The 67,326-nt window shown below is 42.1% G+C and overlaps 1 protein-coding gene, 1 long non-coding RNA gene and 1 pseudogene across 2 annotated transcripts in view; all 3 read left to right on the top strand.

The window, feature by feature from the left end:
- The first annotated feature begins 6,824 nt into the window (after positions 1-6,824).
- LOC116467824 (serine/threonine-protein phosphatase 6 regulatory subunit 2-like) lies at positions 6,825-38,552 on the top strand (annotated as a pseudogene).
- A 12,627-nt stretch (positions 38,553-51,179) lies between these two features.
- Positions 51,180-67,326, top strand: part of ZNF519 (zinc finger protein 519) — a 28,547-nt gene continuing 12,400 nt past the window's right edge. Inside the window, exons 1-2 of the mRNA XM_032152893.2 lie at positions 51,180-51,343; positions 59,199-59,325. Coding sequence (XP_032008784.1) covers positions 51,341-51,343; positions 59,199-59,325 — 130 coding nt within the window. The 5' untranslated portion in view covers positions 51,180-51,340. The remainder of the gene's footprint in view (positions 51,344-59,198; positions 59,326-67,326) is intronic.
- The window catches only part of LOC131383477 (uncharacterized), an 8,198-nt gene continuing 7,278 nt past the window's right edge, over positions 66,407-67,326 (top strand). Inside the window, exon 1 of the long non-coding RNA XR_009213522.1 lies at positions 66,407-67,326. This exon is cut by the window's right edge and continues 2,620 nt beyond it. This is a non-coding gene — a long non-coding RNA (uncharacterized LOC131383477).

Genomic DNA, 67,326 nt, shown 5'->3' with positions numbered 1-67,326 from the left:
ACTAAGGTAAAGTGGTCTCTTGTAAAATTAATTTTCTCACTCTGAATCTAGTTTTGCATAGTGTTTACTTTTCAAATTTAGCAGTGGCTTACCTATCATTGTTTTATGGTGGTCATGGAAAGTTGGTCAGAGAAAAACATACATATGGCTAGTTGATTCAAAAAAATTGTTTAACTTTGGTAACTAACAAAGATTGCTAAATACTGTGACAGGGTGGGAGCTAAAAAAAAATGAACTGGAAAATAAGCAGTGACAGGAGAATCACATTAGGAAATGCTTTCTCCAATAGAGGAAATATGAAATTTGGTCAAGGTTTATTTGGATAAATACTATTACTTTGACTTTTAAATCATATGAGTGTGACTTTCATGATATTTATGCCTGTATAAATCTTAAGTGGATCAAGTTATTTGCAGTAATCATACAATCTCTCTGGTACCTTTTAGTTGTGAAAGTGTTCAGCACACAGCATATAGCTTTTTTTCTCGGAAACTTATTATTTTGGTGTCATTTAGCTTTTAGGAGAGATCGTTTCTCTACTTATATTATTGGTTCTGTAGTGAGACTAAAATAATATTTAAAATTGTAGAAAAATAACTGAGTGTGGTGGTGTACACCTGTAGTCCCTGCTACTTGGGAGTTTGAGGCAAGAAGATTGCTTGAGCCCAGGAGTTTGAAAATAGCCTGGGCAACATAACAAGACGCTATCTTATTTAAAAATATAAATTGTGGAAATGTAGAAATTTAAATTTATGTTCTCAAAATTTGTATTGCAAAGGGATTTTTGTGTGTTTTATGAGTTGTCCATGAAGAGTTTATATAAAACACTTCACCTAATTGAATAACATGTATTTTGCTGCAAATAACCAGTTCTAGAAGCAGAGACTCTTAATACCAATATGGTAAGACTTTAACATCATAAGTTTGTCATTGTACTTTATTTAAAATATTCACTTGGCTGGGCGCGGTGGCTCACACCTGTAATCCCAGCACTTTTGGAGGCTGAGGTGGGTGGATCAGCTGAAGGTCAGGAGTTCGAGGCCAGCCTGACCAGCATGGTGAAACCCCGTCTCTAAAAAGATCCCACAAAAATTAGCCAGACATGATGGCACAAGCCTGCATTCTCAGCTACTCAGGAGGCTGAGGAGGGAGAATCTCTTGACCCTGGGAGGCAGAGGTTGCAGTGAGCCAAGATCACACAGCTGCACTCCAGCCTGGGTGACAGAGTAAGACTCCATCTCAAAAAATAAAGTGAAATAAAATAAAATATCCACTCAAAGTCCTTATATCACATTCTGAAATTTCAAATTTCGGAAGTTTTTATATTTAGTAGTTTAAATAATCATTGGAAGATCCTGCATCCCATGAGCTACTAGAGGTCGGTAAACATATTTGCATGTATCCTGCAGTACCTAGAGTACAGTCTTCCATGTAAGAAGCATTTTCATTGTTGCCTTTTTGAGATGGGGTTTCACTCTGTCACCCAGGCTGGAGTGCAGTGGGGGGAACTTGCCTCACTCCAATCTCCATTCCCTGGAGTCAGGTGATCCTCACACCTCAGCCATCCAAGTAGTTGGGACTATAGACCTGTGTCACCATGCTTGGCTGATTTTTGTAGTTTTTGTAGAGACAGGGTTTTGCCTCGTTGCCCAGGCTGCTCTTTAACTGTAGGGCTCAAGTGTTCTGCCTGCCTCAGCCTCTCAAAGTGCCGGGGTTACAGGCATGAGACATTCAGCCTTAATAGTTGTTTAATAGGAATGCATAGACAAATGAATTTTTATATAATGGAATGTTATAAGTAATATAATATACCTAATGTATCTAACGATTAAATATTGTATTTAAAATATTGCTTACATTTGTATTTTTTTTAATATTTAAGGATGTATAAGTTTTGATGTGTTGCGTTGAGAAATTATGCCATAAATAAAAAGGAAATAAATTAGAAATAGGTCATCAGTAGCAAAGAGGGTTACAATATATTTTCTAGTATCATTCAACTGCAATCTTAACATTGTGATTTTAGGTTAACATTTCTTAAACTTTTTATTAGCCCCAACTCATGTTCTGTGAAATATACCTTTTCAAGCCATACATTAGTCTTCAGAATCCTGGTGACCAATTCTTTCTCTAGGTGGAAAGTTGATGGAAAGTTCCAGTTTTCTCTCTCTGTTACAATAATGTTCTTTCAGGTAGTGGTACATGATCATGTTTAGCTAATTAAATGTCTTCTGGTAATAAACTCTGCATCACGGAAGTACTTATAAAAAACTAATTGTAGCATAAATATTAATTAGTATTATTAGGGAGATGAAAGACCAAAAGGCTCTGTGATACATCTATTTCTCCATGTACTTTATTGTACTTCATGTTGTCTCTTTCTTTCGTGGCTTAAGCTCATATTTCATTGACCAATTAGGCTTGTTTTTTGTTTGTATCTCTCTTCGTCCTCACATTTTAAAAATGATTTATTCCCACCTTTTTTTTTCTCACAGATCTCATTGCTTTAGTTACTGGTCTTTCAGTCCATCTCTGTCTTCATCATCAGCATATTTGCTTACAGCTTTCTCTTTAGTTAGATATGTATGGCTTTCCCTCAACAATTATTGCCCCACAAGGTTTATTCTTGTTTTTTTTCCTCTTCCTCGGAAGGAGCTGTATTTATACATTTATCTTTAGCTTTTTGACAAACAGAATAGAAGCAATTAATGCTATTTGCGATGCCACCCCACTAAAATAAGGTACTACTATAAACTAAACTCTCAAGTTTCCCCCACAAGAAGTGATTTATGCAAATGATTATCTCCCGCATTTGCCCATAATGAATTATTTTCTTATGTTTTTTAGCCAGTAATTAATAAAGTAATAATGTGCCAAGTAAATTACTGCTGCATAGTATAATTCTGGTAATTTGCATGATTCATTTAGGAAGCAAGTGTAGTACAGTGCGTGGAAAATAAAGCTTAGAAATTGCAAAACATCAGTTTGTGTTCTGAAAGTAAGTTTATCTAAAAACTAAAGAATTATTTCAGGTTAAGCTGTGACCAAATGTATCATTCTGCGGTATATCTGGATGTGCAAATGTCCTAAGGAGGTTAGAGAGAAACAGTATGAATTGTAGGTTTTTATTTTGCATTTGGAACTTGAAAAGATAATACTGGGACTTTAATATATTTATGTATTTTGATTGTCCAATACAGATATACAATGAACATTTTAGAATAAGAAAAAACATGGGGAGTAGTAACTATGTGGGACTGTAATAACAATTTGGTTTAGTGTTGTAATAAGTGGAAGTCATTTTCACAAATAGAACACACTAGGTACTTTTGTGGCAGCCATACTCGTAGCAGCAGAAGTATAAAAGAATGATGACATATTCTAATGTGATTAACTCTGGAGAGAAATGGGAGGGACCTGACTTTTCTCTAGAAGCAGCTGCTGCATAGTAATACCAGCACCAAGTAGAAGTCAAAAGACATGTTAGTGTCCCGATTCTGCCACTTACTAGCTATGGGACCTTGGGAAAACCTCTTTAACCTATTTGAATGTCAGTGACCTCATTCATAAAAATGGTGCTGATGGTACCTCTCAGGTATGTGTAATGAGTAAAAGTAGCGGGAAATGTGAAAACATTTGTAAACTGGAAAATATGTATACAAATGTGAGACAAAAAGATCACAGCAGTATTCAGTATTCGGTGGCTTGATAAATCTTGAGGAAACTTTTTGTAAACTGAAGGACAATAGAATGGCAGTAGCATCAAGAAAAGAATGGGAAAGTAGGAACTGGCATGTGGATTTTAAGTTTGGGGTAGGAGTGTATTCACTTCCGGCAGGCTACTACAACTGGAGATGTCCTATAGGAACACAACACTTTGGCACATGAGACCTCCTAATGAAATTTTAAGTGTTTTGAGATAGAATTTATTTTGGTTATAACTCCAAACTGTGCTAGTCAGTGAGACACAGAAAATACAAGATGAGGGCTTATGCAATAGTAGTAGGAACAGAAAAACAAGTAAAGAGCAAATACTCCTAACTCACTCTCAGTGCTTTCTCTAAAGAAAACAGAAAATGTTGGAAGATACCAAGGAAGTTTGTAGTTAGGATGGGGATGGGAGTGGGAATGGAATTCTGTGGTCAGAGAAGACTTCTCTAAGTATGATATTTAAGCTGCCAACTAAAGGATGAGAAGGAGCCAGCCATGTGAAAGTCTAGGAAAAGGAAATTCTGAATGGAGAGAAAAATGGATCACATCTTTTATCATTTTGCTCTTAACACCCTGGAATGACCAGGAAGTTATCATCATAATCAATTTTTATAATTACAGTGTGTAGAAGAAATGTGCAAAAAAGATCCTGGCACATTTTAGATGGTTCCCAAATAGATGTTCCTGTATTTTTCCTTTTAAACAAAGCTTGCTACACTTTTTTAGTTACTTCTTTTTCTGAGTTTCTCAATTTGCTGCCTGTGCTAAAGTGCAGTAATGCAATTTCAGCTCACCGCAGCCTTGACCTTCCAGGCTAAGGTGATTCTCTCACCTCAGTCTTCTGAGTAGCTGGGATTACGGGCATGCACCACCATGCCTGTCTAATTTTTGTATCTCTTATAGAGATGGGGTTTCATTATTTTGCCCAGGCTTGTTTCAAACTCCTGGGCTCAAGCAATCCACCCACCTTGGCCTCCCAAAGTCCTAGGATTACTAGGGTGAGCCACTGCCCTTGGCCTCAAGTTATTTCTTATTTGGAAAATAGTTGTGGCTGGGCACGGCATCTCATGCCTGTAATCCCAGCACTTTGGGAGGCCGTGGCGGGTGGACCACCTGAGATCAGGAGTTTGAGACCAGCCCGACCAACATGGTGAAACCCTGTCTCCATTGAAAACACAAAAATTAGCCAGGTGTGATGGCAAATACCTGTAATCCCAGCTACTCGGGAGGCTGAAGCAAAAGAATTGCTTGAACCTGGGAGGTGGAGGTTGCAGAGTTGAGATAGCGCATTTGCACTCCAGTCTGGGTGAAAGAGTGAGACTGTCTCAAAAAAAACAAAAAATTGCACAGTTTATCACATATTTTGCTTGCTTTTATTTAAATATAACCTAAAATTGTATTACCACATTATCGTTCTATTCAACCATGTTTTCTATCAGTAAAAATATTATTAAAAAGTAGGTTTTTCTAAGCCCTTGTTTACCTAAATAAAGCAGCTTCTGCAGTGTTCTATTAATATTCAACATGACATATTTTTCAGTTTTCTAACATGAGTATCTTATTTTAACACTGAAATATTTATATGAGAAATATTTTAAAATTTTAATATTGTAGGTATTATAGCAAGTATATGAATATATTTTTAAATGCTTTCTCATTTTTGGTGGAGACTGCAAAGTAGTGTTAGGTACTTTGCAGCTAGTCCCTGGTTGAAATATGCACATATTGTGTCTGTGAATATGTTTCCTTTGGGCTGCCCTGCTTGGATAATAGAATCAACGGTCATATGAAGATAACAGATGAGCCTGATCTGGAAAGTGTAGATGAGGTTCTCTTCTGAAATGCTTTGGTTTTTAATACATGCTTCTCTTATTTTAAAGTCAAATTAGTTCTAAAATAGTAAATTGAAATTTTGGGGGAGACGGGGTCTTGCTCTGTTGCCCAGGCTGGAGTGTAGTGGCATAATCTTGGCTCACTACAGTCTCTACCTTTCAGGCTTAAGTGAGCCTCCCACATCAGCCTCCAGAGCAGCTGGGACTACAGGCAAACACCATCATGCCTGACTCCTTTTTGTATTTTTGTGTAGAGATGTGTTCTCCTTATGTTTCCGAGGCTGGTCTCAAACTCCTGAACTCAAGCAATCCACCCACCTTGGCCTTGCAAGGGGCTGAGATTACAGGTGTGAGCCACCATGCCTGGGGAAAATTGAGGTTTATTGAAATAAATTGATTAGGGCTGCGTGTGTGGTGGTGCACACTGGTTATGTCAACACTTTGGGAGGCAGAAGTGGAAGGTTTACATGAGCCTAGGAGTTTGAGACCAGCCTGGGCAGTACAATGAGGCCTTGTCTCTACAAAAATAACAATAAATACATTAGCCTGCCATGATGGTACACACCTGTAGTTCCAGCTATTCAGGAAGTTGAGGTGGGAAGATTGCTTGAGGTCAGGAGGTTGAGACCACAGTGAGCCATAATCATGCCCCTGCATTCTAGCCCTGGGTTGACAGAGTGAGACCAGTTTCATAAAAAGAGATTGATAAGAAACTCTTGATGCAACTCATTATAATTTTTAAAATGCAAACTCATTCTTGCTATTACCTTAGCAGTGTGTCCCCGAGAAAGTGTCAGAGCCTTTACCTGGACCTTCCCATGAAAAAGGGAACAGAATAGTCAATGGAAAAGGAGAAGGTGAGAACTGTATTTTATTTAAAAAGTCATTTGATGTTTTTTAAAAAAATATGAGCACCAATATAGTCTAATAGCTAAAGAAAATGTCCTGTTAACTGTATAATAAGTAAATTGGAAGTAAAATGCTGATAAGTTGTGTCTCTAACCAAGGGCCAGCTGTTGATTCTATTGAGAGTACCACTAAAGGAGCTGAGTTATGACTTCCATTTTAAGGTACTCTAAGACCTGAGGCAAGTCAGGAAAGAGGAAAGAGGAAATGAATGAAAGAGAAAGAAAGAATGAGGAGGGCAGAATGTACATGGAATAAGTAGAAAAAATGCGGGTGTATGTAATGCAGGGTAGTAAAGTGAAATTGATCTGTAGAAGAAGGAAGAACAGGGTGTTAGAAATAGGAAAGGAGATAAAATGAAATTCCAGCACCAATATGTGTGAGAGAATTAGAGTAACATTTTCCTACTCTTGTGTCATCGTCACTACTGGGGAGGCATTAAGGATTGAGGTACTTTACCACACAGACCTGTGTTTTATCTACCATAGATGAACATCACCATAAATGGTCAGCCATGTATGGCTATAATTTAGTTTTATAGAAAATGGTGTAACCTCATAGGATAGTATCATATAGGCCAAATTAACATAATTGAAAAGAATAGTGTTGGGTGATTTATGGAGAAGAAATTAATTAGAGAAGGTATTGCCTAATTAAAAGTTCATTAGAAACACTATGGCTCATAATGTAGTATTAAATTCAGGGACATAACAGGGAAGAAATTGAGGCTAGGCCAAAAAGGGCAATTAGGGTAAACCAATATGGAAGCACATCAGTGTAGAACAGGGCGTTAAAATTGTCATGAATTAGTTGAGGAGCTTCTGGAAAATGCACATTCTGATTCAGCAGGTATGGGAGTCTGCATTTCTCATGAGTACTCGGGTGATGTTGGTGCTGGTCCTTGGACACAGCTCTGAATAGCAAGGGAATAGCCTTCCTTTAGAGAAATCTAGAAAAAAGAACCATTGGACAGCAATTTAAAAAAATAACAGAATCCAGGGAAAGCATTAATATCCTTTCATTTCTGAGCACGATTCTAGCCACACGGGAAGGAGAATGAGATGAAAAAAGAGAGACTACAGGTGTATATTACTGCTGAATACAGATGAAAAAAGTGGTCACAGTTATCCATAAAAAGCAGTTAGGAAGGGAAACATCAGGACGACAGATCCACAGATTACTTTTTCAAAGGAAGAGGGATTGTGAAAGGACAAGGAGGGAGGAAAGGAAGCAGTTGGCTGGGGGACTTGGGAGTTAAAGCCAAGTAAACTTGGGACAACTCACTTGCAGTTGCTTCAGCATATACCCAGTCTCACAAAAGAGGTTATTGCTGTGGAGCGTACTGGAGGCAGGAGGGAGTGCTAGAATTGGGGTAAACCACAGCAGCTCATTTCACTTCATAATTGTCAGGCCTCAGAGAGAGAAGTTTCATTGACATGAGTGAATAAGATGTGATTAAGTGATATATAGATGTTTTGGCTGATTTTTTTTGAGACAGCCAGTTCTTTGATATGATAGCTGTTTTCTAAAAGTCCTTTACAGTGTAAGATGATATACCAAACTTAGCTAATTTTAGAAGCAATCATATTATAAAATTCATTCTGTAAATACCAAAATTGTCATTTTCAATAAATACTGCACTGATTTTGAAATACAAAAGTGTATTCATAACCAGCAAGTCTGTGGTGATTCAGTGTTTTCTTTTTTGATAAACATTTTGATATCGGAAGCTTATTTGACAGGGTTTATTTGATGTGTTTTATGGACCACCTTGCATGAGTGGATCAAGGAGCTCTAATTCAAGGCCGAACAAGGGGATAGGAGAAATGTAGATGTTGCGGTAGCCCATGTAGCCATGGGAAAAATGAGTATTTTGATTAGCTGTCATTTCATAAGTGTGCATCCTAGCTGATCAATGTAGAACACTTTCTTTGATGAGAGGTGAATCACACATGCACCTGAACTGTCATCCCAACTGTGTATTTCCTCAGCGACAGGACAAGGGGAATTTATCTGTGGTGTGCTGGCAGCAATGCCTCTGATGTGTTGAGTTAAAATACTCTGTACATTCACCATCAGCTTTGACATTGATTCCCTCAGGTTTCATTTGCTCCTCTGTTTAATGGTCCCTTTTCTCCTCATCAGCCCACGTGTTCACAATGATATCCATGCTTTTCTATGTTAGGTGTAGACATTTGAGACACAATCTCACTATTGAAATGTAAACTGTGTGTTTCAGGAATCCTGTGTTCCTATTTTCCTCATTATATTTCTGTCATGTTGCTGTCCTAAGCGATGAAAGGAAGAAGTCAAGAAGAACCCTCAAAACCTTAAGTGATTATTTTCATAGCCAGGCATGAGAACTCAGCTCGATAGTAACACTGCATGAATGTTTGGTTGGCCTTGTCATACTTACATGTAATTGATGACACATCCCCTTTGCTTTGTAGGGCCTTCTGCAAGACATCCTTCCTTGGAGGTAATTAATTATGTATATTTTTTGAATCACTAACTCCATATTGTATAAAATATATATGATTTATGAATCATTTTCTTTTAAAACCCATTCAGCCTAGCACTGAAATGGAAGATCCTGCTGTGAAAGGAGCAGTACAAAGAAAGAATGTACAGACATTGAGAGCAGGTACGTTTTCAATACAAATGGAATGCTGGAAATAAGTACATTCGATGATTGGAAGTACTCACATTATTCCTACCCCTAATTCTATTTGTTCAAAATTGAATGGAAGGCATTGACATAAATGTTAATTTTGGTACCCATATTTGAATAAAAATAAATCGAGAAGCATAAAAAAGATTTTTAAATGTAAGCTTTAACTGAGATGTTTCTCTTTTAATGTTTTGAATAGCATAAAGTTTTCAATATAAAATTTTTATATTTGTCAGGGATTCAAAGCAGTGAATTTTGAGACTCTAAGACATTTCCAGTGAGTTACGTGCTTCTTGGAGTTCTGACCTTTACCTAGAGGAAAGCTTTACCTATTAACGTGTCAGTTTCTGTTTTAACTTCAGATACTTGCTGCTAGTGTTATTACACTGATGATCTGAAGCCAATCAGATGTTCTAATGAGCAGACTGTGTGTGTACGTGTATATATAGGTGTGTGTATGTGGCATCTTTGATTATTAAAAATGAGGAAAGTAATTATTCATTTATAACTGGTAGACACAGTATTTTAAAATGGCGATTTTGAGACTTTGGTGTTAAGGTTTTTAAAACATGATTGCATAGAGGCTACCGACATCATAACTTGGTTGTTTTTCATTTCAATGCCCTTTTGAAATCTTTGACTATACTTTGATGCTCAGAAATAAAATGCAGAATTTTTTATTTGTGTCCTAAAATGGTATGTGAGTGGTTATACACTTTACATACCTTTCTGCCACTTTCTTTGGTGTATTTTGTATTATATTTTCCAGATGCATCCACATTGATATGATTATCTCTGGTTTAATTCATTTTACACTTTTCATTGTATTTCCTTAGACCACTTTACCACATTTAGTTAGACTCTCCTGTTCCTGATAAATGAAGAAAGAGAGAAAGAAAGAAAAATAAAAATAATGTCAGATTAAAAGGGCTTTTGTTTAATCAGTTTGTATCTATTAATATTTACTATATAAGAGTTTAAAGCTGAAAACTTCAGAATGCAAGCATGCACCACCATATTTTATAAATGCCCTTAGAACTATGACTCATGAGCCTTTAGCTTATGAAGTTAGGACAATTCATTTCTCTGAAGAAGAATGCTGTGCTGTTCTCAGAAAAGAAAACTGAAAATAGCAAGTGATATTGTCTTATTTGACCTCTTGGACATCTTGAATGAAACTGAAACTCCAGGGATACTCGGATCAAAATTCAGAACTAATGTTTTGAACTATATATATAGTTCGTGAATGTCCAGTGATCATGAGCCCTTGATGGTGAAATGAACTTTCAAGTTTCACTTTTGCATTTTTTGCTCTTTTCCTTGACTTGTCTTAGAAGCTTAAATTCAACAATTTTATTTATAGAGAAACCAATAACATAACTTTTTAAATATATTTCTGTCCTATCTCATGGCGTTGTGTACTTTTCAGATCTCATGTGAACATAGACTTATTTTTATATGGGAACAATTAGGTTTTTTGTTTGTGTTTTTGAGACAGAGTCTTGCTCTATCACCCAGGCTTGAGTGCAGTGGCTCAGTCTTGGCTCTTTACAACCTCTGCCTCTCAGGTTCAAGCAATTCTCCTGCCTCAGCCCCTCAAATAGCTGACACTACATGCACGTGCTAGCACACCCTGCTAATTTTTCTATTTTTAATAGAGATGGGGTTTCACCATGTTGGCCAGGCTGCTCTCGAACTCCTGACCTCAGGTGATCTAACCACCTCAGCTTTCCAATGTGCTGGGGTTACAGGCAGGAGCCACTGTGCTGGCTACAAATAAGATTTTTAAAGCTATTATATTTTATACAAATCTTTGGTCTATATTTAAGGCTTCACATGTGAATTCTGAAGGTATTCATGCATTGAGGGAAGATCATGTCGGTTTAATGAAGGCACTTTTTAATTTAATGTATATCCATTAATTTTTTTTTGAAGTTTTTGTCTCTAGTACACAGAAACACACAATAATATCATGGGTATTAGACCTTAATGTGTTTATGCACAAACTTAGTTATTCAAATATTTTCTTATCCCTGAAGAATCTTAATTATTAATAAACAAATTTCTCATGGAAAACAACATACATAATAGAGATCGTCGAGTGATTAAAAGTTAATTATAGTAAATAACAGAAGTTTAGAACAAGTTAAGTAAACTTGTCTGAGTTAATAGCAATTACAGGACTTTTAAAATACATTAGGCCATGAAAGAGTAGTGTGTTTGTGGGGTAGAGGACAACATGGTACTGCTTCAGTGAAGAAAGAGTTTTTACACCTTACTAAAATTTGTATTACTTACATTGTAATAAATAAAAACTTTATTTTCAGATATTTTAGATTATGTTTCTACTAGTTGAACCATCAATAGCAAGACTTTTCAAAGATTTGGGAAGTTGTGGGTTGATGATAAATATCTGTGTCACCATCAGTGATCAAAAATCAGACAGCAGTTACAGACTTTGGACACACGAACTTCATAGTTAAAGAAAGGATTAATCTTGGAGCTGTATTTCTATCAGGGAATTGCACTCTCCCTGTGTGAATCACAGCTATTGGAGTAGAAAGAGAGCAAAGAAGGGAAAGAAGCATAGAAAATTTTATTCTAGATTACCTCGGTTGGCTTCATGCTATCATAGTTCTGACTTTTAAAAAGTCATTTTGTGGTCAAAAGTACTGTGTGTTTACTCCCCTTATGAAGCCTACAACCAAAGAGAATGCTTCTTAGCAAGGCATTTGTATTCTTCCTTTAAGGAAAGCAACATATAAATAACAGAATGAGGAGAAAGAGTAATTTCATTGAGGTTAGTATTTAACATAAATTTAAGTGTAGGTACCATGATTATATTTAGAATTTGGGGCTGGATGGGAAAACCAGGTAGACGTCTAAAGATTTCCTACTTAAACACAGTGTGGCTTTGATTAATTTTTACATCTCTAATTTTGCAATTATTAGGTACAACTGTATGAAGTGTCACTAAAAATACCTTCCAAAACCAAATATTAAATAATGTCTATGGCTTTCTGTATTATAGTGTTGATTTTCCCAATATTAATGGGAACCATTGAGCATTTGCCTTGTGGTGTCTCCTCAGCTCTATTCACAATTTCCATCACCTCGTCTTAATGGATAATCATGGACTACAAGTACGTGTTTTCAGAAGAGCTGTATCATTTAAAGACAACACAGGAGCATCAAATTTAATTCTGCTATAACACCCAGTCTTGGGTGTTAACTAACTGCAGCTAATATGGGGTCTACTTTACATACAAGTTAAGTCAGTGCCCTTAATCAGTCATAGGATCAGGTCAACAGTAATAAATTATGGAATATTTTTTAACCCCTATAGTTTTAATTTCTTTTTCCCCTTATGTCTAGAATTAACATTTTGTTTTACAAAACATGATGATAATCTACTAGAATAGTAATGAAAAGCTATAAATCCGAAGTTTCTTACCTATGCAAATGACTTGTTTGCTTCTATTTTCTTATGAGCTTGGTAGATCCAGGAAGCAGAATTATTAAAACAAAATCCCCAAATGTGGCTGGGCACGGTGGCTTGTGCCTGTAATCCCAGCACTTTGGGAGGCTGAGGCGGGCAGATAACCTGAGGTTGGCAGTTTGAGACCAGCCTGACCAACATGGAGAAACCCATCTCTACTAAAAACACAAAATTAGCTGGGCATCGTGGCACATGCCTATAATTCCAGCTACTCGGGAGGCTGAGGCAGGAGAATTGCTTGAACCCGGGAGGCAGCGGTTGCCGTGAGCTGAGATCACACCACTGCACTTCAGCCTAGGCAGCAAGAGCGAAACTCCATCTCAAAAAACAACAACCACAACCACGACCACAACCACAACAGCAACAACAACAAACCCAAATGCATTTCTGCGGCACAGTAAAACTGAAACAGAAAAAGTGTAAAGTAAATTCAAGTAACTGAAACTGTTTATGTCTATTATTTTCCTTCTCATTTGATAAATTTTGTAAAGTAATGAGCAGAGTGTATTTCTCCAGGGACCCGGATGTACACATTTATTCATTCAATAAAAATCTTGTTCATATATTCTTCTTAACTGATGCTCTTAATTCTATAGACTAGAACCCCAAATCGGGTTTCTGTGTCAAGAACATTTTCATTTAAAATTTGTAATAGTTATTACTAGATTTACATCCACCAGTAGTTGCAGCAGGTCACAGCTTCATCCCCACTGAATTGCCTATTTTCCTGCATTTTTATCAGGATTAGCTGTTTTGCAATCTTTAAAATTTTTTGCCACACTAATAAGGTAAGATAGCATCTTATCTCAAGTATTCTTACCTTCTCTTTCAGAGGTAAACTATGTGATGTAATGGATATGTTAATTACCTTGATTGTGGTACTCATTTTAGAATGTATAAGTTTATCAGAACATCATGTTTTGTACACCGTAAATATATACAATTTTTATTTTTCAATCATACCTCAATAAAGCTGAAAAAAGTCATTCAGAATGCAAACAAACTAGATACTAGCATTAAAAATATGTTATAAATTTTCAAGCATAGAATTGTAACATAAGATTAGGAGCAAGAATATGTGTGTATAGATTTTAACATTTACATCTGTGAATATTAATCAATATATACAAATCTTGAAGGCAAGTTACAATCTTGAAGAAAACGAAAATCATGTTGTGTACCTATAATATGAAAATAAAAAATCACACAAAGGCTTACACCTTCACTCAAGGATGCATACTCAAGTATACATATTATTTATAATAACCTAAATTTGTAAACAGCCCAAATGTACATTAACTTGTGAGTGAATAAACCAACAGTGATACCTTGAAAGAATGGAATACTATTCAGCAATAAAAAGGAACTAACTACTGACTCGGCAGCATTGGTGAATCTCAAAAATATTATGCTAAGTGAAAGAGAGATGACATACTATGTGATTTCTTTTAAAATTTCTAGAGAAGACAAAATTCAGGACAGAAAGCAGATCAGTGGATGCCAGGAGTAGGAGTTAAGGGAGGAAATTTATTGCAAAGGAACAGTAGGGGACTGATTGTGGTAATGTTTGAAATGTTCTATGTCATGATCGTGGTTGTGGTTACATGACTATTCTGAAAGTTCATTAAGTTGTACACTTCAAATTGCTGATGCTCATTATATGTTAATTATACCTTAAAGCTAATTAAAATAATTCATATTTAATAAGTGATATAAAAGAAAAAAGTATTAATGTCTTAAACATTGATTTCCAAATGAGATCACTAATTAAAATTCTCAAATAAATATTGAGAACAAAGATAGTATCTCATTGTCATTTTTATTCTTCTTAGGGTTAATGAGGTTTGAAAATAGTTCATACGTTTCTTGGCCATTTGGATGTTTTCTTTTGCAAGTGTCCGTTGAGTTCCTTAACTATTCTTCTGTTATGTTGCTTCCAGTTCCTTACGAATTTGTGGAACTTTTTGTATATTAAGAGCAGTAGTCCTACATTTTTAGTCTGTAAATATTTCTCCAGTCACCTGTTTCTTTTGACTCTAGTATGTTTTTTAAAAAAGAAATATTTGAAATGTACAAAGAATATGACAGTTCCCCATACTCCTATTAATATTTTGATATATTGCTCACGTTTTAAGAAGTGTATATATGCGTCCATGAAAAGAGTCAAACTATAAAATATTTTAAGAGATTTATTCTGAACCAAATTCGAGTGACCATGGCCCATAACACAGCCCTCAGGAGGTCCTGAGAACATGTGCCCAAAGTGGTTGGGGTGCAGCTTGGTTTTATATATTGTAGGAAGGCATGAAACATCAATCAACAAATACATTTAAGAAATACATTGATTTAGTTTAGAAAGGCGGGATAACTCAAAGTGGGGGCTTCCAGGCTATAGGTAGATTTTAACATTTTCAGGTTGACAGTTGGTTGAGTTTATGTGAAGACTTGGGATTAATGGAAAGGAATGTCCAGGTTAAGATAAAGGATTGTGGAGACCAAATTTTATTTTGCAGAGGAATCTTTCAGCAGACTTAAGAGAGAGAGAGCAGGTTGTAAAATGTTTCTTATTAGACCTAAAAGGGTGCCTGGTTCTTAGTTAATTATCTCCTGGGTCTGGAAAGGAAGGAAGGAAGGAAGGAAAACAAAGGGAAAAAGGATTCTCTACAGAATGTGGATTTTTCCCACAAGTGACTTTGCGTGGCAATTTCAAGATATGGCAAGGAAATATATTTTGGGGCTAAATATTTGTTCCTTGTCTCATAATGTTATGCCACAGTCAGACTGAAAAGTAAGTCACGATATATAGGGTCAAATAAAACCGATCTGATGAGAATTTATGGTTCGTAGGGCATGACTCCCTAGACCCCTTAGGTAGGAATTTGGGCAATTTAAAAAATCACAGCTTAGTCCTCATATGGCTTTTAAAAGTTGGGAACAAGTAATACTTACATAAATTCTCACTTAATTACAAATCCCACTAATTTCTTTTTCTTCTTTCCCAGGGACAGCCACTGCAAAGGGTTAAATGTGTATTCCTCCAGTCTATCTATTATATTTTTATGAGGATGGGGAAATAGACAGATAGGTATATAGTCCAGTGTTTCTCAAAGTGTGGTCTTCAGACCAGCAGCATCAGCATCACCTGGAAACTTGGGAGAAATGCAAATTCTTAGGTCCCTATTCTAGTCCTGCTGCATCAGAAGCCCTGGGGGTGGCACACAGCTGTTTTTAGTAAGTCCTTCAAGTGATTGTGATGCACATTGAGGTTTGAGAACCATTGTTCACCTAGATCATTCTCTTTAACTGCTATATGGTGTTCCCCAAATTGAACATACTATTTTTATTTTTATTTATTTATTTTATTTTATTTGTATTATTATACTTGAAGTTCTATGGTACATGTGCACAACGTGCAGGTTTGTTACATATACATACATGTGTCATGTTGGTGTGCTGCACCTGTTAACTCGTCATTTACATTAGGTATATCTCCTAATGCTATCCCTCCCCACTCCCCCAACCCCACGACAGGCCCCGGTGTGTGATGTTCCCCACTCTATGTCCAAGTGTTCTCATTGTTCAATTCCCACCTATGAATGAGAGCATGTGGTGTTTGGTTTTCTGTCCTTGCGATAGTTTGCTCAGAATGATGGCTTCCAGCTTCATCCATGTCCCTACAAAGGATATGGACTCATCCTTTTTTATGGCTGCATAGTATTCCATGGTGTATACGTGCCACATTTTCTTCATCCAGTCTATCATTGATGGACATTTGGGGTGGTTCTAAGTCTTTGCTATTGTGAATAGTGCCACAATAACATGCGTGTGCATGTGTCTTTATAGCAGCATGATTTATAGTCTTTTGGGTATATGCCCAGTAAAGGGATGGCTGGGTCAAATGATATTTCTAGTTCTAGGTCCTTAAGGAATCGCCACACTGTCTTCCACAATGGTTGAACTAGTTTACAGTCCCACCAACAGTGTAAAAGTGTTCCCATTTCTCCACATCCTCTTCAGCACCTATTGTTTCCTGACTTTAATGACCACCATTCTAACTGGTGTGAGATGGTATCTCACTGTGGTGTTGACTTGCATTTTCTCTGATGGCCAGTGATGATGAGCATTTTTTCATGTGTCTGTTGACTGCATAAATGTCTTCTTTTGAGATGTGTCTGTTCATATCCTTTGCCCACTTTTTAATGGGTTTGTTTGATTTTTTCTTGTAAATTTGTTTAAGTTCTTTGTAGATTCTGGATAGAATTCTACTATCTAATGCCCTTTATCAGATGGGTAGATTGTAAAAATTTTCTCCCATTCTGTAGGTTGCCTGTTCACTCTGATGGTAGTTTCTTTTGCTGTGCAGAAACTCTTCAGTTTAATTAGATCCCATTTCTCAATTTTGGCTTTTGTTGCCATTGCTTTTGGTGTTTTAGACATGAAGTCCTTGCCCATGCCTATGTCCTGAATGGTATTGCCTAGGTTTTCTTCTAGGGTTTTTATGGTTTTAGGTCTAACATTTAAGTCTTTAATCCACCTGGAATTAATTTTTGTATAAAGTGTAAGGATGGGATCCAGTTTCAGCTTTCTACATATGGCTAGCCAGTTTTCCCAGCACTATTTATTAAATAGGGAATCCTTTCTGCATTTCATGTTTTTGTCAGGTTTGTCAAAGATCAGATGGTTGTAGATGTGTGGTATTATTTCCGAGGGCTCTATTCTGTTCCCTTGGTCTGTATCTCTGTTTTGGTAGCAGTACCATGCTGTTTTGGTTACTGTAGCCTTGTAGTATAGTTTGAAGTCAGGTAGTGTGATGCCTCCAGCTTTGTTCTTTTGGCTTAGGATTGACTTGGCAATTTGGGCTCCTTTTTGGTTCCATATGAACTTTAAAGTAGTTTTTTCCAATTCTGTGAAGAAAGTCATTGGTAGCTTGATGGGGATGGCATTGAATCTATAAATTACCTTGGGAAGTATGGCCATTTTCACGATACTGATTCTTCCTATCCATGAGCATGGAATGTTCTTCCATTTGTTTGTATCCTCTTATATTTCGTTAAGCTGTGGTTTGTAGTTCTCCTTGAAGAGGTCCTTCACATCCCTTATAAGTTGGATTCGTAGGTATTTTATTCTCTTCAAAGCAATTGTGAATGGGAGTTCACTCATGATTTGGCTCTCTGTCTGTTATTTGGTGTTTGGGGATGCTTGTGATATTTGCACATTGATTTTGTATCCTGGGATTTTGCTGAAGTTGCTTATCAGCTTAAGGAGATTTTGGGCTGAGACGATGGGGTTTTCTAAGTATACAATCATGTCATCTGCAAACAGGGACAATTTGACTTCTTCTTTCCCTAGTTGAATACCCTTTATTTCTTTCTCTTGCCTGATTGCCCTGAGCAGAACTTCCAACACTATGTTGAATAGGAGTAGTGAGAGAGGGCACTCCTGTCTTGTGCCAGTTTTCAAAGGGAATGCTTCCAGTTTTTGCCCATTCAGTATGATATTAGTTGTGGGTTTGTCATAAATAGCTCTTATTATTTTGAGATACGTCCCATCAATACCTAGTTTACTGAGAGTTTTTAGCATGAAGGGCTGTTGAATTTTGTTGAAGGCCTTTTCTGCATCTATTGAGATAGTCACGTGGTTTTTGTCTTTGATTCTGTTTATATGATGGATTACGTTTATTGATTTGCATATGTTGAACCAGTCTTGCATCTCATGGATGAAGCCAACTTGATCATGGATAAGCTTTTTGATGTGCTGCTGGATTCATTTTGCCAGTATTTTATTGAAGATTTTTGCGTTGTTGTTCATCAGGGATATCAGTCTAAAATTCTCTTTTTTTGTTGTGTCTCTGCCAGGCTTTGGTATCAGGATGATGTTGGCCTTATAAAATGATTTAGGGAGGATTCTCTCTTTTTCCATTGATTGCAATCATTTCAGAAGGAATGGTACCAGCTCCTCTTTGTACCTCTGGTAGAATTCGGCTGTGAATCCGTCTGGTCCTGGACTTTTTTTGGTTGGTAGGCTGTTAATTATTGCCTCAATTTCAGAACCTGTTACTGGTCTATTCAGGGATTCAACTTCTTCCCAGTTTAGTCTTGGGAGGGTGTATGTGTCCTGGAATTTATTCATTTCTTCTAGATTTTCTAGTTTATTTGCATAGAGGTGTTTATATTATGCTCTGATGGTAGTTTGTATTTCTGTGGGATCAGTGGTGATATCCCCCTTATCATTTTGTATTGCATCTATTTGATTCTTCTCTCTTTTCTTCTTTATTAATCTTGCTAGCAGTCTATCAATTTTGTTGATCTTTTCAAAAAACCAGCTCCTGGATTCATTGATTTTTTGAAGGGTTTTTTGTGTCTCTATCTCCTTCAGTTCTGCTCTGATCTTAGTTGTTTCTTGCCTTCTGCTAGCTTTTGAATGTGTTTGCTCTTGCTTCTCTAGTTCTTTTAATTGTGTTGTTAGGGTGTCAGTTTTAGATCTTTCCTACTTTCTCTTGTGGGCATTTAGTGCTATAAATTTCCCTCTACACACTGCTTTGAATGTGTCCCAGAGATTCTGGTATGTTGTGTCTTTGTTCTCGTTGGTTTCAAAGAACATCTTTATTTCTGCCTTCATTTCGTTATGTACCCAGTAGTCATTCAGGAGCAGGTTGTTCAGTTTCCATGTAGTTGAGCGGTTTTGAGTGAGCTTCTTAATCCTGAGTTCTAGTTTGATTGCATTGTGGTCTGAGAGACAGTTTGTTATAATTTCTGTTCTTTTACATCTGCTGAGGAGTGCTTTACTTCCAACTATGTGATCAGTTTTGGAATAGGTGTGGTGTGGTGCTGAAAAGAATGTGTATTCTGTTGATTTGGGGTGGAGAGTTCTGTAGATGTCTATTAGGTCCACTTGGTGCAGAGCTGAGTTCAATTCCTGGATATCCTTGTTAACCTTCTGTCTCATTGATCTGTCTAATGTTGACAGTGTGGTATTAAAGTCGCCCATTATTCTTGTGTGGGAGTCTAAGTCTCTTTGTTAAGTCTCTAAGGACTTGCTTTATGAATCTGGGTACTTCTGTACTGGATGCATATATATTTAGAATAGTTAACTCTTCTTGTTGAATTGATCCCTTTACCATTGTGTAATGGCCTTCTTTGTCTCTTCTGATCTTTGTTGGTTTAAAGTCTGTTTTATCAGGGACTAGTATTGCAACCCCTGCATTTTTTGTTTTGCATTTGCTTGGTAGATCTTCCTCCATCCCTTTATTTTGAACCTATGTGTGTCTCTGCACATGAGATGGGTCTCCTGAATACAACGCACTGATGGGTCTTGACTCTTTATCCAATTTGCCAGTCTATGTCTTTTAATTGGGGCATGTAGCCCATTTACATTTAAGGCTAACATCGTTATGTGTGGATTTGATCCTGTCATTATGATGTTAGCTGGTTATTTTGCTCGTTAGTTGATGCAGTTTCTTCCTAGCATCAATGGTCTTTACAATTTGGCATGTTTTGGAGTGGCTGGTTCAGGAGCTCTTTTAAGGCAGGCCTGGTGGTGACAAAATCTCTCAGCATTTGTTTGTCTGTAAAGGATTTTATTTCTCCTTCACTTATGAAGCTTACTTTGGCTGGGTATGAAATTCTAGATTGAAAATTATTTTCTTTAAGAATGTTGAATATTGGCCCCCACTCTCTTCTGGCTTGCAGAGTTTCTGCTGAGAGATCTGCTGTTAGTCTGATGGGTTTCCCTTTGTGGGTAACATGACCTTTCTCTCTGGCTGCCCTTAACATTTTTCCTTCATTTCGACTTTGGTGAATCTGACAGTTATGTGTCTTGGAGTTGCTCTTCTCGAGGAGTATCTTTGTGGTGTTCTCTGTATTTCCTGAATTTGAATGTTGGCCTACCTCACTAGGTTGGAGAAATTCTCCTGGATAATATCCTGCAGAGTGTTTTCCAACTTTGTTCCATTCTCCTCGTCACTTTCAGGTACACCAATCAGATGTAGATTTGTTCTTTTCACATAGTCCCATATTTCTTGGAGGCTTTGTTCATTTCTTTTTACTCTTTTTTCTCTAAGCTTCTCTTCTCACTTCATTTCATTCATTTGATCTTCAGTCAGTGATGCCCTTTCTTCCACTTGATCAAATTGGCTACTGAAGCTTGTGCATGTGTCACATAGTTCTCGTGCCATGGTTTTCAGCTCCATCAGGTCACTTAAGAACTTCTCTACACTGATTATTCTAGTTAGCCATTCATCTAATCTTTTTTTGAGGTTTTTAGCTTCTTTGCAATGGGTTCAAACATCCTCCTTTAGCTCATAGAAGTTTGTTATCAACGATTTTCTGAAGCCTTCTTCTCTCAACTCATCCAAGTCATTCTCCATCCAGCTTTGTTCCATTGCTGGTGAGGAGCTGCGTTCCTTCAGAGGAGAAGAGGTGCTCTGATTTTCAGAATTCTCAGCTTTTCTGCTCTGGTTTCTCCCCACCTTTGTGGTTTTATCTACCTTTGGTCTTTGATAATGGTGATGTACCGATGGGGTTTTGGTGTGGATGTCCTTTCTGTTTGTTAGTTTTCCTGTAACAGCCAGGACCCTCAGCTGCAAGTCTGTTGGAGTTTCTTGGGGGTCCACTCCAGACCCTGTTTGCCTGGGTATCACCAGCAGAGGCTGCAGAATGGCAGATGCTGCTGCCTAATCCTTCCTCTGGAAGCTTCATCTCAGAGGGGCACCTGGCCTTATGAGATGTCAGTCACTCCCCTACTGGGAGGTGCCTCCCAGTTAGGCTATATGGGGGTCAGGGACCCACTTGAGGAGGCAGTCTGTCCGTTCTCAGATCTCAAACTCCATCCTGGGAGAACTACTACTCTCTTCAAAGCTGTCAGACAGGGACGTTTAAGTCTGCAGAAGTTTCTGCTGCCTTTTGTTCAGCTATGTCCTGCCCCCAGAGGTGGAGTCTACAGAGGCAGGCAGGCCTCCTTGAACTGCAGTGGGCTCCACCCTGTACCAGCTTGCCGGCCAGCTTTGTTTACCTACTCAAGCCTCAACAATGGTGGACGCCCCTCTCCCAGCCTTACTGCTGCTGCCACCTCACAGTTTGATCTCAGACTGCTGTGCTAGCAGTGAGCAAGGCTCTGTGGGCGTGGGACCCTCCAAGCCAGGCATGGGATACAATCTCCTGGTGTGCCCTTTGCTAAGGCCATTGGAAAAGCGCAGTATTAGGGTGGGAGTGTCCCGATTTTCCAGTTACCCTCTGTCATGGCTTCCCTTTGCTAGGAAAGGGAATTCCCTGCCCCTTGCACTTCCCGGGTGAGGCAATGCCCCACCCTGCTCCGTGGGCTGCACCCACTGTCTGACAAGCCCCTGTGAGATGAACCTGGTACCTCAGTTAGAAATGCAGAAATCACCCATCTTCTGCGTGGCTCACACTGGGCGCTGCAGACTGGAGCTGTTCCTATTCAGCCATCTTGGAATCCTTGGTTGTCTTGAATTTTAAAACAACTGCTGATAAAAAACAAGTTGCAGCTGGGCACGGTCCCAACATTTTTGGGAGGCCAAGGCAGGCAGATCACAAGGTCAGGAGATCCAGACAATCCTGGCCAACACAGTGAAACCCTGTCTCTACTAAAACTACAAAAATTAGTGGGGCATGGTGGCAGACGCCTCTAGTCCCAGCTGGGAGGCTGAGGCAGGAGAATCTGAATATACCATTTTTTAAAAGGAGACTAAGTCTTGCTATTATGTTGCCCAGGCTGGTCTCAAACTTCTGGGCTTATGCAATCCTCTTCTGCCTCAGCCTTCAGATAGCTGCAACTATAAGTGTGCACCACTGCACCCAGCTTGAAGATACCATATTTTTAATTCCATATGGTCAAGCATTTAAGTTACTTTTCTTTAAAAACGTAAGATTAATGCAAAGGAAGCAATTGGCAAAGTGAAAAGACAACCTACAGAATGGGAGAAAATATTTGCAAAGTATGTATCCAGCAGAGGATTAATATCCAGAATATACAAGGAACTCTGACATCTCAGCAGCAAAAAAAAAAAAAAAAAAGCCAATAAAAAAATGGGCAAATGACCTGAATAGACATTTTTTAAAAGAAGACAGACACATGACCAACAAATATATTTTTTAAAAGAGCTCAACTTCGCTAGTGATCAGGGAAATGCAAATCAAAACCACAATGAAGTATCATCTCATTCCAGTTAGAATGGCTACTATCAAAAAGATAAAAAATAGCAAATGCTGGCAAAGATGTGGAGAAAAGTGAACACTTAAATGTGGCTAGTGGGAATGTAAACTAGCACAGCCACTATGGAGAATGGTGTGGAGATTCCTCAAAAAACGGCAGATAGAACTATTATGTGATCCAACAATTTATTATTGGACATTTATCCAAAGGAAAGGAAATCAATATATTGATGAGACATCTGCACCCCCATGCTTATTGCAGCACCATTCACAATAGCCAAGATATGGAGTCATCCTAAGTATCTAACAACAGATGAATGCATAAAGAAAATAGGGTATATATACACCATGGAATACTATTCAGCCATAAAACAGAATGAAATCCTGTATTTTGAGGCACATGGATTGAACTGGAGGACATTATATTAAGTGAAATAAGCCAGGGACAGAATGTTAAGCACTGCATGTTCTCATTCATATGTGGAAGCTAAAAAAAAGTTGATATCATGGAAGTAAAAAGTAGAACAGAATACTACAGGCTGGGAAGCATAGGGTGCAGGGAGGGTAGGGAACAATTTGTTAAAGGTTTCAAAATTACAGCTAGATAGGAAGAGCAAGTTCTAGTGTTGTATACTCCTGTAAGATGACTGTAATTAACAACAATATGTTACACAGTTTCAAAGAGCTAGGAGGAGGATATTGAATGTTTGCAGCACAAAGAAATGATAAATGAGATGATGGCTCTGCTAATTACCTTGATTTGATCTCTGTGTATCTATGGAAATGTTACTATGTTCTTCATAAATATTAATAAATACATCAAAAATTTTTAAATTAATAATAAAAAAAGATAAAGGGCCCCGAACTCTAGTTTTAGAGCTGAACTATATCCAATCAGATAGTTTCTATGTTATTAAACTTTCACTTTAAATTTAGAGCTGAAATATGTTTGGAAATCCTTACTTTTAGTATGCTCATTTGTGTGTGTGTGTGAGGTAAACTTGGTTGGCTATTGGCAAATGTATTGGGTAGCTACTTGATAAAACATTTCCTTCCAGTGCTTCAGCTTTCTGATGCTTAGAAAATGTGTATATTTAACATAATATGCATTATCACTTTTGAAAGTAACTAGTTATTCTAACACTTATTTGTGCTAAATTAGTAATAGGAATTTAGGAACTATCAGTCTTTTCTATGGCCTAGAGTAATTTAAATAATTGAAATTATCCGATTAGATAGAAATTCATTGTAAAATCATCAAGGTTAAAAGCTCTTCAGATTTCCTTTGACTTTTGTTTATCATTAGCTTTAAAGAAAAAAAATAAATTGACATAATGGAAATTTTCATTATACATCAGGAAGGGAATTCGGTGGAAAACTAAGTGTCCTACTCCCTCTTGACCTTCATTTTATACTTTTCTTCCTAAGTCAAGTACTACCACTGGTTTCTTAGGCTATTTCTAGAACTAGCCTATCTATCTATTGTCTATTTAAAATAACTCATTATTCACCTTTTATTTGAGCTACCTTATGGATCTATGCAGTTTTTCTGTCTCTTTTTAAAATTTTTTATGTGGTAGAATACGCATAACATAAAATTTACCATCTTAACCATTTTTCAGTGTACAGTTTAGTAGCACTATCTTTCACATTGTTGTGCAACCAATCTCCAAAACCTTTTCATCGTGCAAAAGAAACTCTGTATCTATTCAACAGCTCTCCATTCTTCCCTACCTGCGACTCCTGGCAACCATCCTTCTACTTTCTGTCTCTCTGAATTTCACTACCTCACATAAGTATTTGTCTTTTTGACATGGGCTTATTTTACTTAGCATAATGTCCTCCAGTTCCTTCATGTTGCCTTGAAAGGCAGGATTTCATTCTTTATGGCTGAAATAGTATTCATCCGTGTTGTAGCATGTCAGGATTCCCTTCCTCTTTAAGGCTGAATGATATTTCATTGTATGTATATACCAATATTCTATTTATCTAAATTTATCTGCCAATGGATTTTTCAGTTTCCACCTTTTGGCTATTATAAATAATGCTACTGTGAACATGGGTATACAAATAACTTCAAGGTCCTGCTTTTAATTCTTCTACATATATATCCAGAAGTGGAATTGCTGGATCATATGGTTATTCTATTTTTAATTTTTTGAAGAATTTCTTTTTTTAAGTCACTTTAAATGGTTTGTTCTTTGCTAGAAAATATACTTTTCGATTTTAGTGCAGAGTTGTATATAATATTTATATATTTTACTTGTACAATTATATAAAGGTTGTATTATATTTCTATTTTCTCATATAATTATCTTCAGCATCCATGTTTATAACTGTTTCCTCATTTATCTTTTTCCTCTTTCGTGTTTACTATTTTATTGGTCTTTAAAACCTAGACTTTGCTTTTTTTTTTTTTTGAGATAGAGTCTTGCTCTGTCACCCAGGCTGGAGTGCAGTGGCACAATTTCAGCTCACTGCAACCTCCGCCTCCCGGGTTCAAGTAATTCTCCTGCCTCAGCCTCCTGAGTAGCTGGGATTACAGGTGCCCGACACCACACCCAGCTAATTTTTGTATTTTTAGTAGAGACGGGGTTTCACCACGTTGGTCAGGCTGGTCTCAAACTCCTGACCTTGTGATCAACCCATCTGAGCCTCCCAAAGTGCTGGGATTACAGGCATGAGCCACCGCGCCTGGCCATTTCCTAGCGTTTACATTTTTCTGTTTCATTAATTTTAGCTTTCATTTTATTTATATTGTTATTTCTTGAGGCAATGTCTTGGTTCATCCATTTTCAGTTTTTTAAAGAAAACTGTGAAGTGTAAGACTCTAAATTTTATTTTTTTAGTTATCTTTTAGAAATATTTGCCAAATCCAATGTTGGAAATATTTCTTTCCTATGTTTTCTTCTAGGAGTTTTATAGCTTTATTGTTAAGTTTTGGTCTTTGATCTATTTTGAGTTAATTTTTGTATATGATGTAAGAGAAGGGTCCACCTTCATTCTTTTGCATCTGGATAATCAGTTTTCCTAGCATCATTTGTTGAAAAGATGTTCTTTCTCCATTGAATGGTCTTACCACCTTTGTCAAAAATTGTTTGGTCATATGTATGAGGTTTCTTTCTAGGCTCTCTATTCCATTGGTCTGCATGACTGTGATTATCCTAGTACCACATTGTTTTGATTACTGTAGCTTTGTATAGTAAGTTTTCAAATAAGAAAGTGTGAGTTCTCCAACTTTATTCTTTCTCAAGATAGTTTTGACTATTATGCAGTTCTTTGAGATTCATATGAATTTTAGGATGGGTTTTCTTTTTTTTTTTTTTTTTTGCAAAAAATACCATTGGGATTTTGATAAGGGTTGCATTGAATCTGTATATTGCTTTGGGTAATATTGTTACTTTAACAATCTAGCAATGTGGGATATCTTTCCATTTATTTATGTTTAATTTCTTTCAGCAATGTTTTGTAGTTTTTTATTGTGTAAGTTTTTCACCTCATTGATTAATTCCTAAATATTTTCTTTTTGATGCTATCATAAGTGGAATTGTTTTCTTAATTTCCTTTTTATATGGCTGAAATAGTATTCATCCGTGTTGTAGCATGTCAGGATTCCCTTCCTCTTTAAGGCTGAATGATATTTCATTGTATGTGTATATACCAATATTCTATTTATCTAAATTTATCTGCCAATGGATTTTTCATTGCAAATGTATAGAAATCCAGCTGATTTTTGTGTGCTGATTTTGTATTCTATGACTTTGAATTTATTAGCTCCAACAGTTTGTTTTTGGTGTGTATGTGTCATCTTTAGGGATTTCTACATATATATCATCTGTGAATAGACACAATTTTTGCTTCTTTCTGTCCAACTTGGATGACTTTTCCATCTTTTTCTTGCCTAATTGCTCTGTCTAGAATTTCTAGTATTATGCTGAATAGAAGTAGAAAGCGTGGGCATCCTCATCCTGTTCCTGATATTAAGGGGAAAAGTTTTAGTCTTTCACTATTGAGTATGTTGTTAGCTATTGGTTTATAACATATGGCTTGAGTATTTTTTTTATCATGAAAGGTGTTGGACTTTGTCAAGTAGTTTTTCTGTATCGATTCAGATGATCATGTGGAGTTTCTTCTTCATTCTATTAATGTGGTGTATTCCATTGATTTTTTGCTGTTGTTGAAGCATCTTGTGCTCCTGGAGTAAGTTTCACTTCGTTATGGTGTGTCATCATTTTAATAGGCTGCTGATTTTGTTGAGTTTTTCCATCAATATTTCTAAGGTGTATTGGCCTGTAGTTTTCTTGTAGTATTTTTGTCTGGCTTTGGTATCAGAGTAATGTTGGACTCACAGAACTAAGGGGGAGAAGTGTTCCCTTCTCTTTAATTTTTTGGAAGTGTTTGAGAAGCATTCTTCTTAAATTTTGGGTAGAATCAACTAGTGAAAGCTATCTGGTCCTGGCCTTGCCTTTGGGAGCTTTTTGATTACTGATTTGATCCCCTTACTAGTTATAGTTCTATTTAGATTTTCTATTTCCTTATGAGTTAGTTTTGGTAGATTGTGTGTTTGTAGGGACTTGTCCATTTTGTCCAGGTTATTCAAATTGTTGGCATACAGTTTTACATGCTGTCATCTCATCATCCTTTTTAGTTTTGTAAATCAGTAGTGTCACCACTTTTTTTTTTTTTTTTTTTTGATGGAGTCTTGTTCTTTCATCCAGTCTGGAGTGCAGTGACATGATCTTGGCTTACTGCACCTTCCGCCTCCTGGGTTCAAGCAATACTCCTGCCTCAGCATCCCTAGTAGCTGGGACTACAGGCGTGCACCACCATGCCTGTGTAATTTTTGTCTTCTTAGTAGAGACAGGGGCTTTACCACATTGGTTAGGCTGGTCTTAAACTCCTGACCTCAAGTGATTCACCTGCCTCAGCTTCCCAAAGTGCTGGGATTACAGGCATGAGCCACTGCACCTAGCTGTGTCACCACTTTCCTATATTTAGTAATTTGGTGTTCTTTCTCTCTGTCTCTCTTTATTTATTTATTTATTTATTTATTTTTGTTAATCAAACTAGCTAGAGTTTTCTCAACTTTTTCAAAGCATCAGCTTCTGGCTTTGTAATTTGTCTCCATCGTTTTTCTGTTCTCTGTTTTCACTCTAATCTTTACTATTTTCTTCCTTCTGCTAGCTTTACTCTTTTTCTGGGTTCTTCTGGTGTATGGTTAGGTTATTGAGTTGAGAATTTTCTTATTTTTTTAATGTAAGTGTTTACAGCTTTAATTTTTTCTTTTAGCCCCGCGTTCACTGCATCCTGTAAGTTTTAGTGTGTTGTGTTTTCATTTTCATTTATCTCAAGATGGTTTTTAATTTCCCGTGTGATTCTTTCCTTTGATCTATTGGTTAAGATTCACAAATTTTCCCATATTTGTGAATTTTTTAGTTTTTCATCTGCTGTTGGTTTTTCATTTCCATTATGATCAGAAAACATACTTTGTATGATTTCAATTTCTTAAAATGTATTAAGACTTATTTGTAGCCTAATATATGGTCTGTTTTGGAGAATGTTCCATGTACACTTGAGAAGAACATATTGTGCTGGTGTTGGGTGAGTTTAGTTGTTGACATGTTACATTTGTGCATACATGTGGGTGGAGATGTAGATATTCATTTAGGAGAAAACCCAAAGGAAGAAATTTGTTAATGAACTGTAAAGAGGGGTCAACATTCACAAGAGTATGTAATTTTTTTTTCTGAGAAACAAATTTAGAGCAATAGAGCAGCCTTGAATATATTCTTATTTAGAAGGCTGAAGTTTGAATATAGCCTGGAGTGTTAGAAAAGGATGGAACAGTTTATCATAGACCAGAGCCAAGAGAGTATAATATTTAGATTTTAAATATCGAAAAGAAGATATGATCAGCTGAATTCAAAGTTAAGCCTAGGCATGGTGGCTCATGCCTGTAATCCCAGCACTTTGGGAGGCTGAGGCAGAAGGATCACTTGAGCCCAGGGGTTCAAGACCAGGCTGGCCAACATGGCGAAACCCTGTCTCTACTAAAAATGCAAAAATTAGCCAGGCGTGGTGGTAGGCACCTGTGATCCCAGCTACTCTGGAGGCTGAGGCAGGAGAATCGCTTGACCCCAGGAGGCAGAGGTTGCAAAGAGCTGAGATGGTGCCTCTGCACTCCAGCCTGGGCGACAGAGGAAGACTCCATCTCAGAAAAAAAAAAAAAAGTTCAGAAAACAGCTCGCTTGTTTGGGAAGGACTGTTTTTGATATACCCTTAAAAATTCAATAAAGAAAATTTTAAAAAAAGATTTTTTAAATTTGAGAAACATTTAAATGATGACCACTACTTAAATTATAAAATTGAAAACCAGAAATATAAATTATGCACTCTTTATAGTATGAGTTTTAGAGGTTGTTAATTTGCTATCATATTAGGTAAATCTGGAATAGAAGAAACTTCATATATTATCTTATCGCTATATTTGAATTCTGTAGAAGTTGTTTCTGGACAGTCTACGAAAAGCTCTTGCTGGCCATGGAGGAAGTAGGCAGCTGACAGAAAGTGCTGCAAGTGCCTGTGCCACACTGTGTAAAGCAAGTACTTACATCAATTGGGAAGATAACTCTGTCATTTTCCTACTTGTTCAGTCCGTGGTGGTTGATCTTAAGGTAACATGCTTATTCTTTCGCTACTACAAAGTTTAAGAAAATTAAATTAATTTTCTAGCATAAGTATTATGTCAAAGAGAATTGCTAACATTAAAGTTCTGATTCTTCTTTGATAAGTTCATAGGACTTGCTTTTGTTGTTAGTGTTCATCAGTCTAAACGGACTGAGAATATGAAGAAAACACAGTTTTCTTAAATGAGCATAAATATACAGACTTGGGTTTAAAATAATGTGGCAATCAGGGCCTGAAAGGAACCTATATATGGTATAGGAAGAATTGTATCAGACTGATGAACCACAGTGTGGGTGCTTTGTGCTGCTTCTGGCAACTGAATTTTACTGCCATCTATGTGGATAATGTGTTGATGTTATTACATATTAGTAAAGAAATACTGCATGGGTATTTAAAGGCTTTTGTTTTCTGTTGGGGTTTTTATAGAACCTGCTTTTTAATCCAAGTAAGCCATTCTCAAGAGGCAGTCAGCCTGCAGATGTGGATCTTATGATTGACTGCCTTGTTTCTTGCTTTCGTGTAAGCCCTCACAACAACCAACAGTTTAAGGTGAGGGCATTGGTTTTTATCTAACTATGTTTACTGATGCTGTTATCCTTTATAAATGGAAAGACTAGAGAGATAAACAGGTTCACCTTTATCGGTATTTCTCACTATTACGTATTGATGTTCATTTCAAGACCTTAAAAACTTAGTGTTTTTTAAAACACTTTCTATTTGCGGTTCTTTTTGTCTTCGTTTGTACTACTATTTTTCTCATAGAAATAATCTGCTTTTTTTCTTTTTCTATAGATCTGCCTGGTGCAGAATTCACATTCTACATTTCACTATGTGCTGGTAAATTCACTCCATCAAATCATCACCAATGTAAGTCCAATAGGCATTGCTAAACTACTATAAAAAATTTTTTCTCATTATTTTCTTTGCATATTTCTTTTTACGAAACGCACTTTTGATTTTCAAAAAGGTTCTGAATTTGGATGTATGGAATAGGAAAATTTCTCCACGGTGATTATATTTGATAATTGATAAATACTTGTATTTTTCATAGTAAGCCTTGACCGAAGGGCCCATATTAAGGAAGATGGAGTTAATAAGATGCTTTGGAAAGATAAATCTAAAGCGTTTTATTCAGATCAAAAGCCCTAGAGAAAAATGGCACTGAAAATGTAATATAAAATTTTCATCCTGAAGCTTTTCAAACATATTATTTGAATACTCTGAGCCCTTTCACAGCATTTGATACATTGACTTGCCACCTTACCATTTAAGTTAAAAGTAATAGTATTTGTGTTGTAGTCCAGTATAGCACACTGACAAAATGATGGGACTATATTTGATGGTAGTTTTAAACCTTTTGATCTTAAATTTATTCATATTGTAAAATTTCATTTTTCTTAAACAAAATGAAATATTAACATACTTTAAAAGAGGTATTCACAAGATACAAAAGCATATCAAACAAAATAAGTGAAATCATTAAAAGGTACTTGGGAAATCTTCAACTCTGATGTGGCAACATTAAATAGAGAGCAAAACTTTATCAGATTTGGACTGTGGATTTTTAAAATTCTAATTATGAACAACCCGATTTTGAAAGTTCTCAGGTGTTGGCCGGGTGCAGTGGCTCATTCCTGTAATCCCAGCACTTTGGGAGGCTGAAGTGGGTGAATCACGAGGTCAGGAGTTCAAGCCTGGCCAAGATGGTGAAACCCCATCTCAACTAAAAATACAAAAAATTAGCCGGGTGCGGTGGCAGGTGCCTGTAATCCCAGCTACTCGGGAGGCTGAGGCAGGAGAATTACTTGAACCTGGGAGGCACAGGTTGCAGTTGGCTGATATCATGCCATTGCACTCCAGCCTGGAAGACAAGAGCATGACTTCATCTCAAAAAAAAAAAAAAAAAGGTTTAGCACTTATTATGTAGTCATTGCTTCCATATTTGTGTACATTGCTATTGGTCCCATAAATTGATACATTTCTTGCAGTCTTTTTGGAAGGCTATTTGGCAGGAGCTGACAGGAAGCAGTCCCATCCCCACCAGGCACCTGCTCTGGCCCCTGCCCAGGCTGGCTTGCCTAGGCTTTGCCCTCTTGCGGGTCCCCTGTCCATTCCTGATCTTCCCCAAGAATTCGGGTGCCCCGTCAGCACTCACACATGGGGATGTGTTATTTGGTCTTTCCGTGTCTTCTGCTTAATGGGTGCTCCCTCTGGTCAGGACACATGCCCTGCTTATTGTCCTGGACCCAAAGCCATCCCCACCCATTCATTGTCCTGCTGGGAACTGTCTGGCTCTGGGCGATATGAGGAGGGACTCACTGGAGCTGGGAGGGGTTTGAGTGTAGCTGTGGGGAAGCAGAGGCTGAGCAGGGCTGCACAGCATGGAGGTCCCGCCTGACCCTCCCCGCAGGGTGCTGAGCCTGAGCTTTGTAACTGACAGCGTGGGCTCAGCTCCTGCGCCACTGCTGCCACCAGTGGGGCTTAGGCCACACCACGGCCTTTCTGCCTCCATTTCCCTGTCTATAAAATGGGATGAGAGCAGTGTCTGTCTCCATGTCTGTCTCAGTGGTACTTTTGGCAGGTGCTGCTCAAACAGAAGTGTCCTGGAGGCAGGGCCGGGGGCATGGGCCCTGGGCAAGGGCCGGGCACTTGCGCTGGAGGTGAACCTGGAGGCCTGTGCCACTTGGCTCACCGGGTCATGGGTCTGGCAAGGTTGGGGCCAGGCGGCCACCCTGATGGTGTCTGTGGCTTTTAGGGCGCCGGTGGCATGAGGCGTGGGAACATAGGCCACCTCACGCAGATCGCCAACGTGCTGGTGCAGAACCTGGAGCGGGGCTCTGTGCAGACGCACATCAGCAAGGTCATCTGAGGTGAGCCCCTGACCCGGTCATCCTTTTGCTGGCCACGGGCACCGGGGCTCTGAAAGAGCTGCCACCTGAGGCTCCCCTCTGCCCATCAGCAGGTGCTGATTGCACTGACAGTGAAAGACCCCACAGCCATCTCTGTCCTCTCACTTCCCACATCAGATCTGTCCTCAGGGGGACCCGGGTCTCATGTGTCAGTTCTGTTGGGCAGACTTCTGTGGAGACCCTACCAGGCATCAGCATGTGGCACAAGAGACAATCCCTGCTGGGGGCAGTTGGTGACTCCGGAGCTGGTGCTCCGAAGCCATTAGTGCCGCCAGGCTCCTTGCAGCTCATGGAGTCCTGCCTGGGTGCCAACAGTCCTGGCCATGTGCCAGCTTTGCTCTGCATTCAGGTGGTTGGAGAGTCTCACATTCTCACTCAGGTGTGAGACTTCACAGCACAAGTCTCAGGGGAACAAGTAGCACCCTGTTTCTTAAGAGCACAGTGGGTTAGGTGGACACGGGCACAGCACATGTGTGGCAGAGGCAGGCCCAGCCGTGGCCCCTCCTCCCTATACCAGTACAAGGTGAGGAAGCTCTGGATGGTCCTTCCCGCACCCCAGGACCACAGGGTGAGGGGTCTCCTGGGTTGGGCCCCATTAGCCCCTAGCAAGGTCAGGCCTGCCGGCCGCCATCACAAATAATAAGAGCAGGGCAAGAGGAGGGCAAAAGAGATGGGTGGGGGTGGAGGCCAGGGACGGCGCCCCAGGGTGGGGGCAGTTGAGGGAGGCAAGGGGCAAGCAGGAAACTCTTGGATCATCCCACACAGTCTCCAGATTGTGAATCCTTCCAGGGTTCTGACCTCCCCGGAAAAACAGACACGACACACACCCAGGCCTGTAGGCTGCTGCTGAGTTTGGGTCTGTGAGGCAGGGTGAAGGAAGCTTGCTGCTTTCTCAGATTCTGTTCCACAGCTTCTGCGTTTCTGGGAGTTTCTCAGAATGGGCTTCCACACCAATAGACTTGGAACTGGGTTGCCCACTGGGGTCTCGGTAGGGGCAGAAGTGCCCACCACCCTGCCCACAGTTGCTGCACCTCAATCTCACTGTGGCCCCAGGCCCCTCCGGACACCTGGCTATGCTGCCTCCTTCCCATCCAGCAAAGCCCCTGCTTCAGGCCCTCTGATGGGCTGATCACAGTAGCACCACCCCATCCTCCTGGACCCAGCATGCACCTGCCAGAGCTCCTGGGTGCCCTGAGCCATCTGCACGGGGTCTCCCAGGGCTCACCAGGCAGCACTTCCCTTGCAGGGCTCCCTGTGGATTGCCATGGCTGCTAGGAGAGCTTCATGGAGGAGACGCTGACGGAGACCAACCGCAGGAACACTGTGGACTTGGTGAGGAGGCTCGGGCTGCCCCTTCGGCGCCCGCATGGTGCTGGGACGCTGTCAGACGCTCCTGTCTTTGCCCTGAGGCAGAGGCCAAGAGAGGCACAAGGGCTGCACACCTGCCTGCTCCTCTTGGACGCGGGTGCCTGAGCATACCCTGCAAGTGTGCAGTCTGTCCTCCAGGCTGATGTCTGCAACACAGACCCTGTCCTGTGCCACACCCAGGGCTGGTCTCTGAGGACCTCTGTGCAGAGCCGGTGTTGGCCCCAGGTCCCTTCCCTCCCACTCCAGGAGCTGTAGCTTGTTGGCAGAGGGTTCCATATGCCTGAGACCAACCTGCCCCCTACACATGGATGTTGGGCTGTCACGGGGCCTTGGCCTCACCTGGGCACCTCCTTACACAGCAAGGCCTCTGAGGCCCAGAGATCTGATGAGTGACATGCTGGGTGGGGTCTGGGAGCCCTGGGCTGGGCAGGGTCTGGGGCACTGGGCTGGCTCACACACCCACCCCATCTGGCCTGTGTTTTAGGCGAGCACTCACTACCTTCACTCCTCGAGTGAGGACATTAAGGGTGCTTTCCCTAATGAGCTGTCCCTTCAGCAGGTGAGGGCGTGGCCGGCCCCTTCACCCTGCCAGGCCCTTCCCAGCACCTGTGTGCTCTGCGCTTGGTTCTCCAGACGAATCTGATGGCATCTCACTAGCAAAGGGGAGAGGGGGCTCATCTCCGAGCACGTATGGGGCGGGGTGGGTCTGAGAGGAGAACCCCGAAGTCACTCCACCTTGATGACAGTACTGAGGACACAGCAGATAAACTCGAAAGTCAAAGAATATGGGACATATCTCAGATGTGACCGCAGTGAGCACGCAGCCTGAGTTTTGGTAGAATTGTGAGCCCTGAACAGTCAGAGTTTACTGCCCACTTTTGCTGGAGGAGAACCTCCTGAATAACTAGAGAGACTGTGGTTCCCAAAGACTGCACAGCCTCTAGGCCTGAGGACTGCTCTATGACCTGAGTCAGTCCCTGCCTCCTTCCCTCCCTCCCTCCCTCCGTCCCTCCTTCCCTCCCAGGCCTTCTCTGACTACCAGATCCAGCAGATGATGGCCAACTTTGTGGATCAGTTTGGCTTCAATGATGAGGAGTTTGCAGAATATGATGACAACATCAAGTGAGTCCACTTGGATGCCCCCTGCACGAGACTCCCCCTCCTCGCTCCTCAAGTCCCATGGGGGCATCTCCCTGAGGCCTTGCCGGGAAATAACAGGTGTTTCCAGTTGCGTGAGGGGACTGAGGCCCCCAGTGAGCACCAGGGGAGGAGCACTGAGGCCCCAGATGAGCACCGGGGGAGGAGCACCGAGGCCTCCAGATGAGCACCGGGGGAGGAGCGCCAAGGCCCCAGATGAGCACCGGAGGAGGAGCACTGAGGCCCCAGATGAGCACTGGGGGAGGAGCGCTGAGGCCCCCAGATGAGCAGTGGGGGGGGGTGGGGAGCGCCGAGGTCATCCCCCTTGCTCTTGCAGCGCCCCATTTCCATTTGACAGGATCACGGAGATCAACTTCAGCATTGACACTGACGAGGACAGTATGAGCGAGCGGGGCTGTGTGGGGCCACGCAGGCACCCTTTTCCCAGGCAGCTCAGGCCGCGCCCATGGCTCGGTCTGTCGTGGGCCTGTGCGGTGGGGGCTGGGAGAAGCCCCTCTGTGGAGCTAGGAACAGTCACTTTTCTTGCCCCTCCCCGTCATGCCCTCCAGCCCATGGCGCCCACATCCTGAACTAAGCCCTTCTGGGAGCCCTGTGGGGAAAGCGCCTCCTGTCTCCCCCAGACCCTCTGGAAACTGACCTTGGCATTTTACTTTGCAGCCCAGCACAGCTCTGAGGCCTGCTGCAGCGACCACGTCCAGCACTTTGATGAGGATGAGGACATTTGGGAGGACAGTGACACTTGCTGTGCTGCCCAGGTGAAGGCCAGAGCCAGGTGCCGGGCCTGCCCATCCCCCCAAAGCCTCTGACGAGGAGGTGCAGCCCCCAGAACACCTGTCAGATGCCCAGACGCCCTGCTGTTTGTTATGCCGGCTCGCAGAGCAAGCACACCTGTCCTGCAAGCACTGGTGCCCAATGCAGCGGGTGACCCTCAGGAGCCCAGAGCTGAGGCCTGGAGCGACTCGTGCTCCTCACTCAGGACATTCTGTGCTCACCCTCAGCCCGGAGCCTGGTGGTGTCACTGACCCTCAGTGTTAGGCATCTGTCCTGGGCCACCAGGCATCTGACTCTGCATCTCCCCGAGGTTTGGAGCCCCCATACTTCAGAGAGCTGCTCAAAGAATGGCCTGGAGTGCGGAGGCCAGGATGGGAAGGCGAGCTTGGAAGCAGACGGTGATGCGCCTGGGGCAGGTGTCCCCCAGCCCCTGGAAAGAACAAAGCCCCTCCTCTGGAGGGTGACTCAGAAGGTGCCGCTGTGGGCTAGGAGCTGAGGACATGTGTGTTGGGGACAGGACATGGTACCCTGGCCTAGGGGTGTGGAGGCTTCATTTGGAGCTGAGGCATTTGGGGCTCACTGTGGCCTGAAACCCACATCCCCAGCTCTTTCCCAACCATCCTGAGTGGGGGTCTGTGCTGCCCTGTGCCTGGCACAAGCTGGTCTCCTGCCCCTGCCTCTCAGTTGTTGTCACTCAGCCACCATCGCCAAGGCTGGTGGGTGGTGTCCACCTAGTCTCCATCGTCCACCCGGCCCCCACACAATCGGGCACAGGCCTGACGCCCACCCCAGCACGGCAGCACAGGCTGGCCTCCACCCTCACGGCTGACATCTAGGGCAGGAGCCAGTCCATCCCGAAGGCTGCACGGCTGATAAGACCCCTCTCCTTACCCCTGCTCTGGGGGAAGCACGGACGCACTCAGGACTTTGGGGAGGGGGCAGGGATCTCTGTTAGGAGATGCTGAGCTCTTAGCTGAGGGCAAAAGACAGAGCAAGGGCAACACCCTGGGGAAGTAGGAACGTCCCAGGTAGGAGGAAGGTGCCTCATCCTTGAGGCCAGGGAGGGCCCAGTGGTGCTCGGTGAGCTGCCGTCTCTGTTGGATGTGGTCCTGGGTCGGACAGGGCAGTGGCATCACCTCCACACTGTCAGCATCAGCCATGCTGGAGGCCTGGGGGCCCTCAGGCGCCTGACTGAGCCCCGGATCATGGAGGGCAGTGGCATCACCTCCACACTGTCAGTGTCAGCCCTGCTGGAGGCCTGGGGGCCCTCAGGTGCCTGGCTGAGCCCCGGTTCACATGCCCCATGGGTGTTGGCAGCTTGTCAGGACCCTCGAGCTATCCCCTGTTATTCTCTGAGGGGCTGAGGGGCACTGCCTGGGCCTCCCTCCTGGAGCAGCCCCATGTTCCTGTCAACCTCTGTGGGGCCCCCGGTGTGGGGTGCGCTGCCTCCCCTTTGCCTGCAGCACCACAGGCAGGCCTGCCCACACCTGACCACTGTGTCTGTCCCCCAGCAGGTGTCATGTGGATGGCAGTGTTTGATGAGCCAGCCAACTCGACACCCATAGCCCCGGGAGTGGTGAGGGACATGGGTTCCAGCATGTGGGCAGCTGGCACCTCAGCTCCAGAGGAGAAAGGCTGGGCCAGTTCACTGAATTCCAGCCTTTCTGCTGGTAACAAATCCATTGGCAGGAGGGGGCCGTGCCAGGAAGTGCTTGTCAGGGTCAGGAGGCGCCCATCCCCCAGGACTGACCCTGTCCTCGTCCTTGTCTGTAGCTCCTAGTCAGGGCCCAGGTGCAGCTCTCTGATGGACATAGAACACAGCCAGGCTGAGGCAGACAGAGCCAAGGCCCCGAGAAAGCCTGTGAGTAGCAGCAGTGCAGGCGGCACCCAGCCTCCTGCAGAGGCCTAGCCTTGTCCAGTTTAAGGCCTGAGGCCAGCTGGCCCCCCTCCTTGGGGTCAGTGGGAGGAGGTGGCCAGAGCCCCTCATGCTGCTAGGTCTCTGGTGACATTGGGGTTTGATACAGCAGTGGGACTGGAGCAGCCACGTGCAGATGGGGAGGCCCCCAGCCCCCAGAGGGGAGGCAGCAAGGCCATTGGGCTGGCCCTGAGCCCCGTCTGAGCAGGTGGCACAGCCCAGGTCTGCACCCTTGGTTCTAGACAGCAGCACCGGGCCCCCAGCATTGAGATGTGTGTGGGTGGGTTGTTGGCAGGAAGCTGTTCTGGGGCCTGATCAGAGCCCCTGGCCCCCAGGCTCCTAGTAAGGCCCAGAAGCTCCCCCAGACAAGGCTGAGAGCTCCAGGCGAGCGACAGCTGGCTCCCAACACTGGTGTCTCGGGTGCTTGAAGGAGCTGTGGCAGAACCACACAAGGAAGAGTGGGCCCCTTCCTGAGCCTCTGCGTCCTCATGTGAGATTAGGGCACGTTGCCCTGTATCATGGGGGAGGCAACAGTGTTGCTTGTGTGGAGACCACGTGGAAGGTGTGTGAGCCTGTTTGCCTCGTCATGCGGTTTCCACACAGGTACACATATGCAGGCAACAGGCTGCATGTGAGAAGGCTACACATAAGGGAGCCCTATGGCTGGGGTTGCCACACCCTGTGGCCCCTCCTGCCTCACTGGACAGCACAGGCCTCCTACTTTGCAGTCAGCCCAGCTTCTCCATGTACCTCCATGTGTGTCACCAGGAAGGCCCCCCCTGCTGGCCTCTGACAGCAGCTCCTGTGGGGGCTCCAACAGCGATAGATGATGACCAGAAGGCAGTGAATGCCGTGGATGCTGTGAACAGGGGTCCAGGCTGGGAGGACCCCCACCGCTGCCCACAGTGGCCAGGACAGAGTAGGCTGTTGGCAGGTGTGTGGGGCATGGGGGGTAGGTGGACAGGCCTGCCTGGGTGCAAAGGCTGTGGCTTCCAGGCTCTGTCCCCAGCTCTTAGCTCCCTTGGGAGCAGGCTGAGGCCAGGCCAGGGGTCTTCTCCACACTGCTTCCCCGATGGCCCTGTGACCCTTTAGAGGCTGGCTTGGGGTGGTGATGCCCACGCATTTAAATAGAGGCAGGATGGGAGGAGTGTGGGGGCTTCCTTCTTGGACAGAACATCTGTGTTCTCTGTTGTGAGTGGTTAAGACAAGAAGACAGGGCCTGGATGTCCCACACAGTCCCCCAGGGACTTGGTTGGGGCAGCCCCTACCCCAGATCCCAGTTAGAGAGAACAGCCCAGCTCTTGGGGCTCTGGGCCTGGCTGAGCTGCCTGGGATCTGCCTGGTGGTCAGGGAGGGGCACAGACTTTAAGTCCAGCAGGTGAGCAGGCATCTGTGGGGCTCATGCAGACCTCACTTGCTGCTCCCCTTCCATGGGAGGCCTATGATTTCCAGATGCCTCAGAAGCCAGGACAGTAGGATGGGGGGCGGGGGCTTCAGGACTGCACTTGGGGCACCCAAACCCTGACCGAGAGTTGGAGGCAGCTTGCAGATGGGCAGAGGCTCAGGCTCCCTTGAGCACCCAAGAGCCATTCCTGGGGAGAGAGTGGAGAGGGAGGTGCTCCCTGTGAGGAGGCTGGAGTCTGGCTAGCCCCTCCAGCAAGCTGAACCCCATCCATCCCCCAACAGGAAGAAGGTCCCTGGCATCCTTCAGTGAACAGATACCTCTTCTGGCCTTTGGGGTCAGAGGTTGGGAGTTTAGCAGGAGGGCAGGACAGCTGAGGTAGATGCCAGGGCCAGGTAAACCTGAGGGGGAAGGTAGGACTGGGCTTGAAGTGGGGAGGAGGGTGCACCCAGCAAGGGCAAAGCTGTGCAGAGGCCCTGGGGCCTGAGCTTCCAGTAGGTCCAGGCAACAGTGGGGAAGTCCTTGGGCCGGATTCCTCTAGGAGGGAACAAGGTGCCTTTCACACCTGGCGGTGCATCCCAGTCACTCCTGTTTCCATGCTTGTGAAGGGCCTGCCTGGAGTGGGGTGAGGGTCCCCCAGCCTCACCCCCCAATGCAGCTCAGCCTGCAAGCATCCCACCTGTCCTACCCTCCCCCCACAGGTGGGGCAGGTCTGACACCTCAGAGGACCCTGCTCACTGACCCCCAGCAGTCCTGGAGGGTCTGTGTGGTACTGGGGCTCCGGGCATCTCCCCCAGCCAGGCTGCAAGCTCAGCACCAGGCTGGCTCTCCCTGCCCTGTTGACCAGCAGGCCATGTCTGTGCTCACAGCTCCTCCCCTTGTTTGGCCACACTGCCCTCAGGGCATCTGCAGCAATTTAGGGGCACAACACGGGAAATGGGGCCAAGGCCACAGCAGTGGATGTCCTGATGCTGCAAGTCACTGGGAAGCCCAGGCCAGAGCCCCTCAGGTTGAAAGTCATACAGAGTTCCTGCGTGGGCTTCATTCCTTCTTAAAGTTTAGTCACTGAAATTCTTCAAAATCTTTATCCAGCCAGGCACGGTGGCTCACGCCTGTAATCCCAGCACTTTGGGAGGCCGAGGCAGGTGGATCACGAGGTCAGAAGTTGGAGACCAGCCTGGCCAATATGGTAAAACCCATCTCTACTAAAAATACAAAAATTAGCGGAGCATGGTGGCACATGCCTGTAGTCCCAGCTACTCAGGAAGCTGAGGCAGGAGAATCACTTGAACCTGGGAGGTGGAGGTTGCAGTGAGCCAAGATCATGCCACTGCACTCCGGCCTGGGCATCAGAGTGAGACTCCATTTCAAAAAAAAAAAAAAATCTTTACCCTCGGCTGGGCGTGGTGGCTCACACCTGTAATCCCAGCACTTTTGGGAGGCCGAGGTGGGTGGATTGCCCGAGCTCAGGAGTTTGAGACCACCCTGGGCAACATGGCAAAACCCCACGTCTACTAAAATACAAAAAATTAGGCAGGCATGGTGACACATGCCTGTAGTCCCAGCTACTCGGGAGGCTGAGGCAGGAGAATTACTTGAACCTGGGAGCCAGAGGTTGCAGTGAGCAGAGATGGCACCACTGCACTCCAGGCTGGGCAATAGAGCGAGACTCTGTCTGCGAAAACCAAACCGAAACAAACATTTACCCACTTTTCCTAAACAACCCCTAAAAAACTTTGCTCTGAAAAGCAGGGAATATCACTGTGCAAAGTAAGTTGCTTTTCTCCACGGGGCTATCTGTGTAAAACTTGCCACTGAGAGCTCTCCCTGCTCCGTTGTGACAGCCCAGCCTGCAGGTGAGCTTGCTTGCACTCCCACCTGATCAGAGCACGCCTCCCCGGGTCAGACACTCAATATCCTCGCCCTGCAGGAGGCCAGAGGGCCCGTCTGCTGCTCGTGGCCAGGCTGGGCCTTGGGGTGCCTGGCCCCCTCCAGAGCAAGCCCCTTAGATGCCTAGCAGAATCCTCTCTCCCCTCCTGTACCTTGGGAGGTTTCCCCACACTATGCCCAGTGTCAGGCTGAAGTTGGGATCATGGCACAGGAGCCTCTGCGGCCCTCGGAGAATGAGGTGCTTGATGATGAGCAGGATCTGAGCGCTGCCTGGATGGAGGTTTGAGGTCATCAATGGACAGACAGCTTGTCCCAGCACTTAGAACTCAGGACAGCAGACCTGCCTAGCTGGGCACAACCTGGGCCACCCCACAGAGGGCAGGAGTGGGAGAGGCCAAAGGTGGTGATCCCAGGACATTTTTGTATTTTAGTAGAGACAGGGTTTCCCCATGTTGGCCAGGCTGGTCTGGAACTCCTGACCTCAGGTGATCCACCCATCTCGGCCTCCCAAAGTGCTGGCATTACAGGCGAGAGCCACCACACCCAGCCTATTTTTCTTTCTTTCTTTCTTTCTTTCTTTTTTTTAAATTTAAGACAGTCTCACTCTGCCATTCAGGCTTGAGTGCAGTGACAGTTTCAGCTCACTGCAATCTCCGCCTCCTGGGTTCATGGGATTCTCCTGCCTTGGCCTCCTGAGCAGCTGGGATTACAGGTGTGCACCACCACACCCAGTTAATTTTTTTTTTTTTTTTGTATTTTTAGTAGAGATAGTGTTTCAGCATGTTGGCCAGGCTGGTCTCAAACTCCTGACCTCAGGTGATCTGCCCACCTTGGCCTCCAAAAGTGCTGGGATTACAAGTGTGAGCCACCATGCCCAGCCCAGAGTGCAGTTTAAACCACCATTTCTGTGAAGCTTTCTCTGCCTGTTACCAGGTACTACCCATACATACACTACCCACGAACAAAGAAATATGCTTTGTTCTGTGCTGCACACCACCATTGTAACAATTGCGATGATTTACTTTACGAGTTTATCTCCCCTCTAGACTGTTGGCCCTTACATTTTTACATCTTTATATCATTTCATGAGTATTTAGCATGGTGTCGCCTTGTAGTGAACACTTCATAAATATTTGTTAAATGAATGAATTTTAACTGATTATCTTTTTCTAAGCCACATGTTAAGATGTTCTTGTCTGTCTTTCAGTTAGGACTTTATTTTTACTTTTAAGTTCAGAGCTTCTTAATGGTTGTTCTTTCTAAATAATGATTATTTAGCAACTGACTGTCATAAGAGATCCAAAATACATCAAATGTCTAACACAAAATATAAAATATGCAGTAATCTTAGCCCTCAAGGAAACCCAGATTTCCCAATTCTGAGTATATTGTTCAAGTTCCTTTTCCAGGACAGTGCAAGATTCTGCCATTTATTTTTGTCTTTGTTTTTGTTTTGAGATAGTTTCACTCTGCCATCAAGGCTGCAGTGCAGTGGTCATGACTCACTGCAGCCTCAACTTTCTGTGCTTAAGTGATCCTCCTGCCTCTGCCTCCAGAGTAGCTGAAACTATAGGCACACATCATCATGCTCCACCTAATTAATTTTTTTTTTGAGACAGGATCTCACTATATTCCTCAGGCTGGTCTCCAAATCCTGAGTTCAAGCAGTCTTCCCACTTGGCCTCCCAAAGTGTTAGGATTACAGGTATGAACCACTGCACCTGGCCAATTTTTTTATTTATTGACAAAGTGTGTCTAAAATTCTCACTGCTGGTCATTTGGAAGAATCTGAGAAGTAGCAGCTCTTTTCTTGTTTCCAGAACTGCATCCTCTGCTGAATAGGTCCGGTTGCCCCCAGCGCAAGCCTCACCTTATTCACTTATTGACTCAGTTATCTCCTGACCAGAGAAGGGGCGGACCCATCTCCATCCTAGGAGGAGCTCTTAGTTCCTCCGGATAGGGATACCTCCCTGGGACCAGGCAGTGTGGCTGGGATGAGCCATTCATCATCAGGGAAGACACAGGCTACCTGGGTAGTCATGGTGTGGAATGCCTCCAGCACAGTGCACAGAAGCCCCTGAATCTGGGAAGAAAGCTACTTCCACATCAGGTGAAAATGCACCTCTGCCCATACCTGGACTGGGTCTTGATAACACCCTCAGAAATAGCATGCAGGGAGTCACCAGTCTTTTGAAGTGGTGGTGGTTGGTCTCTTGGTAACCAAGATCTGGGCTGCTTGCTGTGCCCAGTGGCACCCCTTGAGGGTCTCTTATGGTACGCATCACTGGTCTTCTTAATTTGCTGCTGTGTCCATCCTCGGAGTCCTTTGCTTTCTTTTTCAAAGTCAAGCTGTGCTCGTATCCTAGACTCTTTCCTGTGTAGAAAGCAAGTGAGTTAAAGATGCACCACAGTAGTTCACACAGAAGCTCATTCCAGAACCTTCCCATGCACATTCAGGTGACCCCCACTTGTCTCACCTCCCGCTTGCCAGCTCCCTCAGCCTGCCTAATAAAGTGAGATTGAGTTCGCTCCTGGGTCCCCAAATGCTCTCTGAATGCCAGGATCTCTAAAATTCTTTCAACCACCAAGAAGACCCCTTCTTACCCAAGCCTTGCTTGTCTTGCTTGTCTGTTAGGATAAAAAAGCAAGACTCTACCTGCTCTATCTTGTTAGGTGTCCTTGAAATTATTTTTTTTCTTCATTTCTTCTGCTCATCTGAACTGGACTCTGATTCTGTTGATAAAAAGAGTGTGTGTGAGTGCCTCCAACTGAACACCTTGGAAGCCTTAGTCCATTTTTGATACACTAGAGATGAGGTTTCCACAAAAACTCAGCTCTCCTCTGTTCTCCCGCGCCCAGAATCTGTAAAGTGCTGCATTCAAAAACGCTCTCAGTTTCTATCCCAGGGGAGACTGTGTTAATCTATATCCTGTCCCTTCTCACCTTGGAAGAGTCAAGTCTTACTTGATCTAGCATTGCTGTTTCTGGTTTTGAGCTTAGTTTTCTTGGAATTCTATTTCCCATTTGGAATGGGGTCTGGTCCCAGTGGAAAAGGGAGTTCAGGTAACTCACCTCTCTCTAGACCCAGAGTCCCATAGTCTATTTCTGACTCATATTTGTGGGTCATTTTCTCAACTGATGCTGTTCAGCCAGCGTCAAAAGTGAGTGGGAAGAATACAGTTCCAGGAGATCATCGCCACATTTCTCAAAGCCACCTGAGGGCTATAACCCATTTCCTGTCCTCAATTACAAAATAAACTCCAACCAAAGACATACAGCTTAGTATCCTTGATTCCACCCCTCTTTGCAACCTTCATAAGAACAGCCCAAGGTCTTGCCTGAGCTTTGAGTGCAGCTCTCACTGGAATGGAAAGAGAGCATCTTGCCTTTTTCTTCAAATCACTTCTCCTCCTCATCTGAGCCCCTTTCTGCAAAGGAGATATGTTGGAAAGGGGGCTGGCCAGTGAGGTCTTGGATGGAGGTGCAGTGAGAATTTTAGTCTCCAGTTCCCCATTCCATGTTGATGTTCAAATGAAAGGTCCTCTCTCTTATACATCCAGATTCAGAGTGTAGTGTGTTATGCTGGACTTGTCTTTTTTAAGTCCCTCTTTGCTTCGTTTTTGCTTTTGTTTTTGTTTTGTTTTGTTTTTCTGAGACGGGGTCTCACTCTGTCGCCCAGGCTGGAGTGCAGTGGCGTGATCTTGGCTCAATGTAAGATTCTCCTGCCTCAGCCTCCTGAGTAACTGGCATTACAGGCGCATGCCACTAGGCCTGGCTAATTTTTATATTTTTAGTAGAGGCGGGGTTTCACCATGTTGGTCAGTCTGGTCTCGATCTCCTGACCTCGTGATCCACCCCCCCTCAGCCTCCCAAAGTGCTGGGATTACAGGAGTGAGCCACCGTGTCCAGCCATAAGCCCCTGTTTATAAGCATGGCTCACTCTTACTGGCTGAAGAGATTGATTTCTCTTGCCTGTCGCTCTTCATAGCCTCCATAAGGAATGTTTCAGGTTGTGATTATGCTGGGGACTTAGACACACATAAGGGGAGAATTTTGCAGAGTCCTGCCATAGCATCAAAAAACAAGATATAACAAAACCAGGAGGCACAGGGACTAGAATGCAGGAGGCTCATCGCCTTTTGTTTCCCAGCCCAGTTCCCATCCAGGAGTACTCAAAACTCTGCCCAGGTTTAAAATGCAAAATTAAACAGACGATATATTAACAGTTGTATATGTATTTTGCACATGAAGAAAATCATTATAGTATTACAATTGTGTGTGTATATGTATATGGGTCATAATTTTTCAAATGCTTGGAAATGACAAATATTAAATTATACTTGATTGTATTAGATATATATATATATATATGATAAAATAAAATTCTATGATAGGGGATGTGGCATCTTGAAGGCCTAGTTGGGCTGTGTGTGCCATTAAGATACACAGGGCTGCAGAAATGTAAATCCCAAATAGAATATTCCTTTATCCCTTGAATGTTGGAAGGATAATTAGATCAAATATGATCATGTTGAATTGATCAGGTTGGAGCCAGTACTAACTCAATCAACTTCCAATTCCTAAGGCAGCAGAAAGCCCAGCTGGAGAGGGAAACTTCTGCTCTATCCCACCCTCCCTCATTCATCTTGGGAGCCACACTGTGTTCTGTAGAATTTGCTCAGGATTCACAATCTGAGCTGATAAACTTACCTGGATTATCACAACCCTTACCATTTTGGTATTTTCTTTTTGTTTCTCCGTTTAAAATGGGTTGTGAATATTACTAATGCATCATAAGTTTTCAGACACCCAGTATGTCCCTTGTCTGGGTCCCGTCCTAGGAAATCAATACCTAAATTCAAAAAATCATCCTAACATTATCTTTGAAAGCTGCCTGTGATGATTTGGACTCACTGACCTCCCTTCTCCTCAACCTACACAGAATGCGAAAGAGCTACCAAGTCTTAGGGCACATGGACAGAACCAGAAGATACCCAGTGAAGTGCTAGGATAGGGTACAGTCCCATAGCTTTTGGGCCAAATGAGAAGGAAAAGCAGAACCTGGGACCAAGAAAGCCCCAGCAGCTCCAGACTCCAGGGCTCTTTACCAAGACTGACGGGAGGAACTAAGGCAAAGATGAGACACCTGTCACCAAGACACTTGTCTTGGCTGCTTCCACCTCTGACTCAGTTGTGTTGCTGTGAATGCAAAACTGGCTCTCTGGCTCCCAAGAATGTATAAATCCAGGACAGAAAACCAAGCATTTGGGCACCAGGCAAGAGGTCTTTCCAGATTCCCCAAACAGACTTTTTAGAATTCCCCAAAGATACTGAAACTCAGACCCATTCTGACCCCACCCCAAAAAGTATCATAAATGGAATCCAGGAGCCACTCAGAGTCTCCAGCCTCCTCTTTGCTGAAAATGGACTTGGACCTGAAAAGGCACCCCATTGTCCACAAGGACACAAATTCAGATGCTGAGCACTGGCTTCCTGCCTTCCGATGACAGATCTTACCTGAGTCCCATCAAAGCCCATACTGTTCCCCAATCTCCACCATCCAGACATTAGGAACAATCCCTCAGAATTGTCTTAATGAGATGGGAAAAGGGGTGGTAGAGGTCCAGGTTCAGAATGGTTGCCTCATCTTTCCCTTCTGAGAAGTCTATACCTGCTGGTCTGAGCCTTCATCCCTTACATGGCTTAGCCCATGTCCCAGGAAGTGCCCCCTAAAAGAACCTTCTAGTATTTTTCTCCCCTGAAGAGAGGGTCCATGAGACACTCTATGCCAGGAAATACATGACCTCCATTCTCACCTGACTTGATTGACTGATAAACTGATACCGTGAGAAAGAAAAAGATGCAGGGAACATCTTGTGTCTGGTGAATCTGCACTCCTCAGCTGTGGTGCCTGTGCAAATCGTGGAACCCAAAAGAATATTGGGTGGTAGACACACAGACCCTACCTAATAAAATTATGTAAGTTTAAGTTTAATATAGATGGAACTTATAATGTCATATAAAATGTTGTTACTTATTTTGTAAGAAAGCTGAGTTAGATTTTGTAAAGACATTAAATATAATTTTAATGGGAAGCTATGAAAATTATGTGCATTTGGTGTGTGAATGACTGCATTTTGGGTAATTCAGTAAAGGCCACCTATGAATGTGAGTCATTAGTAACCAAATCTCCTATAGATAGCATATTGCATATGCATTTTAATGTATTCTTTTACCTGAGCTCAATTTTTCTTAATTTTATTCATCAAGTTTTATACGCTTTAGATAAAAGACACCTTGTAGTTACCATGTGCTCTATGGATCTGTATTTTGTCAGAAATACAGATTTTCAGGCAAAACCCAAGTATATTGTATCAAAATCAGGTGTTTAAATAATATTCCCAGGTGATTCACATGCATATTAGTAATTGTTAAGTGGGGGTAATTCTATAATTAAAAGGGAAAAGGTTATATGAGTGTATTTGTTTGTCAAAAAGGTACAGAAAAGATTGTATGTTTCAATGTATATACATCTTATCTCATAGAAAATAACTAAAAACAATAATAAAAAGGGGATGGGGAATGAGTTGAAGTTAAACAGAAATGGCACATAATTAGTAGATGTTTAGGCTGAGCATCAATCTATTATACTACATTGCTTATTGTATATATGTTTAAAATATTCTCTAATAAAATACTTGTATAAAAAGACAACCTTTATCTACAACGTTAGCTCTTAAGATTGTGGTTACTTTTGGAGGGGAGGAAAAGAGAAAGTGGTTTGCATGGCAGAAACAAGGCTAGTTCCATCCTATGGCTACACAAATATATTTGCTTATAATAATTTACTGAGCATTATGTTAATGCTTTGGACATATATTTCTGTATGCATGTCATTCAATAAAAATTTAAATATTACATATTTAATCTTAACAGAATAATAGCAATGTTTGGTATTGTTTTGTTTGAAAGTGGGGCATTTAGTGTCAGACATCATGAAATGGATATTAATATTCCAAGGTATTTGTTCACATCCCGACTCTTGGGGGTCCCCCTCGATCTTTCATTTTTACCTCCACTGAGTAAGTAGCATGGTTGTAGTTTTGGGGAATGCAGTTTTTTACTGCAAAGTCCGTCCTCCACGATAGTACTTACCACGGCCAGGACACTTAGCACAGGGCCCTGCGCATAGTGTGCACTCAGCATGTGTGGAACTGGTTTGAATCAGAAACACAAGTAGCAGAGGTCAGTTCTGCAAAGAATAGAAAGTAAGTAATCAAGACTGAAAGGCCGCAACTCAGCAGCAAACAGTTTTATGTTGATTTGAGAAATAATTTCAACTGGCTTTCCAAAAGATGTTAGTTTAAAGCAGTAATATGGGAGTTGAGCTGTGTGCTGTAATCATCCAAGAGCTTTAAATCACACTGTTGCCTAGGTCTCACTCCAGAGATTCTGACTTAATTATTCCATTGCAACTTGAGTTTGAAGACTTTAAACACTCCCCTACAAGGTTACTGTAATATGCAGCCAAGGGTGAGAAGCATTGATTCAGGGTGAGGAATACATTGGTTGTGTGTGATTTTTATCTGTGCTTTAGGGATTTGCCCCATAGCTGCTCCTGAATGTAGGGTCTTAGAAAACATCTTTACCCTTCAAAGCATACTCTGCTGGTTGGCTAAATTGCAGCAGGAAAAAAATAGCAGCAACTCTATCTTTATGTCACTTGCCTTCAGAGCAAAAGGTTGTTCAGGCACAGTAATTTGATTTAGTCTGTGTTAAAAATCATAAATAGCCTAGGAATACAAAAAAAAAGAGAAAGACAGAGTTTGCAGATATGTGGAGTGCATTATAGGTGTTTTCAAATGTCTCCTATGATGAGAAATTAAAGATAGAATGTTGTGCATTAATTTCCTAAACTCAGTGCTCAGCCATTTCCTCAAATTGTTTCCAGTTTTTCCAAGAGACTTCAGAAGCATTCCCTGGAGTGAATTATTTCCATGGTGAAGAGTACTAGATGGACAGGATGAGAATCTCAAAGAAATCTCGCTTCTATTTCAGAAGTGCCACTATGCAGCACCCTGAAGGAGCAGGAAACCTGGCTGAGGAGTGTGGTCTATAGAGGTGCATGGGCTTCAGAGTCAGGCGGAGTTGATCCCGAGTCCCAGCCCAGCTGGATTAGAAGCTGTGGGACAGTTATATAAACCTCATCTGCAAAAAAAAAAAAAAAAAAAAAAAAAAAAAAAGGGCATAATAAAATTGATTGAAAAAAACAGCAAATTTTAAAAATTTCTTTTTGTATTCATGCCTTGACAATGGATTTTATAGTGGTTTCCATCAAGAGACAGGATTTGTTTTCCATATCTTGAATCTTTATGGCCTTATCTGCACAGGCCAAAGTTGTGCCTATGACAGTGTGCTAGTTTGGGACCTGGGCTCAAAAAGTCTCAAATGCTTCCATTTTCTTTTTCAGAACCTTTCCGTCTCCATGAGAACAAGCCCATTTTAGCCTGCTGGGCAAAAGCCAAAATGTCCCCGTTGACAGACAGCAGCTCACTTCCAGAAGCAGAACCACTTAATTCACCAGCCATTCACCACTCATGCCTGAAGGAGCCATTCTGAGCCCTGAAGAATAGTCCAGCTGAGCCCAGCCTAAATTTTTAACCGGCTCAATCATGAGCTAGTATGTTTTGGGATTGTTTATTATGCTTACTAATATATACACCCATTAAAGACAGGATGCCAGGATGCCGGGACAGATTGATTACAAATAACCTGCAAATGCTTGGCACCCTGTAAGTACTGATTTTCTTTTCCCTTTATTTAAAGTTAGATTTGTTGTTAGATAGTATTGAGTTATATGGAAGTGCAGGTAGATGTGAATGCATATGACTGCTGCTTAAACGCACGTAGTGCCCCACACCACAGGAGAAAAACACACAGTTATACCCAGACAATTAGGTCCAAAGCCAAATAACAAAATAAGGAGTTTGCCTTTAATCTATTCCCTCCACATTTAAACTCTGGAGGTCAAGGCTGTAAAGAGATCTGAAGACATGGTGTTCTCCCCTCCTGGGGCCCCATCATTTTTTGTTTACTGTTTGATATTTGAAAGGAAGAGAAACTCCCATCGAACAGCAACTGGGAGACAGTGGTCTCCATGTGGACACTCTGCTTGCAGCCCCTGATCTCTCCAGGGGCACTGACCCTCCCATCCTTGAGCCTTAGGAGAAAAGTTGGTAGAGAGAGGCCGGTAGTTGGTAGAGAGAGACCCCACTTCCAGCAGAAAACAGGTGTTCAGGCCCTCACCTTCCCTGAGATCAGAGCATCAGAGCCCTCCTGGCTGCTGGTTTGAAGTAAAATGTGCTGCAAACATAAAATACCGAGCGAGTTTAGAAGATTCAGATCCAAAATAATTATTTATAATTATTTGTTGACCACACATGCAAAATAATATTTTGGATATGGCTTAAACATTATTACAAACAATTTCACTTGTTTCTTTTTATTATTACTATTATTTTTGAGATGGAGTCTTGCTCTGTCACTCAGGCTGCAGCGCAGTGGCACAAACTCAGCTCACTGCAACCTCCAGCTCACTGCAACCTCCACCTCCCGAGTTCAAGCGATTCTCCTGCCTCAGCCTCCCAAGCAGCTGGGATTACAGGCACCCGCCACCACGCCCGGCTAATTTTTGTATTTTTAGTAGACAGGGCTTCATCATGTTAGCCAGAGCGGTCTTGAACTTCTGACCTCTGGCCTCTCAGAGTGCCGGGATTACAGGCGTGAGCCACCGTGCCCGGACTCTTTTTATTATTATTTTTGATCTGGCTAATAAAACATTTAAAATTCATGATAGCTAATGTTTTATTTTTTAGAGGATTGCTTCTCTCTTGGAATCTCAGGTGTCCAACTCCAAAGACCAGCGGCCAGAAAGGTTATGAAATCTGAAATATTAAATAATTGTCATTATATTGTTTCCATTTGTGAACAACGTGTGTGTGTGTTTTATAAACGAACATAATCTTCCTAACGTTACACACCACAAGGCTAAAAAATGACCCCTGGACAGAGCCACGCGCAGCACAGACAGAAAGCCCTGCCTGAAAGTGACTGGAGCCAAGAGCCTGTCACTCTCGCCTCATTCAGTACAGTGAATGGTCGTATCTTCTGTCGCTCAAGGCCTGAGGACGCGATGCCTGGAGTACCATCCAATCAGGGCGTTGGGGTGGGAACTGTCCAATCAGGCGCGCAGCCAGGAAGGAAGGGGCGGCTTCCGGAATCTGGCGCGGCCTTTGTCTCACTTCAGCCAGAGCGCGGGGTTAGGGCTGCATTTGCTGTGTGTCCTTTGCTCCGGCAGGCCTCGGTGATTCTGCTACTGCCTCCATCGCTCTGTGACCTGCTGGCATTGAATGATTTATTGCTAAGACTCCAGGACACCCCTGAAGCCGAGAAATGGTGAGTGTGGGGGGCAGGGCGTCCCGAGACTGGGGAGGGGGCTCCTTGGAACCTGCTGGACATAGCAGTGGCGGTACCTAGTCTGCGAGTCGAGTCCTCTGCAGCTCAGCCCTCAGTCCCCTCCGGTGCAGGGACTCCGGGCGTCCTGTCCCGTCCCTGCACGGCGGCTCTCTCCCCAGCCTGTAGCCCTCTTTGCGCAGCTTTGCGCCCGCAGCCCTGCATCTTCCCCAGGTTGTCAGGTGATGAGGCGAAAGTCATCGGAAAGACGCCGACTCGGTCTAACTGCGTGGAAGGAGCTGTGGTCCATGGGGTACCCCGTCCCTACCTTACCCTGTTCAGAATTAGACTGAGGCACCATTAAAACACAGACAGCTTATATGAGTAAACAGTGATTAATTAATGGGACAGCGCTCAGCAATGGTTTGTGGTTTTGGGGCTACTAGAAGGTCTTGAAAGAAAGGCCTGTATAAGGTGTGTGAGGAAGCAAAGACAATTAAATAATTGGGTACAGTTATGTAGTCGCTTTATTTGGAGTGTCTGGGTGGAAATTTCGTGGTTATATAATCAGGGATTAATTGGAGGTTTGTAGTTGGTTAAGCTTGAATTTCGTTTCCTCCTAAGGTAGTAACTTAGAAAAAATGCATTTGAGTTAGATTTCTTTTTTTACATAGAGACCTAGACCACTGGAGCCACTTCACTCTAATTGACTGCTATTTAATTATTTTAACTTCAGTCAAAGACACTGGTTTTCTTCTGCATTTTCCAAATGTGTGGCAAGCAGGGTCTCACATCCAGTACTCTGTTCTGCCAGCCTAACCTGGCTTGAAGTAAAATCTTAAATTTCCGGTTTCTTGCTGACATTCCCCAAAGCCAACTTCTGCCCTCCCATACATTATCAACTATTTTTGTCCTTTATTGCACATTTCAGAAACAGTATTTTAATTAATCACTTTTTCACAGAGCAGTGGATGGCAATTTGTAAAATACTTGTTTTCTACTTACAAATATTTCATATGAGAGAAAAGCAGAAAATAATCCCCTGGCACTCAACTGTAAAAAATCTTTCTGCTGTTTCTCCTTGTATCCTCCCTTAGCACAAACGCCTTATTAGGACATCTTGGGGTTGAGGTTTTCCTTGGGAAACTTTATGGGGCAATGTTTCCTTAGCCACATTTGGGCCTTTTTCTAGTCCTGAGTTTTAGAACTGTCTTGAGATGGCCCAAGATACAAACCAGAGCCATGTCTTTCGGGAGTTCTGGTGAATATCAGCCCTTTGGTAATCTTCCAGAGGACACACTGAGGGATGGGAGTGCAGCTTCTCAAAGGAGCAGCTGAATGCCCTGGGAGTGAGAGAAATATCCAGGCTTACCCTTCCTGTAAAAACAGAACCCCTTGGGATTTTAAGATTTTTTTTTCCCCCAACCCCAGTTTTCATTCCATGGAAACACATTACTTGTCAGCCAATCAGATGCTGGTATTCAGAGAAAAAGATAGACTATTCCTGTCTTCTGAATTGTCTTATATTTGCGAAGGGAGAGAAACTAACCTGAAGGACAAGAAAAACCCACCCCAGGGAGGCAGTGCAAGAACCTGCAAAACAAAAAGCGGAGTGGGGCGCAGTGCAGTGTCTCCTGGGAGGGTGGGCATTGAGCACTTCAGTGAGGAGTATGGGGTGGGGGTGGTGAGAGAAAGTCCCAAGGGATAAGGTGGCCTGATTTGACACTTGAGTCAGATGTCCCTGTTCCAGAAAGCACTGCCACTCCCTGAGTTTGTCCCCCTGTATAGATTTGTTCACTTATTTCAACTTGGGTTTTTTAAATTAACTGTAAATTGGATCTCAAAGGATAGGCAGAAAAGTTTTAAAAAAAGTTGGAAAGAGCAAATAAGATTGGAAGGAAAGGTGAGAGAGGGTGGGCAGAATGAAGGGTGGCAAAATCATATTCTAAATCAGAGAGTATTCATCCCTGAAGTCACCTTGTTCTTAGGAGGTTAATAAAGAGAGACTGAATGTTGAATCAGGCTGAGAATAGGTCAGAGTTCAGGGATCTGAACAAATAGGCTTTTTTTTTTTTGACTGCCGAAGGTGAAATTGTTCAGCCAATTGTTTATGAGAAAAAAATGGAACTATGCGGTCCGTGTCTGACTCTGTGATAGGTTTTTTTTTTTTTTTTTTTTTTTAAAAGAGTTGTTTTTAAACCTTTAAAAGGTTGTTTATTTTTATTTTTATTTTTTATTTTTTATTTTTTTTCCTTGAGACAGAGTCTTGCTCTGTCGCCCAGGCTGGAGTGCAGTGGCAGGATCTTGGCTCACTGCAAGCTCCACCTCCCGGGTTCACACCATTCTCCTGCCTCAGCCTCCTGGGTAGCTGGGACTATAGGCGCCCACCACCACGCCCGGCTAATTTTTTTTATTTTTAATAGAGACGGGGTTTCACCGTGTTAGCCAGGATGGTTTCAATCTCCTGACCTCGTGATCCGCTGCCTTGGCCTCCCAAAGTGCTGGGATTACAGGCGTGAGCCACCGCACCCGGCCGGTGTTTCTTTTTAGTAGAATTACCTGCCTGCCCCAACTTTCACCACCACTTTTTCTTGCCCTATGCATCTCTTCCATGTGGCTGTTCCTGAGCTGCATCTTCAATAATAAACTGGTATATGTAAGTACAATGCTTTGCTGAGTTTTGTGAATAGTTCTGTCAAATTATTGAGCTTGAGAAGGGGAATGTGGAAGCCCTTGATTTGTAGGAAGTAGTTGAGAAATAAAGTGGGTATTCAGCGGCATGTGACTGGCATCAGCAGTGGGGACAGTGTTATGGGACTTAGCCCTGAACTTGCGGGATCTATGTTGTTGGACAGCTAGTTGGTGTTGGATGATTGGTTGGTGTTCAGCAAACTCCTCACGTTTTGTGTCAGAAGAAAGACATCACTGGGGCCTGGTCTACAAGGAGAGTCCAGGTGTCTGAGGGAAGTGAGGCTTTGTTCTGCACACAGGCTTGTTGTCACCCTATGCGTTGTCCTGTAATTCCAGGTCCCCTCCTAATGTGAGAGAGAAGGAGAGCTTAGAGTGAAGGAGCTCTGAGAACCTATTCCCTCCCCCTGACCCTGCTGCCAGCCCCCACATGCTTCTAACCCACTCCTGAACATACCCACTAAAAATTGATCTGGCCACACTCCTCCCACGACAAGGTTTTACCCTCAGGAAGTGTGCTCACAACAGCTTGCTTCCTAGAGTTTTTTGCCGAGAACATACACAGGTGCCTAGAAGACTCCTGGCTTATCTCAACTCTAGACACTGACTCTCTATCGGGAACCTGTTTTTTTCACCAACCCAGGTTTCTTGGACTACCTGATCATAATCTCTTCTGATTGTATGAACACAGGAATAAGTCAGAGCATAGCGCTGCCCGAGCCTGTATCTGTAGCACAAACCAGTTCCTTAATCAGTTCTGCCCTGCATCCCCACCCATAGTTCTTGATGGCATCTTTCTCTTTTCTGCTTTTCTCTTCCCCACAAATCCTCTTTCATGTGTACAAAATAATAATAAATTATTTCCTTTAAACATTACCAATTAGAAAACCAAGATGACATCCCAAATTATAATAAGCTGTGTATGACAAATGGTACACTTGAGAACTAATTATGTTGACCTTTCTCTGCAATCTCTTAGTATATGCACATCACATTTTAGTTTAATTATATAACAAAACAGTTCTCGTGCTGTTCTGTTATGGTGGAGAGTTTGTTTTTTTTTTTTTTTTTTTTTTGAGACATAGTCTCGCTGTGTCGCCCAGGCTGGAGTGCAGTGGTGTGATCTCGACTCACTGCAAGCTCTGCCTCCTAGGTTCATGCCATTCTCCTGCCTCAGCCTCCCAAGTAGCTGGGACTACAGGCGCCCACCACCACGCCTGGCTAATTTTTTTTTTGTATTTTTAGTAGAGACCAGGGTTTCACCATGTTCGCCAGGATGGTCTCGATCTCCTGACCTCGTGATCCGCCTGTCTCGGCCTCCCAGAGTGCTGGGATTACAGGCGTGAGCCACCGCGCCCGGCCAGTGGAGAGTTTTTTAGGGTCGGAAATGAGTTTGCTTTCAGTTACGTTTTCCACACTGTCCAGCATTACTACATGTTATACACAAGGTGCCCACCAGGCTTCACTTTAGAGGGAAATGTCTTTCTCAGGATTCCAGTCACAACCCACAATTGTGCAGCAAAGTGCACCCCAAATCTTCAAGCAGAATGGTCTCTCTTTGGAATCTACAGTCCCTTCTAGAGCAGGTAGAGTAGATTTTTACAAAAATAACTTTTCAGGACAGCAGTCAAGTATTCCACCTCTGTTAGTGCTCCTGGCATCTTCACATCTGACACTGATTCAGAGATCATGGGGCCCATAAACCCAATCAGGATCACACATGTGCATTAATTAAACCTGAAAACTTCAACTCCCTCCCACCTCCCCTTGCCCAAATGCCCACAAATGTGCCACCGCTCACCAGCTCTTCAAGACCTAAATGTGCAGCTCCAGATTCTGAATTTGTGTCCTGGGATTTGAGAGAAGAAAAGGTGTTGAAGGAGCCTTCATGAGAGGATCTTTCCTCTGGTTTTACTCTGCTTGCTGTAACCCCCAAGAATGCAGAGGCACATTGATCCCACCTAGAATCGGCACATAAAAGCTGGCCTCTGCCTAGGATTCACAAGACAGGGCCAGACTTTGTGTTGAAGACGTACAGAAAACTCACAGAAGACATTTTCTGCATCATGAGAGGTCAACATAGACATCTTAAGTGTCAATTTCACAGTGGTGCCCTTTGAGTTTTCCACATCTTGTCCAGTGACCTGCTGCAGCTCTGTGAGAGGCTTCTGGTGTCAACAGAATCCTGTAAGTTAAGCACCTTAGCAGTGGGAGGTCAGAGCTACAAATAACCAGAGCCATAATCACAACTGTGCCTCCCTATAAACCGTTAGTGGAGTAGAGTGTTTTTGTTCTTCCCCTTACGTCAGACTTAGCTGGTCAGGGACAGGGGATATTACAGCTAGATTCGGGATCTGTCGCTCCACCAGGGCAGAACCATTTTCTATAATATTTGCACCCCACAGAGCCTGAGTGTCTCCCGCCTGGATCATTATGAAGGCATCAGCCCATAGTCACTGGGGACACTCTCACCAGCACCTGTGAATTTTGGAGACATTTGAGGATGTCTTGTGCAAATTGGGGTCAGTCTGACTACAAGGTTTAATTCTGCCCCCGTTTTAGAGGAAGAGAAATGGCTCAGCCAGGGTTTGTTCCTCCCCCCATGGAAATAATTTCCTTGATTTGTACCCAGATGGGAGTTGCCTCAGTTTTCTGGTTCTTTGGTGAAAAATGAGGAGATCTGTAGACTCAAACTGGTCAATAAGCTAATTGCTTCTATTTCATATGTCATTAGAAAAAGAGATGAAGCAGTCATGGTCCCTACCATGAAGGAACTTGCAATCTAGAGCACATGAATAAGTGGTTGAATTCAGCATCGTGTGTTAAGCACAAAGATGGAAGGTGTAGAGGAGACTTAAGCTTCATTTGGATCACATCCCTTGTTTTGAGTTTTGATGCCACCAACTGAAGAGAAGTTATTATTTGTATTGTTTTTACCTTGCTAAGAATAAATATTTAGCTTCTAATATAATTGCTCTATGAAAACGTAAGGGTTTTGGTTAGATTCCTTCTTATCGTATGTTACAAAATAGGGAAGTGGCTAAAATAGATTAAAATTGCACAAACTCTGAAAATCAAATTTCTCTTGGTCAGGCTTAGAAAAGACAAAACTGAAAATTCTTAGCGGCGTGGAGATCTGTCCCAACCCTGCACAGATCCACCCTCTGCTGCTAAACTTTCCCAGGTCTGATCCCACACTGAAATCTCTCACAGAACTGCCTAGAGGAGATCAGAGTTCGGAGTGACTACCCCTACTGCCTCTCCAGAGCTGGTGCTCACAATTTCCTGAAACCCAAAAGGAGATAAAAGGGGAAAAACTACATACTTTAGGGCCTTAAATTCTTTCTTAAAAAATTAGGCTGGGTGCGGTGGCTCATGCCTGTAATCCCAGCACTTTGGGAGGCCAAGGGGGGCAGATCACTTGAGGTCAGGAGTGCAAGACCAGCCTGGCCAACATGATGAAACACCAGCTCTACTAAAAATATTAAAAATTAGCCAGGGTGGCACCCGTAATCCCAGCTATTTGGGAGGTTGAGGCACGAGAATTGCTTGGACCTTGGAGGCGGAGGTTGCAGTGAGCCGAGATCGCACCATTGCACTCCAGCCTGGGCAATAAGAGCGAAACTCTTGAAAAAAAAAAAATTAAAACCACTGTTTCTAGAGACATCCAGTGTTTCTAGAGACATCCCATCCAGCAACCTGTTCTCCATTCCTGCAGTTTCAATGATTTCTTCACAAGTCTCAAAGTAAATACAAACACTGAATTGCAGTTAACAGTTCCTTTCTGTATCTCTCCATCTGTCTATAATGAACTATTATTCTATACATTTTATTTTTAAAATAAATGATAGGAAAACAGGAGAAATAGAAATGCCAGGCCCTGCATTTAAATCCTGGGAAGTGTGGGACAATTAGTACCCACCTCTACAGAAACCTGTTATGAGAATTAACATATAATGTGAGCTTCCCAGCACAGTGCTCTGTGACATACTCGTGAGCGCATAGTACATGCTCCATAAACATTGCATTAATGCTTGTGCACATGGTTTTCAGCTGCAGACTTAATCAGACATGACCATTATCTCCATCCTGTGTAAACTATGTAAAAGGGCCTGCAGAGAATGCCAAGTTTCAGGATGATGATTGGTGGTGTTTTTTTTGGATGAAGGATATGTGTGTTGTGATAAGGGTGTTGGGATAAGGGATTCTGTGTGTGCCTGCTTTCTCTAGCTGAGTAGTACTATAATGAGTCTAGGAGGAGGAATATCAGCATTAACAGGAGACTTGTTATAAGAAGCTAATTCATGGGCTGGGCGCAGTGGCTCACGCTTGTAATCCCAGCACTTTGGGAGGCCGAGGCGGGCGGATCACGAGGTCAGGAGATCGAGACCACGGTGAAACCCCGTCTCTACTAAAAAACACAAAAAATTAGCCAGGTGTGGTGGCGGGCGCCTGTAGTCTCAGCTACTCGGAGAGGCTGAGGCAGGAGAATGGCGTGAACCCGGGAGGCGAAGCTTGCAGCGAGCCGAGATCGCGCCACTGCACTCCAGCCTAGGGGACAGAGCGAGACTCCGTCTCAAAAAAAAAAGAAGAAGCTAATTCATGGACCCTTTTTAAACCTGCAAAATTTTGTAACAGTGAGGCCTAGAATACCAAATAATTTATATGCACATTGAAGCTTGAGAGGCAGTGCTTAGTTAAGTGCCTCTCAGTGCAGTCTTTCAATAGGATCACATGGAGAGTTTGAAGAGAGACCATCACCTGTGCTCTCCCCAGAGATCTTGTGTATTGTTCTGGGTGAAAACATCCCTGTTTTTTAAATTAAGTTCCTCGCATGATTCTGCGGTGAGGCCAGGGTCAAAATTAGGGCTTCCAGATACTTTAATGAGAGGTGAGTTCACCCGTTGTTCCAGAAGGAGGTCACAGGGCCTGCTCTGCTTGGTTTTGGTAGGGGTCGGTCAGTGCAGCTCGTATTTCCATTGCAGCAGCAGAAATTGCTTGCATGGCACCTTTTCCCTCAGAGTTATAGAATGCTTTAGAGAACATTACTGTGTTAAAAGTTATTTTAACAGATAATCCTAGTCAGTCATGTAAGTCAGAACTAGTTATTTTAACTCATTTCATCTCTAGTCAAATTAAGAACTCTGTCACTTGATATATGTGTTTTCAGGAACTCTTAACATTCAGGGATGTGGCCGTAGAATTCTCTCCAGAAGAGTGGAAATGCCTGGACCCTGCCCAGCAGAATTTATATAGAGATGTGATGTTGGAGAACTACAGAAACCTGGTCTCCCTGGGTGAGAATAACTTTAATACATAATTCCTAATACTCCCTCAGAGTTTTATTTTCTTTCTTTGTAGACTGTCTCTTGAGAGCTTCTGCTTTGCATGAATTAATTTCAGTTCTTTTCTTCAAGAAAAAATGGGAGTTTGCTAGTGTAAAAAAGAAAATCTTTTTTTTTTAATTGAGACAGAGTTTCGCTCTTGTTACCCAGGCTGGAGTGCAATGGCGCGATCTTGGCTCACTGCGACCTCCACCTCCTGGGTTTAAGCGATTCTCCTGCCTCAACCTCCCGAATAGCTGGGATTGCAGGCGCCCACCACCACATCTGGCTAATTTTTTGTATTTTTGGTAGAGACAGGGTTTCACCATGTTGGCCAGGCTGGTCTCGAACTCCTGACCTCAGGTGATCCACCTGCCTGGGCCTCCCAGAGTGGTAGGATTACAGGTGTGAGCCACCATGCCCAGCCAAAAAGAAAATCTTTAAGATGATTCATCTTTACATAAACCTTCTCTTTTTTTGAGCTAATTTGTTTCCTTTACTCTAGATTAGTGGTAGTTTTAGAAATTGAATGACATAAAATATTGTTTCCCACACCTTTACATTCATTTTGTACCGCTTATTTATTTATTTATGTATTTTGGAAACAGAGTCTCACTTTGTCACCCAGGCTGGAGTGCAGTGGCACCGTCTTGGTTCACTGCAACCTCTGCCTTCTGGGTTCAAGCACTTCTGCCTCAGCCTCCCAGGTAGCTGAGACTACAGGCATGCACCACCACGCCCAGCTAATTTTTTGTATTTTAGTAGAGACAGGGTTTTGCCGTGTTGCCCAGGCTGATCTTGAACTCCTGAGCTCAGGCAGTCCTCCTGCCTCGGCCTCTCAAAGTGTTGAGATTACAGGCGTGAGCCACCATTCCCGGCCTTGTACCACTTATTTTTGATTTGGTAGTACTGGGTAGTGGAACTTAGAACCTGCAGATTTAAAATACTTAAATATTCTAAAGATTCTGTCAGGAAACAATTTTTGGATTAATTTTCTAGAATCACTTGTAATTTCTCTTTTCTGCTTAGCATAGTACTAGGTTGGTAATTGGAGAATCCCCAGCAACAGTCATGTTGATTTTTTTTTCTTTTTTTTTTTTTTTAAATAAAACAAGTGTTGCTATCTCTAACCAGACCTGGTCACCTGTCTGGAACAAAGAAAAGAGCCTTACAATTTGAAGATAGATGAGACAGTAGCCAAACCCCCAAGTAGGTGAGAGTGAATGAAGGAGATGACACAGGCAAGGGGACCAAAGGTCAAGAAGGAAGCCAGGCCTTAAAATGTAGTTTGGGCACCACATGTTCTCACTCATGGGTGGGAATTGAACAATGAGAACACATGGACACAGGAAGGGGAACATCACACACCGGGGCCTGTTGTGGGGTGGGGGGAGGGATAGCATTAGGAGATATACCTAATGTAAATGACGAGTTAATGGGTGCAGCACACCAACATGGCACATGTATACATATGTAACAAACCTACATGTTGTGCACATGTACCCTAGAACTTAAAGTATAGTAAAAAAAATCACTTGGAAATGTGAATTTTCAGAAAGAAAAAAAAATGTAGTTTGGGAAGCTTTGCTCCAATGAAAATAATTTCTGAAAAGGTTGTGTTTTTTGTTTTGTTTTGTTTTCATATTCACAGATAGGGACATCTTCTGTCTCATGCTCTTAAATCTTCTAAGAATTTTTTTTTTCTTTAGTGATCTCCCTTCAAGTTTACAGTGAGACCCAATGTCCACTTTATCACTTATAAAGGGCTACATGATCTGTCTGCTTTTCCATTGGTTTTGGATACATAGAAATATTTGTATTTTTGAGGAGTTCTATGTTAAAGTATCTTTTTCAGGTATTCTTTTTGCATCATGTCTAAAATATGTAAGGTGAGTAGGGGACATACTGGGATTTGGTTCAGAAATCCCAGGAACACCAGGGACAGATGTTGCATCTTTTCTGCTTAATAATTTTTAATCCTGTAGAGGTTGCAAATGTGATTCTACAAAAATCCTTACTCAGCAATTTTATCAGAACAATAAGCATTTTTCTAAATATGAAAAAATGTAATGTTATTTTACCTCAAAATGTTATTGCTTTAGAATAAACTGAGATTTGTAATTTAAACTCTATATGTGCAAATTTTCAAATGATAGTTTAAAGAATGAGTGTCCAACCTTTTGGCTTCCCCGGGCCACATTGGAAGAAGAAACATTGTCTTGGGCCACACATAAAATATACGAACACTAATGATAGCTGATGTGCTAAAAACAAAAAAGGTTCGTGCAGTTTTCATGATATTCGTCACCACAGATAAACAAAAAGTCCTCTCATTCCAAGAGTTGGTTGGACACCACTGATTAAAAGTATCTACTCACCTTCTAGATTTTTTAAATGCCCTGTGTCATTAATGAGCTTAGAACATTGCTAAGAAAATATTAAGCCATCTATTATCTTATTTTTTAATAACTATTATCTTATAATTTTGTCTTATTTAGTAGGGAGCCTGCTGGGACTGTGTCATTGAGATATATCTATATATATATAAATGTGTAAGGTGATACACATACACATACCTATATAAATCGTATATGTGTATAGTCAGTTCTTAATGTTGATAGTTCTTAGAAGCTGTAACTGTAAGTGAAGTAACATATTGTTTAAGAAAATGAATTTTACCATAGTTTAATTGATACAAAAGAAAGGTATTTGAATGGCATATAGCAATGTTGTTTCATTTAACAAAAAAGCCCACAGTTTTCAAGAACCTATTTTGAACATTGAGGACTTACTATATGACTGTGTTTGTGTGACATGGATTTTTCAGATAAATAAAAATTGTATAACTATATATATAATGTGTACAATGTAATGATTTGATATGTGTATACATTGTGAAATAAAATATAGTCAAGTTGATGAACACGTCTATTACCTCACATGGATAACCTTTTTTTTATAGTAAGTATACTTAAGGTCTACTGTTGTGGCAAATTTTAAGCATGTGTTACAGTATTACTTACTGTAAACAATGCTATTTTGCTAATCTAATGCTAATGTACATTAGATTTCTCAGACTTGCTCAATTTGTAACTAAATTTGTATTCTTTGAACAACATCTCATATTCCCACCCTCAGACACTAACAACCACCCTTCTACTCTCTGCTTCTGTGAGTTTACATTTTTAGATTCCCCGTCTACTTGAGAACATACAGTTTCTTTGTCTTTCTGTGTTTGCCTTATTTCATTTAGCATAATGTCCTCCAGGTGTATCCATGTTGTAAATGGCTAGATTTCCTTCTCTCTTGTGGCTGAATAGTATTCTTCTCTGTGTGTGTGTGTGTGTGTGTGTGTGTGTGTACACACACACCATATTTTGTCTGTTGTAAACAATACTACAACGAACATGGGGGCTGAAGATCCTTTTTCAAGGTGCTAATTTTATTTCCTTTGGTAGTAGTATGCCTAGAAGTGATATTACTGGATTATATGATACTTCTATTTTTATTTTTTATTGGTTTTTATGATGACTTTATCAATTTACATCTCAGCAACAGCATACAGGATTTCCCTTGTATGTATATCTTCTTTGGAGAAAAATAATCTTTTGCCTATTTTTTGAATAGGTTATCATCATCATTGTTTTGCTTTGAGCTGCAAAAGTTTCTTACACATTTTGGATATTAACATCTTATACATGGCTTGCAAATATTTTTCTATCCTGTAAGGTTTAAAAAAAATTTTTTTTTTCCTTTCCTGTGCAGAAGCTGTTTACTTTGATGCAGTGCCACTTGTTTGTATTTTCTTTCAATGTTATGCTTTTGGTGTTATATCTAAAAAGCTGTTGCCAAGACCAATATCAACAAGGTTTTCCAATATGTTTTCTTCAGGAGTTTTAAGGTTTTATGTCTTACATTTAAGTCTTTTATTTTTAGTTAATTTTAGGGTATGGTCAAAGAAAATTATTATATTCTTTTGCTTGTGGATATCCAGTTTTTCTGGCACCGTGTATTGACAAGACTATACTTTCTGCGTTGTATATTCTTGATGCTCTTGTCAAAGATTAGCTGACCTTGTATGCATGGATTGCTTCTGGGCTCTCTGTTGTGTTGCACTGGTTTTTGTATCTGTTTTTATGCACATACCACACTCTTTTCATTACTATAACCTTTAAATAAAGTTTGAAATTAGAAAGTATGATGCCCCCAGCTTTGTTCTTTTTCAATATTGCTCAGGTTATTTCAAGTTGTTTTAGGTTACACTTAAATTTTACAATTTTGTTTTCTATTACTGTGAAAAATTCCACTAAAATTTTGAATCTGTAGATCACTTTGGATAATATGGTACTTTGACAGTATTAATTGTTCAAATGGAATATGTTTCTATTTATTTGGGTCTACGTTAATGTCTGTCATCAATATCTTACTGTATTTAATGTATAAATTTTTTATATCATCAGTTAAATTTATTTTGATTAAATTTCTTTATACAATTGTAAATAAAAATTGTTTCTTTTTTTGCGGAAAGTTTGTTGTTACTGTATGGAAATGCAACAAATATTTGTATGTTGAGCCTGATGCAGTGCCGCATTTCTGTAATCTCAGTGCTTTCAGAGGCTGAGGCAGGTGGATCATTTGAGCCCAGCAGTTTGAGGTGAGCCTGGGCAACAGAGTGACACCCTGTCTCAAAAAACCCCACAAGTATTTGTATGTTGATTATCCTGATACTTTAATAAATGCATTTATTAGTTCAAACAGTTTTTGTTGTTAGGAAGGTTTTATATGTGTGATCATATCATCTACAAACAGTAACATTTTTACTTCTTTTCCAAACTGGAGAGCCTTGTTCTCCTTTCCTTGCCTAACTGTTTTGATACAAACTTTCAGTAATATGTTAAGGTAGAAGCATTGAGAGTGGCACAGTGTAACTACCCATGGCCCTGGAGGCAGACCTACAGACCTTGGCCTCAGCTGTGGTCCCTGAAGCAGCCCTGTTTCTGAACATTTGAAGGATCTAACAATGGTTACAGTTTCTGTAAACTGTTTTTGGCAGGTAAAGATCTCCTTTTGTTGGGTTCCTAGGCTGATGAGATTACCTCTGGGGTTGCAGAGAAGAAGGGTTATAAAGCCGGGTCACAAGGATGCTGCTGGGTCACTGTGGGGTCTGCCTTTGATGGTCCTGTTACCAGAGATTAGGATAGTCATGGATTCTTTTTGGGACCTGGAAAGATTAGATTTCCTTTAGGACATTGATCTATATGACAGGCACTAGGGTAGAGATTTCCTTGTGGACATTATACAGCAGGCACTAGGGTAGGGTTTTGAAATTTGTCTGCATATGATGGGCCAAATACCAGGTGTATGAATGGGTTTCTCTTCTACTAGCTACCTGGAAGCAGTTTTCACAGGTCTCTAACTGGGTGCCTATAACTGGCCATGGACTGTGGCCGTGAGGGCTAGAACTGAGTTACAGGGCTGCTTCCAGGACCACAGCTGAGGCCAAGATCTACAGGCCTGCCTCTAGGGCTATGGCTGGGTGTGTCTTCCTGCATCTCTCTTGATGGGAGGACTGTTTCTGGACTGTAGCTGAGAGGAGTTAGAGACAGGTTGCAGAACTGCTTCAGAATCCTCAGTAAGACCAAGTTTGGTGCGCCATTTCCTTTTCTGTAGCCATGTCCATGGGCTCTTGAGTTTGCCACCTGGGTGAGGGCCTGCTTTTTCCAAATGACCCTCCTTGATCTTTGGCTCCACAAAGGTTTCACAACCCCAACCATAGGCAGTCATCTTTCTACTGCCTGTTTCTGTGAGTTTATGACATAAGATATCTTATGTAAGTGGAATCATACACTGTCACTTCATTACTGTCTTACTTCACTTAAAATAATGGCTTTAAGATTTATTATTGTAGCATCTGACAAGATATTTTCATTTGAGGCTAAAGAATAATTCATTGTGGCCAGGCGTGGTGGCTCACCCCTGTAATCCCAGCACTTTGGTAGGCTGAGGCAGGTGGATCACAAGGTCAGGAGATAGAGACCATCCTGACTAATATGGTGAAACCCCGTCTCTATTAAAAATACAAAAAATTAGCCAGGCGTGGTGGCGGGCGCCTGTAGTCCCAGCTACTCAGGAGGCTGAGGCAGGAGAATGGTGTGAACCCGGGAGGCAGAGCTTGCAGTGAGCCGAGGCCGTGCCACTGCGCTCCAGCCCGGACGACAGAGTGAGACTCAAAAAAAAAAAAAAAAAAAGAATATTTCATTGTATATATAAGGCACATCTTTAAAAATTACCTATTCATGGAAGAACGTTTGAGTTTTTTCACTTTTTGTCTTTTGTAAATGATATAGTTTGGATCTGGGTTCCCATTTAAATCTCATCTAAGATTGCAGTTTCTAATGTTGGAGGTGGGACCTGGTGGGAGGTGATTGGATCATAGAGTTGGTTTCTCATGGTTTAACACCATTCCCTTTGGTTCTGTCTGTGCTGTAGTGAATGAGTTCTCCTGAGATCTTATTTTTAAAAAGCATGTGGCACCCCTGCCCTCACTGTCTTGCTCCTGCTCCCACCATGTGAGAAGACTCACTCCCCCTTTGCTTTCTGCCATGATTGGAAGCTTTTTGAGGCTGCCACAGAAGCAGAAGCTGCTATGCTTCCTGTACAGCCTGCAGAACCATGAGCCAATTAAACCTCTTTTTTTTAAAATACCCAGTCTCAGGTATTTATAGCAGTGCAATAATAAACAAATGCAGTGAATATTGCTGCAATGAACATGGATGTGCAAATATTTCTTTCAAGTATACTCTGCATATTTTGAATAGATGCCCAGAAGTGGAATTACTGGGTCATATAATGACTATTTTTTGAGGAAACTCCATACATTTTTCAAGTAACTGCATCACTTTTTCCCCACCAACAGTGCACAAGGGTTTCAATTCCTCTATGTTCTTGACAACATTTGTTATTTTTTGTTTGCTTGATATTGGCCATCCTAATTAATGCACAATAATATCTCATTGTGGTTTTGCTTTACATTTTTCTAAAGACTAGAAATGTTTTCAGTAATTGCTATGTGTATTATTTCATCTTTGGAGAAGCATTTTCATCTCTTGTCCATTTGTTAATCATGTTACTTACTCTTTGTTGTTGATTTTTCAAAGTTTATATATTCTGGGTGTTAACTTCTGTCAAACATACAATTTTTTATTTTTTCTTCTGCTTACTTCACTAAATGTTTAACATGCAGAGATAAATTTAATGTAGTCCCATTTTTCTGTGTTTTTAAATTTGTTGCTCATGTATTTGATGTTATATGCAAGAAAACATTGCCGAGACCAATGTCATAATCTTTCTCCCTATATTATTATTATTATTATTATTTTGAGATGGAGTTTTGCTCTTGTTGCCGATGCTGGAGTGCAATGGCATGATCTCGGCTCACTGCAACCTTCCCCTGCTGGGTTCAAGCTATTCTCCTGCCTCAGCCTCCTGAGTAGCTGGGATTACAGGCATGTACCACCACACCTGGCTAATTTTTAAAAATATTTTTAGTAGAGACAGGGTTTCACCCTGTTGGTCAGGCTGGTTTTGAACTCCTGACCTCAAGTAATCTGCCTGCCTTGGGCTCCCAAAGTGCTAGGATTACAGGCGTGAGCCACCACACCCAGCCACTCCCTATATTTTCCTCCAAAAATTTTAGAGTTATAATTCTTACATTTAAATATTTAACTCATTCAAGACAGTTTTTGTGTATGGTTTAGGGGAAGGATCCAACCTCAGTTTTTCCCATGTGGATATAGAGTTTTCCAATACCATTTTTTGAAGAGACTATCTTTTCCTTAATATGTTGTTATAGCAACCTTGTTGAAGATCATTTGACCATATACACAATGCTGTTTTTGAGTTCTCCATTCTGTTCCATTGTCTGTCTTCCTGCATGTACTGCACTGTTTTTATTTATGTAGCTTTGTAATCTAT

This window comes from Hylobates moloch, unplaced genomic scaffold (assembly GCF_009828535.3).
Source record: "Hylobates moloch isolate HMO894 unplaced genomic scaffold, HMol_V3 SCAFFOLD_5, whole genome shotgun sequence".
In the NCBI taxonomy this organism is placed as follows: domain Eukaryota; kingdom Metazoa; phylum Chordata; class Mammalia; order Primates; family Hylobatidae; genus Hylobates; species Hylobates moloch.
This window is presented reverse-complemented; position numbering and strand designations above follow the sequence as displayed.